This window comes from Lactuca serriola, chromosome 6 (assembly GCF_051521515.1).
Source record: "Lactuca serriola cultivar US96UC23 chromosome 6, Lser_US96UC23_V15, whole genome shotgun sequence".
Classification (NCBI taxonomy): Eukaryota; Viridiplantae; Streptophyta; class Magnoliopsida; order Asterales; family Asteraceae; genus Lactuca; species Lactuca serriola.
In genome coordinates, this window is record NC_136413.1 from 7069363 (window position 1) to 7141451 (window position 72089).

Genomic DNA, 72089 nt, shown 5'->3' on the forward strand with positions numbered 1-72089 from the left:
ATTGCTTATTCGGGTCTAATTCGGTTCGGTTCGGCTCGGCTCGGTTTTCGGTTCGATTCGGGTTTTTCGGGCCAAATTCTCATCCCTAATGGAAAGTTGGCTGAGGATGTTTACATGAATTAGCCAGAGGGTTTTGTCAGCACAGAGTACCCTAATAAAGTGTGTAAGCTTGAGAAATCCATCTATGGATTAAAGCAAGCACCTCATAGATGGAATCTTTGCTTTGATGAGAAAGTCAAAGAGTTTGGCTTTTCAAGGAGTGAAGATGAATCTTGTGTATATGTCAAGGCTAGTGGAAGTATAGTTAGCTTTTTGGTACTGTATGTAGATGACATACTACTCATAGGAAATGACATCCCAACCTTGCAGGAAGTGAAGTCTTGGCTTGGGAAGTGTTTTGCTATGATGGACCTTGGAGAAGCTTACTATATCCTAGGGATAAGGATTCTGAGAGACCAGAGTAAAAGACTAATTGGACTTAGTCAGAGTACATACTTGGCGAAGGTGCTGAAAAGGTTCAGCATGCAAGATTCCAAGAAAGGAGAGTTACCCATCCAGAGTAATGCTAGATTAAGTAAGACTCAGAGCACGAGTTCCGAGGTTGAGATAGTATAAATGAGTCGAGTACCTTATGCTTTAGCTGTAGGATCGATCATGTATGCTATGACTTGTACTCGTCCTGATGTAGCCTTCGCTTTGAGCATGGTAAGCAGGTATCAGGGGAACCCTGGTAAGTCTCACTGGACTGCGGTAAAGAACATTCTCAAGTACCTGCGGAGGACTAAGGACTGGGTCCTTACCCTTGGTGGGAGGGATGACTTGAGAGTTTTAGGGTACAGTGATGCTAGCTTCCAGACTAATAGGGATAATTTTCGCTCGCAATCGGGCTGGGTCTTTACCTTAAACATATGAGAAATCTCTTGGAAAAGTTCCAAGCAGGAGACAGTGGCTGATTCAACTTGCGAATCAGAGTATATAGCGGGCAAGCGAGGCAACAAAGGAGGCGATATGGCTAAAGAACTTCATTGGAGACCTCGGAGTTGTACCCGCTATAAAGGAGCCCATAGAGATTTTATGTGATAGTGAAACTGTTGTTGCCTTAGCAAAGGAACCAAGGGATCACGGGAGATCCAGACACATTGACAGAAAATATCATTTCATCAGACATCGAATAGAAGAAGGACTCCTCGTGGCAAATAGGGTATCATCGGATGAGAACCCGGCAGATCCCCTCACGAAGGGACTGGGTAGGGTTATGCATCACCAACACACAAGGAGCATAGGGATGAAGGATGATATTAGTTTTAGTAGTTAGATAATTTTCAAATTTGTAAAGTATAATTGGCATTTGATGATGAATAAAAGTTGTGTTTATTTATGAGTAATGTGTTGCTATCTTTTGTCAATCGTTTACTATTATTTCTTTTGCATGTTTTGACTTCCAGAATATTTATGTTGTGGTTTTACATATTATTCAAATTATCCACAGTCAGTCATATGTTGGAAGTAGATATAAGTTAAGACTGTCATGAGTTGGTTGTAGAGGTCTAAGATGATGGACATGGCTTCAACACTCATGAGTGCTCATAAGTTCTGAGTATTGGCTTCAACCCACGCTCGTTGGTATCACTTCATGGAATTTATCTCGAGTGATCGCGAGACGGTAATATCATATAAGTATTCAAACCTAGAGATATGACTTGTTGTCTATGAGATGGTTATGCATTGCTCGTGCGAAAACGCATTGGTAACTCGATGTTATAAAACGTGCATTTGTGTGTGATTTAACAAGTAGTAGAACAAGCATATGAGTCGAACTTTATTTGTTACTTCTTGGATTAGAAGCGATGTTTGGGCCCCTCGATGATATGTTTTGACCAATGTACCGGGCCCGGTCAGAACTAAGTTGGTCTGTTCAATTAAGTTCTATGTCAAACAAATCGGAAATCGGGAAACAAACTGATGGACAAAAGTAAGACATTGTTCCGTGTATTTATCTAGATGATATCTAGAACAGAGGATTATATGATCACTTATCTGAAATGTCGTATCATCATCATCTCAGTTCCGAGAGACCTTGAAAAGAGCTACGATTGCTGATCGATTCTTGAAGTCATACTTGCAGTTATAGTTATTAGACTTATCCAAGTGGGAGACTGTTGGATAAGGTGTCTAAGTCCATAACTATTTCTGGTATGTACTTGACCCGACCCGCCATGGTCCATTTGGGTTTCATGGCATCATGCAATTTGATAGACTAAATGAGAGAAATAACACTTGTGGTATATTAATATATTATAAGTTCTAATATATTAATAATATTATTTAATTAGTATTGACCAATAATTAATCTAGAATTAATTAAGTGATCAAAAAGGAGACTAATTAAATATATGGGTTGATTATGTAAATCATCCATAACTTGTATAGTGGGCTAAAATGCTACATGGATTTTCAAGTTGGGTTAAACCATTGGATGCTCCATGGAGGCTCCATGGGAGTTACAAACCCATGGGTCATGGAAATAAAGAGTCATGTCACATTAGGGTTTACATGGTGTAACCCTAGATGTGACACACTATATAAGGAACATGATACTCACCAAAATTGGCTACACTAAGAACAAGAGAGGGCAACCTAATTTTTACAAGTGTTACAAATTCTCTTAAGTTATTCCAAAGCATTTGGTGTTGTGTGAAACATTTGAGGCATCACACTTAGGGTGCTAGGCTCTCAAGGTTTTTCAAGGAATCAAATCAACTACAAGGTATGTAATTCTAGCCATCTTTAAGTTTAAAGTTCCCCATGTATGCTAGATAGGATTATGAACCTTGGAAAAAGTATTTTGCATGTATTATAGATAAACATAGATCCAAGGTTTTCTAGGGTTGCATGTACACTTAGGAGTGTTAGAAATGCTCAAAACCCTTCAGTATTTGCTCTGAAGATCTGGAGACATTATTTATATGACACGAAATGCACAATATTCACGGACCATAAAAGTCTCCAGCATATCTTCGATCGGAAAGAGCTGAACATGAGACAACGACGGTGGGTGGAGCTACTGAACGACTATGAATGTGAGATTCTTTATCACCTTGGTAAAGCAAACGTAGTAGATGACGCCCCTAGCATAAAATAATACTTGGGACGTCGAGTAAAGTCATTAACCAAAACAATCCATTCACATCTGTCCACACAGATCAAAGATACTCAACTCGAAGCCTTAAAACCCGAAAACGTGGCAGATGAAACCCTGAGAGGAATGGATAAGAACTTCGAAGTCAGGGATGATGGAGTCTATTGTTTCATGAACCGGATATGGACACCAAAGCTCGGTGGTTACAAAGACGTGGTTATGAATGAAGCACATCAAACCCGAGACTCCATTCATCCAGGTTCAGACAATATGTACCTGGATCTCAAGAAACTATACTAGTGGCCTAACATGAAGTCCGAAATCGCTACCTTTGTGGATAAGTGCCTCACTTGTGCCTTACTTCGTCCATAATGTTTAAAAGGCGAGATGATAATGAGTCTTTAGAAAGGGCTATACGCTGTTAGTTATATAACTAATTTTATCTTAGTTCTAAGTGTATCGTGTTCCGATTTTTATGGTGTTCTGAAAACAATTCATAATGAGAGTTTATATATACTAAACTTATGAATTTTTTGTAGTATTGTTCCCAATGAAATAATACGCATGCCTATTTCATTCATATGATTCTAGTATATTTAGTTTTTAGAGAAATGTTTTGTTGTGCCTGATGCAGGTCTACACTACATCTTTGCAAGGGAAACTTCGGACTGCAAATAAATCCCTCAACTAGTGTAATCACTAAATCGTAGGGTCAAGCCTACACATGGAGGAGAGTACCATCAATGCATACTCATAACCTAATCCACAAGGTCTTGTGAGTAATATGAACTCTACTCATGATGATCCGTCCCTTGTGGTGCTTAAAACGAAGTCGATACGTCTTGTACTTCTGCAAACCTATGCTTGGCTGTGACCACTCTCTCTTTGAGTGTCGAGTTTCTATCCTGAAACTCCTTTGCCTTTGCCCGAGTGGTGATAAGGTCCTTAATGAGTTGGTCTTTGAAATAGCAATCTCCTTCTAAGTCTCGAGTTTGTGAGATGGTAGCGTCTGTAGCAGCGTGCAGCTCCCTAACTCGATGTTCGTGATCTCTTGGGTCATCACCGGGAGGGCTCTGTAAGCCGGTCCCCCCATGGTTGAGGTCATTGCAACCTCGTTGGTCTCCAAATGGTGATCGTTGCCGCTGATGGCGATTCCACCCCTCGATCAATATTTCCCAACGGGGCACAGGTCCGATGTAGTCGAAACGGTTTACGAGAACCCTGGGTGAATATGAAATTGTGTCGGTTGTGGACAACTTAGGAAATAATGTGTTCTATATCGATTCTTCCACTGGTTTGGATAAGGCATCCTTGTGGAATTGTCGTCTTGGACATGTCAACTAGAAGCGCATAGGCTAACTCCAAAAGGCTAGAGTCTTGGAATTGTTTGACTTAACGTCGAATGATAGTTGCGAGTCTTGTTTGCTTGGAAAAATGACAAAGTCACCCTTCACTGGTACTTGTGCTAGGGGTGAAGGTTTGTTGGACCTCATACACAAAGATGTGTGTGGACCCTTCAGAACCGCCACAAGGGATGCTAACCGCTTCTATGTGACTTTTACTGATGACTACAGTAGATATGGTTGTGTCTACTTAATCAAGCATAAGTCAGAAACCATTGAAAAGTTCAAAGAGTTTAAACAGGAGTTGGAGAATCAGGTGGGCAAGAACATTAAGATGGTCTGATCCGATCGTGGAGGAGAGTATCTTAGTACAAAGTTCCTTGACTATCTTAAGGAATGTGGAATTGTTTCACAATTGACACCTTCCAGAACACCATAGCTTAGTGGTGTGGCTGAGAGGCGCAATCGAACCTTGTTAGACACGGTTTGTTCCATGATGAGTCGAGCTTCGTTACCAATCTCATTCTGGGGGTATGCCTTAGAGACTGTCGCCCATATCCTTAATCTAGTCCCTACCAAGAAGGTTGCCAAAACACCTTACAAGATGTGGACTAGGAAAGTTCCCAATTTAGACCACATCAAGATTTGGGGTTGTGAGGCTTTCATGAGACGTGAGACTCAGGACAAGCTCGAACCTCGTAGTGAGCGGTGTATTTTCATCGGCTACCCACATAAATCCTTTGGTTACCTCTTCTATAGGCCCAGTGAGAATGTGGTCTTTGTGGCAAGGAGATGGGTCTTTAGAGAGAGAGAGATAGAGATAGAGAGAGAGAGAGAGAGAGAAAGAGAGTTTATAAGACAAGGAAATAGTAGGAGGAAAATTGACCTTGAAGAGCTTCAAGAGTCAAGTGGTTAAGGAACCTCAAACCCTAGCAATCATCATGAGGAGGAAAATCATGTTGAACCAACTGACAAGTCTGTACCTCTGAGGCGTTCCACTAGAGTTAGGAATGCACATGAGCATTACTATGGTTTCCATATTACTGCAGAAGGTGATACTTTTATCAGTGATAGTACAGTGGTAAATTTGGATGAACCTAACAACTATAGGGAAGCCATGGCAGGCCCCGAGTCTGCTAAATGGAAAGAGACTATGGACAGCAAGATTCAATCCATGTATGACAATCAATTTTAGAACTTGGTTGAAAATGTACCAGGTCATAAGACAGTCGGGTGTAAATGAATCTTCAAGAATAAGACTGATATGGATGGGAAGGTGCACACTTATAAGGCGCGACTGGTTGTGAAGGGATTCACTCAAACTCACGGAATTGATTATGATGAAACCTTCTCACCAGTAGCAAAGATTAAATCTATCAGGGTTATGCTATGTGACAACCCAAACCTTTTTCTGTTTCCGTTATCCGATTTCCGTTAGTAAAATTTGGATTTTACTAAGTTTCCGTCAAACTTCTTGGTTTAGAAAATTATCTAGTTTATATAATATAATTTTTATATGAGACGAGACCAAAAACTTCATGAAATTTTCGAGTTATCATTCGATCAAAACAACCGTTTTCGGCCTAAGTGAGTTTACAGTCTTAAACCCGTGTACGGCCGTACACTCGTTTACGGCCAACGTCGGGTGGACCCCACCACCGACCACAAAAACCTCTATAAATATGAGACCCTACCCCTCATTTACACTTTTCTGGCTGAACACTTACTCCTTCTCTCTCTCTCTCTAAACTCTTGACCGTACAACCCCAAAACACCTCTATTCTTCCGAAAATCATTGAGAATCATCATTGGGAGTACTTTTGGAGCATCTAGAACACGTTTTACATCGAATCCAACATCCTTGTTCTTGATTTTACGGCCGTACACCCTTCAAAACTGCAAATCTTCATTGAGCATACACTCGTTCACGGCCGTACACCTTCAAAGGCCGTACACCCTTCGATAGGCAGTCTACGGCCGTACACGGTTCACGGTCGTACACTCCCTTCACGGCCGAACACACTCCCTAAGTGGTTCAATTGACTGAAAACCCACTTTCCTCAATTCAATCAAGTCCCGATAACATTCCTTAACCAAAAGCAAATGTTTTCCTAACACTTTATCTAACGAAATCGCTAATTTAGAATTCCGTTGAGTGCAAAACTACAACTCGAGGGTCTTCATTTCGGTTCGTTGATTCAGCGCTTGTACACGACTAACAATGAGTTCATACCCCTATGCTTTTATGATTTTTAATGTTTTCAGGGGGAATACAAGCCAAACACAAATGATTTTAACGAGTTTAAAACTTATGCAATTCATACAATTAAACAATTTCCCACATTTTATAAAATATTTAGACATTTTATCCCTTTTTGTACTATGCTGAGCATAAGGGACGCTTTCAACTTGAAAACATAATTGCATAGTTTTCAGAATAATTTACAAATCAAGCACAAAACATTTCAAGCAAACTATAATGGGTATAGTTTGGGGAATTCAATACATAGCTTTTACTGATTCATATTTCATATATGGGTAAACATATAAACTATGACAGATTTAGTTTATGATATATATTATTACAAGAGTACAACATTTAATAATTATTTAAGTATAATTATTACCTAAACAGTGTACACAGAGATTCCAATACAAGAGAACAATACTACATGTAAACTAGTTAATACAAGATTGTGAGACAACATCTTCAAAATTGTACCCTTTGGTGTACTGAACTATATCCTATCATAGTATAACTAGAGTCTCCTGGAGGGAGAGCATGAGATTTGTGAATAGATCTATTCGGGACTGACAATCCCACACTTGAACTGCTAGCTACAGTTAGGCGGGCATGCCTGGGGTAACAAATGTCATTTAACTGACACTTGAAGAACATCGTAAAGGTCACTAGGTCATATCAAGCATGGTTATACGACTCAAAATAAGTATAAACTAACATATGTTTATGATATTTCATTCTTCATTAGTTTTATTTTAATTAATAAAACTACTATACATACTGGTGGTAGCCAGGGTTTTCAAATAGAACATACTATACATACTGGTGGTAGCCAGGGTTTTCAAATAGAATATACTATACATACTGGTGGTACCCAGGGTTTTCAAATAGAACATACGATACATACTGGTGGTAGTCAGGGTTTTCAAACAGTACATTCTATATGATGGTTTTTCATACAGAGTTCATTATACAACATATCTATTAGTAATTAAGCATACAAACCGATATGTTTCATACGCTACAACAAGATACAGTAACAAACAAATTAGTTAGTTCTATGAATTCCTAGTTTATGCATTAGGGTTATGAATGAAGAATATTCAATAGATTGTGGAATGTGTGGTTTCTGCCTCATTTCCTATTCCTTGTTTGGTTGTGGACTTAGGGCAGATTCACATAATCAACTGTCTGTTCGATATTGGTTTATACTTGGCCAGTATGAATTAAGTGATCAAAGAAAGAACTGGAACTATCATATTTTTACTAAAGAAAATATTGGATTTTCTCGGAAACGTACGAACAATTTACAGATTCATCAACAGGTTTTCATTACAAAAACAACACTTATGAACTCACCAACTTTATGCTGATACTCATTCAAAATTGCTTGTATTATCAGGGAATCAGTAGATAGGTACCTCCTGGAGTTTTGAGAAGACGATGCGTTTAGAGTCTCGTTTTTTCTTTTGTATACTTTTGATGTATGAAAACAACAACCAAAAAAATGTAAATACTTTAATGTATGTATTCAATGTAATGTTGTGTTTACTTGCTTACTATGATGCAATTGTTGTGATACTACATATGACGTCATCCACCCCCAAACATTTCCGCCGTTACGGTTTGGGGGTGTGACATGCTAACCATTGTTGCATTTCATGATTATGAAATATGGCAAATAGATGTAAAAACCGCTTTCCTTAATGGAAAGTTGGCTGAGGATGTTTACATGAGTCGGCCAGAGGGTTTTGTCAGTGTAGAGTACCCTGATAGAGTGTGCAAGCTTGAGAAATCCATTTATGGATTGAAACAAGCATCTCGCAGCTGGAATCTTTGTTTTGATGAGAGTCAAAGATTTTGGTTTTTCGATAAGAGAAGATGAGTCATGTGTATATGTCAGAGCTAGTGGGAGTATAGGTAGCTTTTTGGTACTATATGTAGATGACATACTACTCATGTGAAATAGCATCCCAACTTTGCAGGAGGTTAAGTCCTGGCTTGGAAAGTGTTTCGCTATGAAGGACCTTGGAGAAGCTGCCTATATCCTAGGGATAAGGATATTGAGAGAAAGGAGTAAAACACTAATTGGACTAAGTCAAAGCACCTATGTGGACAAAGCGTTGAAAATGTTCAACATGCAAAATTCCAAGAAAGGTGACTTACCGATCTAGCAAAATGCCAAACTGAGCAAGCCTCAGAGCCCGAGTACAAAGGCTGAGATAGTTGAGATGAGTCGATTATCATATGCTTCCGATGTAGGCTCGATCATGTATGCTATGACTTGTACTCACCCTGATGTGGCCTTTACTTTGAGCATGGTCAGCAGATATCACGGGAACCATGACAAGGCTCACTGGACTGCGATGAAAAACATTCTCAAGTACCTGCGGAGGACTAAGGATTGGGTCCTTACCCTTGGTGGGAGTGATGACTTGAGAGTAGTGAGGTATAGTGACACTAGCTTTCAGACTGATAAGGATAATTTCTGCTCTCATTCGGGCTGGGTCTTTACCATGAATGGACGAGCAATTACTTTGAAAAGTTTGAAACAAGACAACGTATCATATTCGACATGTGAGTCAGAGTACATAGCAGTGAGTGAAGCGACGAAGGAGGCGATATGACTGAGGAACTTCATCGGAGACCTTAGAGTTGTACCAGCTATAAAGGAGCCTATGGAATTTTTCTGTGACAGCAATAGTGCAGTTGCCTTAGCTAAGGAAATGAGAGATCATGGTAGATCCAGACACATTGATAGAAAATATCACTTCAGAAGATACAAGATAGAAGAAGGACTCCCCGTGGCAAAGAGGGTATCATCAGAAGAGAACCCAGCAGATCCCCTCACGAAGGGACTGACTAGGGTTAAGCATTTGTAGCATGCAAGGCACATCGGGTGGAAGGACAATATTAGTTTTTTAGATTATATAGCTATTTATGAAACTTGTAAAATGTAATTGACATTTGATGATTAAATAAAAGTTGTTGTTTATTTATAAGTAAGGTGTTGCTACCTTGTGTCAATTGTTTACTATTGTTTCAATTTTGCATGTTTTGACTTCCAGAATAATTACTTTATTCAAACTCTCCACGGTCTGTCATATGTTGGAAGTAGGTATGAATCAAGACTGTCATGAATTGGGCTTGTAGATGTCTAAGGTGTTAGACATAGCAAAAGTTGCTACAACATTCATGAGTGTTCATAAGTTCTGAGTATTGGATTAAACCCACACTCACTTGTATCACTTCATGGAATTTATCTCGAGTGATCGGGAGACGGTAATATCATATAAGTCTTCAAACCTAGAGATATGAGTTGTTGCCTATGAGTTAGTTATGCATTGATTGTACGAAAATGCATCAGTAATTTGATGTTATAAAACATGCCTTTGTGTATGATTCGACAAGTAGTAGAACAAGCATATAAGTCGAAGTTTATCTGTTCCTTTTGGTCCTTGGAGGATTAAAAGTGATATCTGGGCCCCTCGATGATTTTGTTTTGACCTATGTGCCAGGCCCGGTCAGAACCAAATTGATGTGTTCAGTTTAGTTCTATGTCAAACAAATCGGAAATCGGGAAACAAACTGTTGGAAAATAAGTACGACTTTGTTCCATGTATTTGTCTGCCTGATATCTAGAACAGAGGATTATATGATCACTTATCTAAATTGGCACTTCATAGTTCAATAGAGTCTTAAGAGATGCGATTGTTGGTCTGTTCCTAAAGTCATACTATAGTTATCAGACTTATCCAAGTGGGAGACTGTTGGATAAGGTGTCTAAGTTCGTAACTATATTTGGTATGTACTTGACCCGACCCGGCATGGTCCATTTGGGTTGCACTTCACCAAAACAATTTATATGGATAATCTTTTGAGAATAGTATATTTATGATTTATTAATATATTTTTATTTATAATATATTAATATGAAATTATATCATTTAACTAGTATTGATCAAGAATTAATTTAGTGATCAAAAGGAACTAATTGAATATGGACTCTTTTATATATATATATATATATATATATATATATATATATATATATATATAGAATGGGCTAAGCTTTCATGGATAGTCCATGGAGTTTTTAACCCATGGATCCTATGGAAATGAAAGTTCATGGGTATTAGGGTTTACATGGATGTAACCCTAATCCTCCATACTATATAAAGAGGTCTTTGGCATATGAAATGACACTAGTGTGTGAGTATTATTCTCTCAAGTCTTCCAAGGTGTTTTGGTGATTTGTTATTCCACTTGAGGCATCCACATTATCGGTGCTAGCCTCTCAAGACTCCAAGCAATCAACCACAAGAAAAGGTATGTTATTCTACTAAATTTTTATATTACAAGTACCCCATAAAATGCTAGTTAGGTTGAGAACCTTGGAATATCAAATTTGCATGTATAATAGAGAAAACATAAATCCAAGGTTTCTAGGGTTGCATGTACACCATAGGAGTGTTAGAATGCTCAAAACCCTTCAAACTCTGCCAAGGGAAGGTAGGTATCCCAACTACTACCGAAGTCTAGGACACACGCCCGCAGCATATCCTCTAGAGCCTGGATGGTCCGCTCGCTTTGACCATCCATCTGCGGGTGAAAACTCGTGCTAAAGTGCAGACGAGTACCCAACTCGTCGTGAAACTTCTTCTAGAATCTGGAAGTTAATCGTACATCTCTATCTGAAATCATAGAAACTGGCACTCTGTTCCGGGCTACTACCTCTCTGATGTAGATGTCGGCCAGCATCTCGGCCGAGATGCTCTCCTGGATTGGAATGAATTACGCATTCTTGGTCAATCGATCCATGATGACCCAAATCGAATCCACTCCCCATGCGGTCCTGGGAAGCTTCGTGATGAAGTCCATAGTAATGTCCTCCCATTTCCACATAGGGATATCCAACAGATGCGTCTTGCCGTGAGGTCTCTGGGGCTCTGACTTGACCTTCCTGCAGGTCATGTATCTCTCGACGTACCAGGCTACACCCCGCTTCATGCAGGCCCACCAGTAGTCAAGACGAAGATCTCTGTACATCTTCTTCGCCCTGGGATGAATAGAAAACATGGATTTGTGTGCCTCCTCCATCAAAACCTAGCGCACACCTCCATGATATGGAACCCACACTCTACAGTATAGTGTTAACAACCCATGGCTATCATAGTCGAAAGAGGATACCTGACCCACAATACGCTCAGTCTTCCGATGTTCCTCCTTCATAGCCTCCTGTTGGGCCTCTCGAATCTACTCTTGAAACGGAGTCACTACATTCACCCGTAAGCAGATATCTCTTATCTGGGCTGCCTTGTGGCTAAGAGCATCGGCCATAATATTGGCCTTCCCTGGGTGGTAGAGGATCTCACAGTCGTAATCCTTCACCACATCTAGCCACCACCACTGCCTCATGTTCAAATTTGGCTGATCCATATGGTACCTCAAACTCTTGTGGTCCATGTAAATGGTAAAACGGACCCCATAGAGGTAATGTCGCCAAAACTTGAAGGCAAAGACAACCTCCCCCAACTCCAGATCGTGTGTCGGGTAGTTCACATCGTGAGGCGTTAGCTGCCTCGAGGCCTAGGCGATGAAGTGCCTCTCTGCATCAATACTGCAACCAATCCCAAAATGGATGCATCGCAATATACTAAATAATCCTCCACGCCCTCAGGTAGGGCTAAGATCAGCACCTCGCACAACCTCTGCCTCAAAGTCTCAAACGCTACCTCCTGCTCAGGCCCACATGGAAATACGACGGCCTTCTTCGTCAGTCGGGTCAAGGGTACTGCTATCTTGGAAAAATCCTAAATGAATCTCCGGTAATAGCCTGCTAACCCTAGGAAACTCTAAATCTCAGATGGAGACTTTGGAACCTCCCACCTCATCACGACCTCTACTTTGGCCGGGTCAACCAAAATCCCATTCTGGTTGACAAGGTGCCATAGGAACTGCGCCTCGTGCAACTAGAACTCACACTTGGAGAACTTGGCATACAAGTTATCCCTCCTTAGGGTATCCAAAACCTCTCGCAATTGCTCCTCATGCTGCTCCTGCGTCTTAGAGTAAACCAAAATGTCATCAATGAAGACGATCACATACCTATCCAGCATCGGTCTGCTCACGCGGTTCATGAGGTCCATGAACGCGGCAAGAGCATTGGTGAGCCCAAAGGGCATCACCACGAGCTCGTAGTGTCCATAGCGAGTCTGGAAAGTAGTCTTCTACACATCCTCATCTCTGAACCTCATCTGATGGTAGCATGAATGCAGATCTATCTTGGAAAACTAAGATGCCCCCTGTAGCTGGTCGAAGAGATCATCAATTCCTCGATAGTGGGTAATGGTTCTTTATCGTTACCTTGTTCAGCTCCCGGTAGTCGATACACATCCGATGTAACCCTTCCTTTTTCTTCACAAACACGATCGGGGCTCCCTAAGGAGAACTGCTCGGCCTAATGAATCTGTTGTCTAACAGCTCCTGCAACACCAGGGACTAGGTCGATCCTAAACTCCACCTGTCTCTCCGGAGGTATCCTAGACAACTCTTCTGGAAATACGTCCGAGTACTCTCGCACTATTGGCACATCACTCATGGTCGCCTTACCCGCTTCCCGGGTATCCATAACATAATCGGCGTACCTTGCACAACCTTGTTGAAGGTAGCACCTAGCCCTCGCTGCTGAGCACAAAGTTGGTCCTTGTTGTGGCCTCTCACCCTGAACCACCAACTCTTCTCCACTTGAGGTCCTAATACATACCAGATGTTGTGCGCAGCCGATTACTACCCCATTAGGGATGAGCCAATCCATGCCGATGATAACCTTGTTCCCACACAACGGAATGGGAACCAAATCTAAAAGGTAATGCTCGTCATATAACCTCAACATGCAACCTTTAAAAACCTCTGATGCCTGAATAGATCGATCGTCGGAAATCTTGACCTCTAAAGGATTATCCAACATCCCCAAAGACTCAGAAAACCTCTTGCTAAGTGCAAGAGAGAAAAATGATTGGGTAGCCCCCGAATTGAATAACACCTGAACCGGGATTCCATTCACATAGACGATCCTAAGTAACAGATAAAATATAGCACATAAATATCATAAATGACATATAATAAGAGTTAGGGAGAAGAAAACATACATGTCACCACATCTGGTGCAGCACGCACCTCTTCGGCGGTCAGCTAGAAGGCTCGGCTCTTTACCACTGGAGCATCCGTCTTGCCCTGTTGGCCATTCGTAATCCGCAGGGTCGCTAGAGTTGGTGCCGCCACTAGCGTTGCTATTGCTGTCAATCTCGGGTAGTTGGCCTTTTTATGGCCCTTCTAATTGCAATGAAAGCAAATTAGGTGTGATGTCTGAAAGGTGGGGGTAGGGGCAGTACAATCCCTACCAAAGTGCCCAGTCTAGCTGCACTTATAGTAGCCCGATCCCCCATTTCGGCAAACCCCCTCATGTGACTTACCGTATCTACCACGGTGGCTCCGACCCTGTTGGCCCTTCGACCTAGAGTCGAATCCCTTGGGTTTCTTCCTTGAAACCCTAGTACCCTGCTCAGTCTCCGCCTTCCTCTTCCTGATGTGCTCTATGTCAATCTCCCTCTCCCTCACCCTCGCAATCATGTCATCCAGTTTCGGACATGCCAAGTAGCTGACATGTTTCCGAATGTCAACTCTCAAAATGTCGTGGTAGCGGGTTTTTCGCATCTCCTCATCCCCTGCATATTGGGGCACCAATAGGCCCTCTCCCTGAACTTGGCATTCATCTCTGCCACCAACTCAGTCGTCTGCCTTATATCCATAAACTCCTTGGCCACCAGCTGAAGCTTCATAGCTGGCACAAACTCAGCCCTGAACTTGGTCACAAAATCTTACCAAGTCATAGCCATAATGGTTGGGGCTCCTAGTGAATCAGTAACTGCCTCCCACCAATCTCTAGCTCTGTCTCTCAAACACCCTGCAACATACCAGACCCTCGACCCCTCAGGGCAGAAGCTCGTCAACTGAGCATACTCCATGTTTGCAATCCACCTCCATACAACATTGGGTTCCTTCACTTCGTGGAATTCTGGTGCACCATGCCCCCGGAAATCCTTGAAGGAGAGTGTACATGCCCCTTACTAGTGAGACGCCATGTCACTCCTGAACGCCCTGAGATGCTCCTCCATCAGCTCGATAATCCCTTCCTTGATCGACCTAAAAATCACCGGGGTTGCCTCAAGGATGCCTCTCGTGATCTCAGACGCAATGAACTCGCGTATTCCATCATCAATTGGCTCGAAACCTTTACCCGAACCTGAACCTGATCTTGACCCAGACCTTGAACCTCCTACGCTGTGACGTGTCACCACCATTCTGAAACAAAACATATAATTGTCAGGGTCATATATAATCTCGAGAGGTCTGACACTATTTAAAATTTCCATGGTTCTATCTCCGCTCTCCTTGAATCGAGTATGGATCCTCTGCTTTCAGTAGTACGGGCCCATACTACCTTCCACATCTATCCGTACTTTCCTCAAGGATTTCCTTGAGTTCACCAAGTCCCTTCTACTACTTCTTCTCACTGCTCTAATCTCATCCTAGGCTTACCCTAGGTTAACTCTCCAACGTACTCTCCGCCATCAGCTGCATAAGAAATTCATGTTACCATTACCTAACTAGCTCGCGAATACCATTACATATCACTCAGACCAGATAATTCTTCGAATGAGAGGTGTGAAATAGGGCTAGACCTAACCTTCTGAAATTATTTAGTCCTCGCAATATGTAACTTAACGTATTCATTTACTAGTTAGTGAAAGGTAACTGGAACTCCTAAAAGCATAAAGCAAGCAACATTCGAGCATTGAGTAACAAAACCAAGCATATCCTATTTAGGTCATCTCATCGCTGACTAATTAGTTCTAGCATAAGCACATATAACAGGCACATAAGGCATCTTCCTAGATCCTTAACCCTAATCTAGCATGCAGTTCTCATACACATATAGTAGGCATATAAGGCATCCTTCCTAGATCCTCAACCCTAATCTAGCATGCAGTTCTCATAATCATATCATAACATAACATGTATGGGTCTCTTGGGGAAAACTTACTTGAGCTCAGTCGATTGCACGCATCACACACCTTGTTCTTTCTCAAAACTCTTTAATTAAATTTTAGAAAACTATTTTCTTGTAAACATGTTTCACACCCTCGATTTGAGTCCAGACACCCCCAAAGGTGTGTCCGAATCCCTCAAACCAAGGCTATGATACCAACTTGTAACATCCCAAAATTCAAGACCAAAAAAATCATTTTAATATAGCGTATCATAAAACAATTTATAAGAAAACATCATCAAGTAATTTATTTTATAAAAGCATTGATCGAGTGTCTCAAAACCATATCATAATAATGTCAAAGTACAATCCCAAGAACATCAAGTGCAGAAAATAGTGGTGTGATGCGTTGCTACCATACCGACTCCTTTCCCTTCGAAGAAGAAGGACCCGAAACAAAAATTGTAAACCGTAAGCACAAATCTTAGTGAGTTCCCCCATCATACCACATACCACAAACAAATAATGCCTATACATCGGTATCTTTCAACTGGTATCAGATTCGCATAACCGGAAGCTGGACTTCCCTTCGGTATCTTTCAACCGGTAACCAGGAGCTGACCTCCCCTTTGGTATCTTTCAACCGGTAACCGGGAGCTGACCTCCCCTTCGGTATCTTTTAGCCAGTAACCGTGAGCTGACCTCCCCTATGGTATCTCTCAACCAGTAACCGGGGATTCTTTCACCCCCGACCACTACCACATAACAACATAACATGAACATACTACTAGGCATGCATGGGCACTATCCTCCCCTTCAGTATCTTTCAACCGGTAATCGGGGACTATTTCACCCCTACCACTACTAACACATATATCATAGCATCCTAGCACATAAAAGCGCAACAAATAATGGCATACCAGATAATTATCACGAAGACAATCATCTAACAACAACTCCTACTTAGTGGGCCGACATTGTGGCCTTAGACCCACTTCTACTGGATGGTAGCTCACCCTAATGTCATGCAATAACTGAATTGTCATCGGTGTTGGGATCAACTCTCCTCAAACTCCTACACATAACATCTCTTTTAATTACTCTTTCAAACTTATAACCCCATTTAAAGGTCAACTCGGGTCAATGGTCAAGTCAAAGGTTAACATCCTGGTCAAAGTCAACCTTCTGGTACAAGTCAACATTCTGGTTGACTCGACTCGCCGAGTTGGTCCATCAACTCATCAAGTTCCACTATTCAGAGAATCTCGCGTTCGTGATTTGACTCGTAGAGTTACCCTCTAACTCGCTGAGTTTCTCCTTATGACAAAATCGAGACTTTCCATTTGAACTCGTCGAGTCCCTCCTTGGCCTCATCGAGTCCCCCCTTTACAAAATCGGGACATTTGCTCATAACTCGCCGTGTCCCTTCTAGGACTCGTTGAGTTCTTCAATATTTTAGTCCAAGAACTATGTCCAACTTGCTGAGTCATCTCCCAGACTCAACAAGTTCACTCAGAACCAAAAAAGGTTGGGGAACCACGACCCGACTCGCCGAGTTGCATGAACAACTCGTCAAGTCCCCCATATGCCAATTCCATATAGTTGATTTTTGTTGAGTTCAATGCATCCATTCCACATATCTGGTATCCTTAGGCTAGCATAACACGTACAGTTGCTAACACTACTAGAAAAACAGTCTTTTACGACGCGCAATGCGTGTCGTAAAACGCTCAGACGACGCGCAAATGCGCATCAAGGAAGGTCCTGTCATAATGAGAGACGACACGCTTTTTGCGCGTCATCTATAGACGACGCGCATTTATGACACGCAATGCGTATCATTAAAACCCCTGTCAAGTAAGGTCATGTCATAAATGAAGATGACACACATTTTTGGGTATCGTAAATTTAAATGTTTAAAAATATATATTTATATATTTATTAATTATTAAATTGAATTTGAATTTAATGTCTCATAATAGAAATAAAATACCATATACCAAAAATACAATCTATTGTATAAAATTTAATGTCATACAATTCTATTTCTTACAATATATAAATTTGCATTCATCTAATCTACTCTGTGTTTCATACAAAAAATCTATTTCATGCGGCTTCTTCCATTTCATTTATTAGCAACTTCCATCATTAGTAGTACAACTAACAATTGAAATGAAGAATGCAACACTTGCATTTGCAACATCTTATCTCTTTCAGCTTGAGCTTTCTTTTCCTCTTCTAACTCCAAAAGACAAGAAATATTCTCTCATCTCATCTGTGAATCAAAGTTACAACACAATATTCCCCTGCATCCATTTATCTCACTTATATTATTCCATTTCAAAATAAGTGATTAATAATAAATTTACAATAATATTAAAAAGAAAAATGTGAATATTGGTTATTATATTTAAGCTTTCCAGACTTTGAAATATTTTAAATGTGTTGATGGCAATGCACTTGTTGTTTGTTGTGTGAGACAAACATTGGTTGTATTGTATTTTACACCACCGGTTTGCGTGAGGCAATTAAAAAAATGACACACCTGCAAAAAGAATGAAATTTGTCAATTAATTTGTAACTAGATGGAATTAGATGCGCCTTTGGCGCTGTGTACCTTTTTTTCGTTATTTGAAACTATAGCAGATCATAAATAACCATATTATAATTTTTAATGTCCTCTTGGTTTCCCATCATGTTGCTTCTAAAGACTTCCCTTTCTCGGTTAGATGTTGGTCCAGCTTACTACGAGGGATGTTCATATCAGTTACATAGCAACAGCTACGTTAGCAAAAGATGGTTTATAGGAAAATGCAGTCAACATAGAAAAGCGTTAGATGCAGGGATGTATGTCGTTGGGGAGTTCTTTTTTTTGTTTTTTGAGATTTCATATATGTGTTTGTATAAGAAAGCAAAGTCGTGATACCCTTACTGAAGTACCAACAGAATTCACAAATATTTTCAATTTTTTACTTGACTTACCCATCGTACCTTGAAATAACTTCAAATGTATAAGCTCTTTCATCTAATTTCTTCAGGTCTAAATACTGAGCAAGTTCTTCTGTTGATACAGCATCAGCAAGATCCTGCAATTTAGTACCATGTCAACCATAAGAAAAAAATACAAAATTATAAATTATAAATATTCATATTTTAATATATTTTTATTTATTGTGTATTTACTTTTTGTTGGATAGTATTAGAAGAGGGGCACCTTGCAGATCCTCATGCCTAAGCAACTTTTCTGATATCAACAAATTTCAAATTACAATCAGCATATGTTAAATAGCTTCATTTCATAAATTTACCACAAAAGGGCAACATCTAACATAAAACAAAGCTTAGTTACCAAGGACAGATTTGGAATCTTCAAAACGTGATGGACAAGAAGCATCAACTACAAAGATAACAACATTTGCCTCCTCATAATATTTCTCCCAAATTGAACGAAGACCAGACTTTATAGATACTCGTGAACTAGTGACAAATTAGAAAAAAAAAATAACAGTAACACTACAGTTTTTATTAAAATCTCTAGTGCTTGCTATTATTATTATGCTACTTTTTAAGATAAGACCATAAGAAAAGTTGGGAAATTTAGAAGGTATGAGATAAAAGGAATGATTGTAAATGCCTGACCTCCAAGATCCTAAAACACAAGTTTTGTATTTAAAGTTTCTATTCGACCAATATTGAATCCAACAGTAGGAACAATTCGATTAGGGGAAGGCCTTCTAAGCTTGAATATTGTGTCTTCAATTTCTCCAATAAGATCTACACATAAACAAAGTATTGCTCATGTCTAAATAGGCGTGTTTTACTACAAACCAAATGCACAAATTACATACAAGTATGCAATAATGAAAGAGTAGAGAAATGATTACTGTTTTTCCATCCTTGTCAATTCCAAGAATCAGTACATGAAAATTTGTCTTACTGACCAGATATTTCCAAAGTCCATAAAACAATGAAAACATCTCTATCTTTCTTTCTTGTTTTTATTCTTCTTAGTTATTCTCCACCTTATAAAAGGAGAAATTGGAATTCCTTTTCCTAATTAAAATTCTGCATATCAGCATCTGGAAAACAAAAAGGAATCTCCATATCAAGATTTGTGGCAAATGGATATGCTCAGCTCAACAAAGAATATTAAAATCAAATACAAACTATAGAACACACTAATTTCATCTCCAACAAGCTATGTAGTCTTCTGGTTATGATTTTAGCATATCATGGTGAATCAACAATGTATATAGGACTATCAATTACCATTCTTTTACGATTTATGACCACCATGTAAATAGAGTTAAATTGCTTCATGACACGAGCTTGTTGATCTGGATTCACAAATTCATATATCAGTTATGTTAACTTGCCTACAGTTCGTCCTTGTGATCTTGTAGCATATAAATTTCAGGTTGCACATGCTTCAACTGCACCATGGGTTTAGAAGGAAATATAGAAAAGTAAGCACCTTAAAGTTTTGAACTTTATAGTCAAATAAAAAAAATCGGTAATCATCAATTAATAATTAAAAAGAATATTAAACCTGGTCATCATAAACATATTTGATTTCTGAAGATGGGGTTTTTGTTTCTCCTCCTTGCTCACCCCCATCTGATGACTTGATTAGTGAAATCCCTTGTTAATCATTTAGACGAGATTAAGAAAAAACAACTTCTAATTTTTTTACCATGTCTACACCAATAGCATTTTCATGCAACCACCATGGAGTACGAACTCACCACCTACAAAGCACATATAAAATATGAAATTAGTGACATTGAAATCCCATTTTTCAAACAGCATGGAACAAAAAAGAGAAATATAAAGAGAAAAAGTAGTTCTAATGCATGAGATAGGTCCATAACTCAATAAAGATGGCAACTTTAAGCTTCCTAAGCTCCAATGTTCCCAGATCTGAATTCATCACTCTAATATGCACTCAAATCCCGAAAGTGACTTTGAAATGGCCCAACAATGACAATATGCAAGCCCTAAAGAAGATCTAAGTGATGGAAAGCCAAGGTATAAGCTTTATACCTTAAACAAGTTGGAAAAGCAACCCAAGCTCTGGATCTACTGCCTTCTTCTTGAATCTCCAAGCCTTTCCTTCCTTCTCCAAGCTTCAAATCACAAAAATGGCACAAAATAGCTCAAGAACACTCAAAATTTTATTAGGGTTTCGTGAATAGGGTTTGGAGGTAATGGGAGCTAGAGTGGAGGCCATATAAGGTGTTTAAATATGGTGCAAACCTTGAAAATTAGGGTTTCACCCTGGCAGCTCTACTCGTCGAGTCGAGGCTTTCGACTCGTCGAGTAGATGACTTAAGTCCCGCGTCCCATTCCCATTTTACTCGACAAGTTTGGGCCTCCAACTCGTTGAGTCCCTATGCAAAAATGAACAACTCAATAGAAAATACATACCACGATCGGGGTGTTACACTTATAGTTTCAATTTTATGTTTCAAGTACTTCAGATGATCGGGGAAAGGTGAAGGCTTGATCGTGCACATCCTTCAGTTTTTTATGACAATTGATTTTGGGATACTCTGATTTGTGTCTATTGACACTTTGGAAACTATGTTTGTAATCGCTTATGGTTTTGGAATGGTTTCAAAAATGAAAATTTTTAACGTGATTTTCTGGATGTTACAAGATCATACTCGCAAGAATCAAAGTTATGGGACAAAAAGCATAAAAATTCATGACTAACTAGATCTAACATGAAAAAATGCCAAGATGGGAACTTTATACCTTCTGGAGATAGACAACAAGATGAAGGATATGGATCTAATAGGCTTGGAGCTCCTAGATGCTTTTCCAATGGTCTTCTCCTTCAAGTATGCACACAAGAACAATCTAAGACCTCAAATCTCTCACAAATCAGTTAGAGTTTCGAGAGGACTAGATAGGAGGGTGGAGATTGGGTATGAAGAGGCCCTCAAGGAATCAGAGCCTTTAAATAGGCTCACAACCCTGAGAATTAGGGTTTTGGACACTACGCTCCTACGCACTGCGTAGGCTAACATACGCTCTGTGTAGGTCATTAATTTCCCACATGCACTCTTCCTCCTACGCGCAACATAGGTGGCTATCCTACGCCCCGCGTAGGACATATAAATTTCATAAAAGACCAAATTAACATGAAAATTCATACATGCAGACACGGTGTTACAATATTTATCATATTACATATAATTATCCGTCGTATAATATTATCATTGTATCCCTCTTATTTATATTTTATAAATATTTTATTTATTTTTTTACTAATAATATGATATATATTAAATACCCAAAATAAAATTCAATATTTGTATAGATTAATATATTTAAACATCATCTAGTTGATTAAAATGACACATCAAATATTTTTGAAAGATAATAATCAAATGATGGTGCTTTATAAAACATATCAAATATGTAGGGCTGTAAACAAACTGAACGTTCGGTGAACTGTTCGTGAACCGTTTTATGGGATGTTTGTTTATGTTCATTTATGAATGAACATGAACATAAATTCTCGTTCGTTTAGTTAAATGAACGAACATGAACGATGATCTTTTTCATTTAGTTATGTTCGTTAACGCTCATTTATGTTTATTTATGTCCGTTCACTTAAGTTTCTTTTAAGTTCATATATGTCCAATTATGTTTGATTACATTACCATATTATATTTTTCTTTTATGTTTATGTATGAAAAATTATGTTTGTCTATCTCCGTTCGTTTATGTTCATTTAGCATGTTCACAAACATAAACGAACATGAACAATGTAATTTGTTAAACGAACAAACATAAACAAGAAATCTTGTTCGTTTATCCGTTCGTGTTTGTTCGTTTGTTCAACTAACTTAAACGAACAAACATGAACGACCCTCGTCCGTGTTCGTTTACAGCCCTAAAAGTATGTAAGATAAATGCAAGTCTAATGCTCTTATATTTAATATTCAAAAGTTTTTCATGACTTTCCATTGAGAGCATGTCGTATATATTACTTGTTGCAGATATTTTTTCATATTCTTAAATAGTTTAGTAATTAATAGTTAATTATTGATTATATATTATTTATGACATCCATTAATGTGTAACAAACATTTTGATTATTTGGATTTTCATTTAGTTAATAGATATAAAATGAGAAAAAAAAAAGATATTATTCGTGACATCCATAAGGTCTAACAAATAAACATTTCTATATCAACTAATTAAGTGAAATAAGTTAAAAGATTTTTAAGTTATAACGATTAATTAGTTAAAAGGTAAAATGTTTTAGTATTAAAATAATATTTAATATAAATATAAAAAGCCATTAGATATAGATATTTAGATTGCAACCTTTTCATTTTTAATAAGCTTCCAAATATTTGGGTTACGATCCTTTTTTTTTCATTATTGATATACATTGTGTATTAACATGTACTTAAATATTTTCCGAACCTTATGTGTTTCCTCGTACATAGCAATTTTCATGGGATGGAGAGTAAATATATCTCTATTCTAATAAATTAATAGTTTTAATCTCTTTTTGCCAAGTGTCACTCTAATACAAATGTTCATTAATATTATATAATATAATGTGTCATGTAGATATATATTAGGCAACTCATTTCAAAATTCAAATTTATATTTTCTAATTATATGTTAAATTTGAAGTTATAATAACTTTAAATTTTGATATATCTCTTAATTAATAATTTATTTAAAATGAATTATTTAAAATAATTGATTAATAATTATAAATTTTTATTATAAAAATTTAATTAATTTTATAACAATGGTCTCACATGTTATAAACTAGTACATAAATAAATGATGAATATAATTTTACTACTAATATTCAACTTCATTGCATATGACATGCAAATTATTACGGTGGTGTTTTCTTTGTATAAAAGTGATGGAATGGAATTTCACATACCATCTTCTACTCTAATAAAATGAAAGTTTTTTTTTGCCACTTGTCATACTCTCATTCAATTTGATAAATGTCATTTTGTTGTTATTTTGAATTAATTTTTTTTCCACATGTCATTTTATTAGTTTTTCTATTTTATTAAATTCCACATAATATTTTTAATGTAATAACTACAATAAATGTAATAAATGAATATCAATTTTATTAATGACTTACCTTTTAATTTCAAAATTACCAAAGTTAAAACTCCTTATTTTCTTTTGTTTATTTATTTAAATTATTTTTTTAATTTAAAATATAAAAAACATTTTCATTATAATAATTCATTATTTTTTTTATTTTGTTATAAATTCAAAGTTCTCAAATATTTTGACATGTATATTTAACTTTTTTTTTATAAATTAACTCATGTAATACATGGGTCTCACAACTAGTTTAATCATATTTTAAAGCGTTTGGTAGCTTTTCCAGATGGAATGTAACATAATGAGTAGTTCTTTTATGTAAAGGAATTTGTCGGTCCTTACCAAAATGATTTCAAATTGTCATTCCTAACAAGAATCAAATGTTCTTAGAAGGATTAAATTTAGGATTAATTTGTTCCTAGGTCAATATATCATTCAAAAAGGATCTTGTGACGAAGAGGCGTAGTCATTGACAAATTTTTGTGTTAAAAAAGTTTACCTTGAACCATTGAGAATGAAATTCTTTAGTGGAGATAAGGCATCCATGGAGGTTGATTGGACATTGAAAGTGGATGAAGTGGTGGTTGTAAGGGATGGATAATCACTTAGAAAACTACTAAGAGCAATGGCCAAAGGTGACATACCATGCCTTAGTAAAGCCTATGGATGAGATCTTAAGCCTATTATCACCCTAAAAGATTATATATGTAGAGCCCAAGATTATCTCTATAAAAGAGCCCTTGTGGAGAGAAGGGAAAATCCAACATATATAGTTACTTACAAGACCGTGTAGCACCGATGTGAGATAACACTAACACTCTCCCTCAGAGTTAGAGACTCGATGAGGATATATAAGGATGTGCTGAGTCACGGGGGCACGGGACGCCGACTTTGATACCATATAAATATATGTGGAACCCAAAATTGTCTCTCCAAGAGAGCCCTTGTAGAGAGAAGGGAAACTCCAACATATACAATCACTTATAAGACTAGGTCGCACCGATGTGGGATACACTAACATATACTACTTGTATGCTCATCCCTTAATCATTTAAAGGTGATTAAGTTTGTTTGTGTTGGGATACTTTAGAGGGGAGTTAACTTGGTCTTTGTGCGTCGAGGATTTCTACTTTACAGTAAACAGAGTACGCCCCAAGGAAGGAGTGTTAAAACCCCATATGATTGTGACCTAAACTAGATCTATGCTACATGTTGATCCAATCTAGAGAATAAACCATGTTTGTTTTTACGCTTGTTCCCAATTTGTATTTGTAGCAATCAAATTCATGGATAATCAACATATGCTTATATCATTTGTGTTTGATATTTTTTCTATTCCTTATGCAGTTGATTTGAATGTAGTTGTTAACAACCTAATTCAGAATGTAATGAATTTGAACATCAACGAAGACAATACAGAGGCTACAAAGTCCAACATACTTTAAGTTGTCATTTGGTGAGTTATTTTTAGTACAAATAATAAAAGGCATAAAGTTATTTATCTAGCTTTTAAAATATCATACATTTAATTTTGCATATCCTTTCCATTTGAAGGTCATCATAAAGAAGTCGGGGTTGGAGGAAGAAATGAGAATTCTAACACTATTGAATTATCGAATTGGTTTTTAGATACTTTGAACAATTTCACTTTGTATAAATGTTTTCATTTTTTAATTTGATTTGGATGTTAATGACTTTATGACTTTAAGGTTAAAACCTCTTTTTTGATGTTAATGATTTTAATCACTTTATGACTTTATATTGGAAAACCTCATTTTTTTGAAAATTTGCTACTTATTTATTAAACGGGTTATGCGGGTTGGATTCGACCCACTGACATATGAACCTGTGATCCCATATACTTAAACGAGTTATATATGTTGTGTAGGGTTGAGGTTTCCAACCCACCAACCTGCGACTCGCTAATCTGCAAACCCATATATTATATGGGTTGGGTTGAGTTTATGTTTTTCTGACTCGTCATCTCGTGACCCATCAACCCGAACCCAACCCGATTGGCAGGCCAACTTAAACCAATATTGTCGATTTAAAAATACGGAATACAAATCTATAATTAATGTTTGGGAAATTTGCGGAAAAGTACCAAACGTTTGCCCCAGTTTATGATTTAGTTCTAAATTAATTTTCATTTATGAAAAAAGACAGGTTACCAACTATTACACTCAGTTTAGCCCTTCGAACCGGTAACCCTTCTATTAGTCGGTTCCCCAATTGACTCGTCCTTATTACCTTCCATATCCTCCCCGTCACCCACTACTATGTAAAAACCCTTTCTTACCCTCCATCAAATCAAAACGCTACCAAAAATGGCATCTTCAAGCTCAGCGGGAAGCGGGAGCAATATCCAATCACGAAGGCAAGCATGAGGCTCTTACCATAAAAGGGACATTTAAATTTCTCAGGGTCAATTGCCCATACAGTCATAAGCCTTACACTATCACATTTCTTGAACCTAATTAGATAACCCCTACTTATAGAGTAATTTGTCAAACAAGTCTTTAGTTGGTGTGGTGATTCATACCTCTCCCCACAAACTGGCTTCATATTGTTCCATTTCACCTTTGGAGCATGGGTTGATTAATGAAACTGCAATTTGTCTTCATCGTCACCCTTACTCTCATTCAACTTTTCCTGTGGTGCTGCATCTTCCGAGATTCCTTGAAAATCATTTTGGTTTATCTCAGGTATGGTGCATTCGTCAAGCGCTTCATCTGTGAGAGTGTTTAAGAACTTATATTTGCATCGACTTCTTTGTTTCTATTTGAAAATTTCATCCAATTCCACATCAATGGTATCCAAGTCATCTACTGTCTCCATTATCACTACAAAACAAAAGTTAATCAGAATATTACAAGGGAAACAAGATACTAGAGGACCACATGGATTTTCTTACCATCGATTCTTCTGAGGTAGGTTTTTGCATCGATGGAGGGTGAGAAATGGTTTTTACACAGGCAGGGCCGGCCAAAGCCCAGGGCAGAAAAAAAAATAGGGGCATCAATTTTTTAGAACCTGTTATGAGTATTCTTTAATTTGGGCTTGATCCAAGATACATAATGAAGTCCATTCATGAAAAGGGGGGAGGTAAAAGCGGGAATTCAAGCAAACTTAAAAATAAAATCGCACGCCTAATTATTGCACCAGAAGAATACGAGGAGACTTGTAGAAGAATACAAGGAGACAAGAAGAAAAGTAGATGGAAAAAACACACGCCATCCATGCCTAATATACTTCTCAAGATCTTGGTTCACAGCCTCACAGTTCCATCTCAATACAAAATAACTACATCATGAGTTTTTCTTATCAGAGTTATTGTTTGCTTCTAGGGTTTAAATTTCTTGTAGCACCTAGGCATCTCTGAAAAAACGAACCGGATGAAGAAGAAATCTCTAATGTCGGTGCTAAATCAGATATATAGCCGTAAAGTGTTGTAGTTCATGTTTTTCTACCTTTCTCGATGGCCATTTCTGAGTCAAATCGATGAATATATTTGATCAAATCTAGGTCTTACTTTACTTATTTCATATGCACTGTCTTGCCACACCTCAAGTTTTTTCCCCTAATTTTTATCGGAATTTGAAAAGAGGTCTAGTAATGGATGCATATAGTTAATACTAGGCGGTGTTAACATGGATGTCTAATCTTTTACCATTGGTTTTCCACTAAAAACACCTGCTATATTTACTCTAATTATTTTCATCTTTTATTGATTTATTTGTGTCTCAGCATTGACTCGATCGATTTTGTCGTGCTTCTGAGAATGATCAATGAAGTAAAAGACACAAAATGGTTGCATTTCTTAATATGAGCCGATTTTATGTCGGAATAAACATTATACGTTTGGATCTGTATGTTTGATTTAGTTTAGTTTGACGATTTTGTTAAACTGTTTCAGTGATAATTGAGTGTAGAGCTTTAAGCTGGATCTCCTTTAGAATATCCACGACTATTATAGTTGTTTTAATGAGATTTGACTTAGAAATGTATGAGCTATGGTTGAACCAAGGGTTTGTTACACAGAGGGAACCACATTCTGGTGTTGCATTTTTAATTGACTTGTTATTTAACAGACTCAACTGTGAATCTGAGGAAATCAATTAATCTCTGTTGTTAAATGATTTTTTACTTGATGTTGTTAATTTACTATAATTTATTGAGCTTAAACAAAACTCTTGCTCTGAAATATATAATGGATCTAGAGTCTGAAAAATCAGGCAACAATGTTTTGTTATCAACTTCATCTTTTGTAAGATAACATTATCGAGATTGGAGTTAAATGACAGCACAAGTTGTTGTTGTTATTTTTTTTCATTTTGATAATTGTTTTCAACATCTAATTGTGCTTATAAAAAAATTTTGCTACTAATTTTTCTTTAATCTAGACTACTACCTAAACCTAAAGCCATTTAATGATGCATTGGAATGTTGTTTTGATGTTTTGTTGGATATATTCTTTGAGGGTATGGAAGATTGGTAATTAAGATTGCAAAAGAGATAATAAAAAAAGGAATAATTTTAAAATTGTATTACTTTGTAAATTTTAGTCATTTCTATCATTTATGGTCATTATTTCTATCGGAGAAAACTACAAATTTAGCCTACTATTATTATTAGTTCATAGTAATTGTTATTTTATCTCACATTTAACAAAGGTCATTTAAAGAATTAAATATAGGGGCATTATTTTGTATGTTTGCCCAGGGCATGAAAACTCTATGGACCGGCCTTGTACAGAGGAGTGGATGACGGGGAGGTTAATGGAAGGTGATAAGGACGAGTTAGCTGGGGTAACCGGCTAATAGAAGGGTTATCGATTCGAAGGGCTAAACTGAGTGTAATAGCCAGTAACGTATCATTTTTCATAAATAAAAATTAATTTAGGACTAAATCATAAACAAGGCAAAAGTTTCGGACTTTTCCAAGTATTTCCCTAATCCCCTAATCTAATAAATAAGAAGATTTTCGACACGTGACATTCTCCAAGCCATCCCAAATCGATTTTTCCCGCTTCTTTTTCTCAAGTGATTTGCCCAACTTGCCCTTCATTTCCATTTTACATTTTAAATGCAAAACCGGTTAAATCCTGTAATACCCTTTTAGCCTTTTAATCTCGCATAACATTACACGACCTTTCAATACTTATTCCTTCAAAGTCGTAGTTCCTTCTTATCAATCCCGTTGAATTAGGACCTAAATTGGATTTAAATCATACGCTATCTTTCTCTTCACCAACCAAATCGCAAGAAATCATGGAGCAAATCATCTCAAAATTGAATCCAAAGGGAATATATATTTTCTTAGTGGCCATTTTCCCTTCTACTTTCTTCTTGCTACACTTTTCTAGGGTTTTAGTGTGCCGACATGATGTTACCAAGATGTCTTCTCTCTATAATTGCATTGCTTTTAACATTTGAGTTTGATTATATGGAATAATATTGGGTATGTTCATCGAAGCTACAAGATTTGGTGTGCCGCCAGGCTTTCTTTCTGTCTTATACACATAGATACCAAATGACACAAGTGGAATGCCTTGAATTAATATCACATAATTTACCGAATGTCTTGATGTTTTCAGATACGCTTTCTACGTCCATGATTTTTATTGGATCGCTCCCTCTTTGAGTTATCTTTTTGTTCGTTTCTAAAATTCTATGAACTTGGTTAGAAAGAGCAACAATTGAGGAAGAGTGAGTTTTGTAATATTTTATGAGTGGAACTTAATTTGAGTGGACTTTAAAAAAAATAGAGCATTCTATTACTGATGCATGAAGATACATTCTAATGGCAGAACCTGATCACATATTTGTAAACCCTTTGCCAAATTTGGCACGAGGAGAGCATCTAGCTGGATTCCCCCTTTTTACATAAAACCAGCTGAATATGAGAAAGTCATGAGGAAATTCTATCCAATGGAGAAGGGTCCTGTTACAAATATTGATCTAATTGGAAATTCTCCAATAATTATTAGCAAGGTAAATCCTTATTTACTTGAAATAGTTCATTTCCATTGCAATGTGAAAACCTTTTTTTTGTTTTTGTCTCATGGAATGGAATGGGCCATTCCATTCCTGAAGGAGTACAACTTTTTTCATTATGTTAATTTTCATTTATCAGCCATAGGTTGTTTTTTCTTTCCATCATGGATAGGAATGGAATAAGAAATTGCAATATAACTCATGCGTTTTTATGTAATCTTTAATAGCATGTCTGGTCATGCTGTTAGTTCGTGGGGTATCTAAGTTAACAGGCCAACTATTGACTTTTTTTTTAAATGACCATTATGTTCTTGTCTTCCTAAAAACCCCTAATTTTCTTGAAGGAAGGATAAGGAATCTAAGAAGACAAGGGCATAATGGTCATTTAAAAAAAAGAATTATCAGCTGGGCTGTTAAGGACTACAAGCGTGACTAAACTAAACATCATTTTAGGGACGGTAAAAGCAAAATACAAAATTGTTAGACCCTGTCCATAAATCTTTACCCAATTTTGTAATTTAGTCTTTAGTTTATTTATTTAAATAAGATATAAAGAATGCACTGCACCTAAGTTTTGATTTTCTTTTAAGGGGATAAATGCAATTTATTTGTGTACGTTGATAGCATTGCTATAACCGAAAGAAAAATGTTGTAACAGAAATAAAGAAGTTGAAGTGGGATGTTAAAATTATAGTAATAAACAAATGAATGAAACTAAGTAGAATGCTATTTGTTGCATTAACCATCCATTTCGATTTGTGTACTTAAATGTTGAAATTGTTTTTCATAATCTTTTGGAGAAAATTGGTCCAACATGGATGAATATTTCATTGAGAATGAAAGATGAACTGGAGACTGATAAAGCCTTTGGGTGGGTACTGGAAATGTAAGTCTTTTTTGTTATGTATGTAGTATGTTTGATAAAAATTAAAAAAAAAATGAAATTTTTGTTGGTTTGAATTTTATTATGGATGAAATAAATAGGTATGCCTATGCAGTGGCTTCTGCATTGCACAATGTCCAACATATTCTTCATAAAGACTTGATGTTGCTGGTTTGTTGCATTAATAAATCTTCAATCAATTAATAGTGGGAAAGGAACCACATATTTTAAGTCGATTCATATTCCTTTTTGAAATAGGATGTTAAGTACATTGTTTTTCTTGCATTTAATCCTTTTTTTTTTTAATTTCACTTTTTTTCCTCCATGGGACGGAGAAGTTGGAACGAGTCATTAAGGTGTAATTTTAACACTGTTTTATACATTACTCGATGAAAAGTAAAAATACTATAATTTGGGCACTTTTTCAGTTTAATCATTAATGCTTTATTTTTTTAATGAAATCACAAAAGATTTAGACATTTTGAAATGTTATATTAGGTAAAAATGGTTAAATTGGAAAACTTTTTGAAGCTTTTATGGTTTGATAAAAGAATAAAGTATAACCAATCAAACTTCAAAATTGCCCAATTTTTAATGGTTTTTATGTAATTTTCTATATTTTCTATTAAAAAATCTTTTTCTAGAAATTGAAATCATAAACCAACATAATGGAAGGATTCATGAGCGATTCATTCCATTCCATCAAGCAAAACAACCATCATAATGAATCATTCCATTCCTTCTCCGGCTACCCAAATCCTTTTATTAAAAAGTAGGAAAGACTTTTTTAATTGTCAACTAATAAACATACATTTTGACCTTCACAAGTCAAACTCCAACTTATGATTTTGTTCCAAATTCATTAAAAGACACGTTTCTTTTTGCAAATTCAATACCCACTTCCATTTTTAGCTATAACCTTTATAATTTCAAAGATTTACATCAATCTTGAATTCTAATTCCATCATCTAATAGAATCATCTTTCTATTTAATATTTATATTTGTAGGTCATACTCGAAAGCTTTCTTACCCATTACCAACAAGAACAACAAAAATCCAGAAAATCAAGATTTGAACCTTTTGCTACTACACCTTTCTTCAAAGAAACATATGGTGATCTTGAACCAAACATAAGTTTTACACTTACAAATCCCGGAAGTTTAGACACCGAAAGAAACATATCTTTACATCTTTCTGAATCCAACACATCACAGTTTGAGGTTACTTGATAATTAATCTCGAGTATGCTATATTTGATGTATAGTGTTCATTGTTAGCGGATTCCGAGTTTGTTTTACTTAGGAAAATTGTTAGAACTATATTTATTTCTAAAATTGGGGGTTAAGTTTATGTTAATGTTGGTTTTCTTTTAAGTTTTAACCATAGGTGTTAAAATGGTAGGATTTATATCAACTCCAGTGTATGATAATGGATGTCACACCCCCAAACCAAGGATGGCGGAAACGTCCGGGGGTGGAGGACTTCATGTACAGTATCACAACAACGTGTATAATAGTGCTCAAAGTAAATACAACCATCATAAATATAATTGAAAAAGTTACACCAAAGTATATGTTTACATGTTTCAAAATCAATTACATTATGATGACAAAAATAAATTTGTTGACGGTTTAACGTCCCATCCTCAAAGCGTTGAAGTTTTCCTGTTTCACTGATTTCCTAAGAATACAAGTAGTTTTTAAAGAGTGTCAACAATTAAGTTGGTGAGTTCATAAGAGTTTTGTTTGGAGTAGAAACCGTTTTCCTTATAAAATCGATAGAGTTATTTTCCAGAAAATCCAATATTTTCTTAGTTAAGTGTAAACAGAATATTCCTATATGATGTGTTAATGAACCCTAGATTGACCCGTAGATTTCCCCTATAATCGTTCAGCGTATATAAGTTATATAAGATTTAAGTTAGATAAAACGTTGAATATAGTGGGTCTGCCCTAGGTCCACAACCCAACGAGGAACAGGAGATGAGGCGGGCACCACCAATTCTAAGCCAATCCAGACTAAATTCTTATATGACTCAAGCATATACGCTCAACGATTATAGTTGAAGTCTAACAATGCGAAAATTTAATGTGGACTTAAATCCAAAAAACCCGGAACCAAACCCTAGTGTAGTGTATGAAATAGTAATACTGACTCTGAACATAAACTATACATATCATAGTTCATCGGATAGAGATAGTGACTAGTGAACATGAACTATGCATATTATAGTTTACCAAAAGTGGTGGTGATGGGGAATATAACCTATACATATCATAGTTCATCAAATAGTGATAGTGGTAGTGAACATGAACTATGCATATTATAGCTTATCAAAAGTGGTGGTGATGGTGAATTCCTTTCTTGTAATTAAGTTCATAGTGTAGATGAAACATAAACTATACCTATTATAGTTTATCACTTTGTTTGTAATATATATGTGCCATAACTATACCGAATATAACTAGCGTGTTCGTTTGTGGGGGGTATAATGGCTTAACTATACTTATTATAGTTTATCATAATTATCCATAGTGGTAATAACCCTTTTGTATGTGTAAACCTTTAATAATGTGTTTGTTATGTAAAATAACCCTAAACTATACCTATTATAGTTTATTAAATATTTGTGTGGGTAGTGAGCATAAGCCTTGCTTGTCATAATTTACCAATGTTTATATTTTAATGGATATAGCCTTGTAATATCATCTATATATTTGCCATACTTGTAGAGGTAAAAATCCATTTGTTTTCTGATGTATGTCTATATAAGAATACAAAATTGTTATATATTGCAACAACACATAATCACATAATGATGTATACCTTGCTCAACATGTTACAAGGTGAAATGAAATTTATAGTGTTTTTCTGTTAATAACGTTTTCTGTAACTGTTATTGGAAAATTTGTAGAAAAATCATAAGATGTCCAAATCAAGTTCTGTAACTTCTGAGAGTTTGGAAAATGAGTCTAGTTTGTTCATAATTTTTATTATAATTTTTAATGACCTCTTACTTGTGTGAAAAAGTCCATAATCACAGACTGGTCCGGATTGATGCTTGAAATGATAGGCAGTTTTGTAAAAATCACCATAAATTGTAGAAAAATCGTATGGAGATGTGCAAGTAGTCATTTTAAAGCTAAGAAGTGGAACTACATGCACCTAAAACAGTTTTGAAAACTAAAATGTTTAAGATGTCCAAAACAGTCCGTGAATGGATTTGAACTTTTCTGATGAAGGCTGTTAGAAAAGTTTAGTTATGTTCTTGGTGTTTTAACTTGTATTCCCCCCCCCCCCCCCCCCCCCCCCCCTAAAAACTTGAGAAAACATGAAAATGTAGGGGTATGAACTCACCTTGAGTGATTTCAGTAGATAAGTGTTGAAGAAGAGAAGTGTTCAACCCAAGAACACTTGAAGAATCCCTTGAAGATTCGAAGCTCTAACACAATTATAATGGAGTTTGTGTAAGATATCCATGATTTGAGTGGAAATAATTGAGATAATCATAAAGATAATGGATTATGCTTACCAAATGTGGAGGAAAAACTCAAGATCAGCCCTGGAAATCTCGAATTTCTAGAGAGAGAAAGTGAGAGAGGAAAGAGTTTGATCTTCTTGTGAAATGAGAGCAAATGAGAGAAGTGAGGAGAGAGGATGAATATTCAGCTCTCAAAAACGTGTGAAAGAGTGATGATTGAGTGGAAAGGACATTGATGTGACCTAGGTAAGGTGGGGAGGTGTGGCTGGTCATAGAGTGGGTGTGGGAGTGGTTGCTTGTGTTATAAGGTAAAGCAAAGTCAACACTCCACCTCTTTGTACTTTACCCACTTGCTTTTATTATTTAAATAAAGATTTTTATGAAAATATGATTAAATTGTGAATATTTAGGGTTTATTATGTTAAAATATGATTTTGGGTGAAAATCCTGCGTTAAAATAATTAAAAACGGGCCTTAAACGCAAAACTACGCGAAAACCGGGAGAAAATAAGTTCCCAGCGAGACCTCTCGGTCCTAGGCCGAGGCTCGGTCCATGCTGAGGATTGTAGCCGGAAACGAACAGAGGGAGACGAAGGGGCGAGGAGCTCGGTCCGAAGTCAGAAGCGAGGGCTCGGTCCTCGGTCCTCAGAAGGGAAGGTTCGGCAAGCCATTAGAAGGGAGGGTTCGGTTAGTCATCAGAAGAGGAAATGGTCAGAACCGAAAGGTGCCGAACGTTCGGGTTTGGTTGAGGCATGCGAGGTTCGGGTCCGAGAGGACCTTTCGGGTTCGGTTCAGCAGCCTTCGGCTCAGAAGGGTTTCGGTTCCTAATAGGGGTTTCGGTTCCTAAGAGGGGTTTCGGCTCCTTAAGTCCGTTTTTCGCGTAGACTTCCGTTTTTGGGCTGTTTTCGCCAAATTCGAGGGTCGGAATGCCCCGAGTGATTATAGAAAGTTGGGAGAGATTTCGAGAGAGATTTGAGAGAGATTCCACATACTCAGAGAGATTTGGGAGAGATTTGACATACTTGGAGAGATTTCACATACAGAGAGATATTTGGGAGAGATTTCATATTCTTAGAGAGATTTGGGAGAGATTTGACATACTTGGAGAGATTTCACATACAGAGAGATATTTGGGAGAGATTTCACATACTTGGAGAGATTTCACATACAAAGAGATATTTGGGAGAGATTTCATATTCTTAGAGAGATTTGGGAGAGATTTGACATTCTTGGAGAGATTTCTCATACAAAGAGATATGTGGGAGAGATTTCACATTCTTAGAGAGATTTGGGAGAGATTTGACATACTTGGAGAGATTTCTCATACAAAGAGATATGTGGGAGAGATTTCACATTCTTAGAGAGATTTGGGAGAGATTTCACATTCTTAGAGAGATTTGGGAGAGATTTGACATACTTGGAGAGATTTCACATACAGAGAGATATTTGGGAGAGATTTCATATTCTTAGAGAGATTTGGGAGAGATTTGACATTCTTGGAGAGATTTCTCATACAAAGAGATATGTAGGAGAGATTTCACATTCTTAGAGAGATTTGGGAGAGATTTGACATACTTGGAGAGATTTCACATACAGAGAGATATTTGGGAGAGATTTCATATTCTTAGAGAGATTTGGGAGAGATTTGACATTCTTGGAGAGATTTCACATACAAAGAGATATGTGGGAGAGATTTCACATTCTTAGAGAGATTTGGGAGAGATTTGACATACTTGGAGAGATTTCTCATACAAAGAGATATGTGGGAGAGATTTCACATTCTTAGAGAGATTTGGGAGAGATTTGACATACTTGGAGAGATTTCACATACAGAGAGATATTTGGGAGAGATTTCATATTCTTAGAGAGATTTGGGAGAGATTTGACATTCTTGGAGAGATTTCTCATACAAAGAGATATGTGGGAGAGATTTCCGATAAGAAGAGATGGAGTGAAAACGATTGAGAGAGGTTTCATTGGTGACCTTTTTGAGTGTCCGGCTTCGCACTGCAAGGTCCGTAAACCCCGTTAAGCCTTGTTTAAGGATCTTGCATACTCCCGATGAGTATGTAACATTGTTTTATCGGTTTGGCTCGCCACGTACCACAGTTTTAGGTTAAGGAGATCTAGATGTACGCACTTTTCGATTTATGATCTCTCATTAGAATAGAGAGTTGTTTAGAAATTACATAACGTAAACTCTAGTACCTACGGGCAAATTGAGTTGACCGGTTTGACTTGTTGACTTTATTTGACTTTGAATTGACCAGAATTTGACGGTTGTCACAATGAAGGATGATAATTGATGGTTTTTTTATTGTTGTTTTAAGTGTTATGTATCCTATGGATTTGATTTTCTTTAAAGGAGAATTGTTAGTGGTGACTCTTATATTAAGAGTTTCTTAAATTTAGCCTTTTATGTAAATGCAAAAAATAATACTTCTATTGATTTGCTTATTATAACATCCTATTTTTGTTTCTTTCTAACTAGCTCAGTTGTCAAATGAAATCCAATTTATAAATTTAAGCTCCTTGCTTGATTTTACTTTTCTATTTAATTTTATCTACTATAATAAATGAATGTTTTTTTTTTGCCACATGTCATCTTCTCCTTCATTTGGACACATGGCATTTTCTAACATTTTTAAATTTTCTATTTTCCACTTGTCATTTTATTGTATTTTTCATTTTATTAAATTAAAATTCCATATTTAATATGTAAGGTAATATATATGTAAGGTATTTATTAGAAAATGTTTATATATGTAATGTATCCAATATATTAAAGTCTCATTAATTTTAATAATTCAAAAGATTTCTCATTTTTCTTATAAATTCAAACTTTTCAAATAATTAAAATTGTATATTTAATTTTTTTTAAATAAACCCATGTAATACATGGGTCTCACACGTAGTTTGAAATAAGGGTTTTTGTCATAAAATCCCCCAATTTTACACAAAAAAACCGGTTATGCCCAAAGTCGTTTTTTTTTTTTGCCACAGATGCCTCAAATACCGGAAAATTGGTTCGATTTTGCCCTTTACCCTGATTTTACCTTCTATGGCCGGTAGCCCACCTGGTCTTCTTCTCAACTCCCTCTTTGCCTTCACCACCATCTTTGATTTTTCCCTTCACCACCGTCTGCTTCTTCGATCAACATGATCCAAATAAACAAGAAAAAATTTGCAGCTCTCTCACTCTCCAAAATCGATTGAAGGTTCTTCTTCCTCTTCTGATTTTGTTCACCAATAATAGGTGGGGATTGATGCTTGATTGAATGTATATGTATGTTTGCGTTCAGAATTCATTGAGTTCTAAATTCAATTGAAGACGGTTTGGTGTGTCTCTAACCCAGATTCATGTTGCTTTGAATGTGTGTGTATGTGTTTTCCAAGAACAAACCCAAATTTTGTTTGAATTCTTCTTGTTTGAGTTCTAAATTGTGTTTCCAAAATTTCGTTTCAAGAACAAAAACATCTTGTTTCCAAAATCTCGTTAGTTGCATAAATAGCGCATAATGAGGTATGATCGAGCTTATGATTGAAGTACCGGATTTGCAGGTTTGTTGATATGGAAGCAAGCATTTGGAAGAAGGAACAGAGGACAGAGATTACGAGCATCTACATACCGGAATGCTTGATTCGTTAAACACACAAATTCCAACCAGACTGGGCTTGACATTCTGTCGAACAGTTGGAAGGCACCATTAGAAACAAGAACAACTCAAAGATTTCATTGATTTGGGGTTGCTATACTTCTCCAATAAACAATATTGTTTTCCCACTTGAGTTCCAAATCACCGATGGCTCCAATTCTCAGACTGTAAAAACTCCAAACAAAATTGTTTTTGAATTCTTCTTGTTTGAGTTCTGAATTGTGTTTGAGTTCTGAATTGTATTTAGTTATGAATCTGAAGTCATTTCCTTGTTTGAGTTGTTCTGAAAATCTTCTTTGAGTTCTGAATTCTTGTTTGAATGTGTGTGTGTATGTTTGTGTTTCAGTTAAGAAACTATGTGTGTTTAAGTGGAGAAGATAATGGTGGTGTGATGATGGGTTTCTGTGATGGAGGGATAATGATGGCGTTGGGTGGGATAATGATGGCGTTGGGTGGTGGTGGCTGATGGATGGTAGTGGTGGTGATGGTGGATGATGGACGCTAGTGGTGGTGGTGGTTTGTGTGTGGTTGATGGTGGTGCTCGTGGCAAAGGGCGGTGGCGGTGGAAAAGTGTGGTGGTGGAGGTGATAAGTAAATATAAGGGCTTCTATGACAAAGGTGATTGGCCCCAGAAGGTAAAATCAGGGTAAAGAGCAAAATCGAACCAATTTTCCGGTATTTGAGGCATCTATGACAAAAAAAAAATGACTTTAGGCATAACCGGTTTTTTTGTGTAAAATTGGGGGCTTTTATGACAAAAACCTTAAAATAATCACCCAAGGCGGTGTTTAATAGAAAAGAAGTGCAGATACGATTTTGATTTTTGAATATATAAAGCAAATTGGCGCGCTATTTGGGCCACAAGCAGTAGGGCTGCATCATGGGAGACGAGCGCAGATCCACCATCTTCTTCACCGAGCAACACCTCTCCTACGCCGATATCCTTCCACCTCTTGAGGTACTTCTTCTTCTTCTTCTTTCCAATTCAATGAATTCTACTTCATAATTTTCAAAGACGTTTCAATAATGTTCGGAACCAAATCATCAGGTCCGAGCTAGAATCGAAATAGCCGTCCTGAATTTCCTCAAGGATTTGAACTCTCCAACTCCAGCCATCTCAAACCTCCCTATGGTCCGAATTCCTCACCATTTGATGTTTTTTTTTTCAATAAGCAATATGATCCTGTATCGTGCGTCGGAGATTTAAGCTATGAATGTTACAACTCAGCTACAAGTTTACCACAGAATCGTAATTACATTTTGAATATAAGTTTGAAACAAATAAGGCGTATTCATGTTTATGAGCACCAATGGAAACTATATGCTAATTGTGGTTTCGATTTCCTCAACATGTATCGACAAAACTGATAGGAATTGGATCGAATTAGGAAATTCGAATTGCTCGTGAAAGCCTATGTATTGTTGTACAGTACAAATGAGCAATGATTATTGGGAACCATTTTAATTCTTCTTTTTCTTTTTGCTCAATTGGGGAATGATCAATTGATGCTGCGAATGAAACAGATCAACCGTAAATCAAGTAATAGCAGAGTGAATCAGAGTCTATTAACAGAAGCTTCATGGATCTTTCTGTCACGTTCATTCTGCACAAAATCATTGACGAGAGAGAATTCTGCTAAAGCATTCATAAGAGGTACTTCCAAAATCCTCATCAACAATTATATGATCCGACACTATAAAGCCAACACAATTTCCTTCTTCTAATGCATTACTTTATCCACCTTATGCAAATCAGTGTGGAAAGTGATGGAGATGTGTTACAGCATTTTACTTCTGGAAAAGAGAGTAACTCAAAGAGAACTATTTTACAAGTTGCTTTGTTCATCACCAGATTATTTCACTACTCAACTACAAGTCAATCAAACTATCCAAGGTTAAAATTCACCATTTGATATTACATTTCTGTTTATTTTCTTTTCTGATTATACAATTTCATATATTTATGCAACACAGATGTGGTAGCATTGCTGAGATGTAGTCGTTATAGTCTTGGAATCATGGCATCTAGTAGAGGATCAATAGCAGGTCGATTATTGTTACAGGGGCCTGATCAAGAAACTGTTGACTGCACTAAATGTGGGTCTTCTGGTTATGCCATTTCTGGTGACTTGAACATTTTAGAAAAACTGGTGATGAAGACAGATGCAAATTATATAATTGTGATTGAGAAGGTACTATGTTTGATTAAATCTTGTTTCTCCTTTATTATCAAAATATTAAATATGTTTGTGTTTAGCATGCGATATTTCAGAGGTTGGCTGAGGATAAAGTGTTCAATCAAATTCCATGCATTCTTATCACTGCAAAAGGATACCCTGATCTTGCTACAAGGTAGATTTTCATTTGAGTAAATCAGATTTTTGGTATGTAAGTAATAAGTATAGATCATTTTTTCCAATTTGTGTCCCAAAAGTTTTCTGTTAAAGACTTTATATTTTGGACAAAAATTGTAAAAATCAGCTATACTCAAAGGACCAAAAGTGTAATTACTCTTTCTAATTTGTGATAGTTGATTGAAATCATAGTTTCTTGAATTGCTCAAATAGGTTTCTTCTTCATCGCATGAATCGGGCTTTCCCTGAAATGCCAATTTTTGGATTGGTTGATTGGTAACAACAAAAGATTTATATTTGGATTTTTTTTTTCTTTTCGATATTTTGATGTCTAGAAATTAGAATCATAATCACTTATATGATTGAAACCTAAAATTTTTTGATGTTTTTTTTATTTATTTATTTTTATTTTAGGAACCCTGCTGGATTGGCTATTCTTTGCACCTTTAAATATGGAAGTATTGGAATGGGCCTAGAAGCATACAGATATGGTATTATTATTATTATTATTATTATTATTATTATTATTATTATTCAATGAGGGTTATTTGGATAAAATGTTCCCTCAATGATATTTCAAGTAAATTACATTTTTTGTTCATGAGTTCAGTCTTTTTTCAGTTTTGGTCCTTAAGAGGATTGATTGGTGGATTTGGTCATTATTTATTCAATGAGTAGTTAACTTTAACAATTTAGGGACCAAATTTGTTATTAAACATTAAAATATGGACTAGCTTTGCAAACTGATAACCTTAAGAAGCAAACGAAAAAAGTGCTAAACTCAAAGGATCAAAAATGTAAAATTTACTCAGCTTGCAACATCAAATGGTTGGGATTAAGGAAAGATGATTTGGAGTTAATACCAGAAGAATCCTTCGTTCCATTAAGGCCGAAAGATACGCAAATTGCCAAAAGCTTGACTTCTTCACAAATATTACAGGTTCGCTGCTAGAACTTGTAGTAATATGCTGGCAATTATACTATTAACTTTTTTTATAAAAGAATAAAAAAAAAAAGGCAAATCTGAATAGAAAATCATTTTGATAGGATAACTATAAAGAAGAACTGGCAGTAATGGTTGAGAGTGGACAAAGAGCAGAAATTGAAGCTTTATACTTCCATGGATATGATTTCTTGGGGAAATATTTAGCAAATAAAATTGTACAAGTCCATTACATTTAGTTACTATTAGAATATGACGTGTGACTTGGAATTGTATGACAACGTGAATAAGTTTATGACCCGATCCGACCCGATCAAATAAGTGTTAGGGCTTACAGTTATAATTGTCTTTTATTGATTCGAATAATTTTTTGTTTATTACGTGCAACTCACTAACATAGGAAATGTAGAGTGGTTTTTTTAAAACAAAAAAAAAAAATACACACATACAGTGGTTTTATAGAATTTGGTCTTATGTTTACGCTACTTATTTAGAAACTCTTAATTATTATAACAAAATTTTGGAAATATTTTTAATTAAATTGGGATTATAATTTAGGTTTTGCATTTAAAACGACAATTTATAACTTTCAGCTATTTACAAAATAATTTTTGGAATCTTTTTTTATGTTTAATTGAAAATTTGATTCAAGTTAACCTTTTAACGTCATATTTAGATTAAAATTTTAAAATTTTGATATATATTATTTAAGAGTTGCGACTTTAAAATGACAATGGTTTACATAAACAAAAATATCCAAACTAATAAATTATGTATAAATCTTAAAAGTTAAAGACATAATTCTATAATAGAAATAAAAGAGTGTATTTTAATATTGAAGTTTAGTTAATATAGGATTATAATTTAGGTTTTGTACTTATTTAAAAGTATTAATTAATTTATAATCATTATCAGAAATAAACTGAAAAGTCATGAGAATTTTAAATAGATGTGGTGAAAGCAAAAATGTCTCTTTTATAGAATATATAGTAATAACAACAACAATAACTAGGTAAATCCTCAAGCATTGCATTGAAATTTAATTACATAGCTTAAATATTAGAATTATATGTTATTTAAAATAAGTTAATGACATTAAGTTCTTAGGTTGTTGTATTAGGCATATACTTTGATATATGTTTAATGTCCCTTACAAAAGCGGTGTTCGTGATTTGGATATGACAGAATATCTTATGATGTTTACTTACGGATATTATTTTGGATTGTTTGGTTGCCTATTGGGATCAACCTTATTATAGATCAAGTCTATGGCTCGAATTTGTCTTTTTCATTGGATCTAGAATTTGACTATTTATATTTAGTTAAAATATGTTATCACTTTTAGCTATATTGAGAATATGACTCCTAATGTTTGTATTCATATGTATGAATTAGTTGTAAAAAGTATACTATGGAAATAAATTTAAAGAATCATGTTATAAGTAGACTTTAATGATCTTATGTATGATTTGTGTAGGTTAAATTAAATTTAAATAATGTTGAAGATTGATAGCTAGTTAAGCAATCTAGTTGGTAAGTAATAAATGGTAGTATACGGATAAATAAAAAATCCGTATTTACTTAAATAATTTATTTTTAGAAATTTCATTGTTTAAAAATTCGATAAAATAAATAATATATGAAGATATCGAGTGATTTACGAAATGGATTTGTTCGTTTATTCACATTAATATTTATAAGATATTAATGAAAAAATATGCAATTTTGCATTGAATCTAGTTTTTCTAAGAAAAAAATATTTTTAAATATTAACTAATGCATGATTGAGTATTTACTTTAGAAGGTTCGAAAATTTAGAATTTTACATTTCATATATTTAAATTTAAGATTGAATATTGGGAAAATGATCTAAAATGGCAACCAGTAACACAAAATTTACCTATTAGGTCACAAAAGTTTTAATTGCACCTAATTGGTCATCAAACTTTTTTTGGTTCTATTATATCATTGATACTGGTGATAGACGGTTACCAACCCACGCGAAGTCCATGTCACCGGTTGTGTCCACGTAATCGATGGTATATTAGAACCAAAAAAAAGTTTGTTGGTCAATTGGATACAATTATATAAGAGACAATCGGTTTCAAATCTTTCAATCCTAGCTTGCTGACCAAACATCTGCTTGAGATGTTCAACCATGTCAAAGGCAGCGAAGAGTTCCAGATCTCACTGAAGATCAGGAATCATGGTGGCAAGCATAATGCATGAAACATCAAGTGAATCATCCACATGCTTAAGCCAAGAATCGTGTTCAACCTTTGGGACAGAAGGTGGTTATTCCGGGACTTGTGATTTGAGGACATAGTCTTTTTTTCTCTTGTTTTAAAATGATTTGTTTGTAGAAACCTACATGGATCTGCCTCCTATCCGTAAAGGTTTTCATTTCTCTTCTAGGACTGTAAGCTATAGAGTAAAACCTTAGGATTTAATGCATATTTATCGCTTTTCCAACAACTATGGAAAATGATAAATGCAAAGTAAATACTCCAAAAAGAAGAAAGATGTGATTACTTGATAGAGATGAGAGAGCTTTGAATTCCATTTGTTGTAAATAGAACCCGAGAGGCCTTATTTATAGTGAAACGCAACCCTAAAGCCCCCCCCCCCCCCCCAAAAAAAAAAAAAAAAAAAAAAATCAGACATGGTGTACATATGGCCTCTTACATGCTGACACATGGCAGTTTGAATTTCGGATCAAATATCATTATCTGCTTTTATCTGCATTCAAACCTAAAGTCTATTTAATCTTTCTAGAGGATTCTAAAATGTGTAACATACCAAAAACCATAGTAAAAGCTTTCATTTTTAAAAAGGGAATAAACCATTTTTCCATAAAACATAAGTCGTCAAAATATTGTTTCACAACCATATCATAAAATAAGAGTATCAAAATATAGTATCTGTCAAAAACATATCAACCACTGGATAAGGTGTACAATCAATTTTTCGCCTTTCCCCGATCCTCCGAACTACTTGAAACATTTAAATCCATAATTGTAAGTCAAAGCTTTGTGCGTTCCTCCAAAATACCCCACACAACAATATACATACAATGCATGCACACCAGGCCTACAACACATGGTTGGACTACGACTTAAGCCTACATCCAATGGTTGGACCGCTCTTCTAAGCCTACAATATCAACTTGACCGCTCTCCTGAGCCTACAACATATAGTTGGACCGCTCTCCTTGGGCCTACAGTAACAATTAGTCCGCTTGGGTATTCTGGCCTATAATATAAAGTAAGGTCGCCTCAACCCAACCAAAATATGTCGACATATACAAACAACAATAACCAGCAAACACATGTAATCAGAACAGATGTATCAATCTAATAGATCACCATAGCAAACCAACATCCTTACACACAAAGGATAAATAATATAGTACAAAGTATAATGATAAAACTCACCTCGCAAACTAGCAGACAATCAACACAACTCACACGAAACAAAGAGGGGTGTTACGAGCCACCTATATAGCAATTAGAGGCATATCCTCAATCAATAGCCTAAAAACCCTCAAGTTTGGTCAAAAAGTCAACGATCAAAGTCAACCTCACCTGACCGCTGCATTGTGGCTAAGCATATGCCACGTTGTGGTAGCCTCATGACAGAACTGTCGCAAGAATCACCACGTCATGGCATCTATTCTGGCCAACTAAATGGATTAAGTACTTAATCCCTTAAGCCACTCATCCATACTTTCCAAGAGGCTTTCTTACACCTAAATACATCATAAAAATCTTTTCTTTATGGATATACATGTCCAATACATGTCTTTTTCAAGGTAGGTAAAAAATGAAAGAGATCAGCTCAAAACTCATGCATGAGACCAATGACTCCATAGGTCATTAGATTCGGAACATATAACCACAAAGAGACCTCAAGGATCCATAAAGTTGCCAACTTTATCGAATCCATCCACTCAAATCATCTTAAACAAGGAGGAAAGTGCTTAAAATCCTAGATCTAGAAAGGTTACACACAAAAGTTATGATCTTGAGGACTTACAAAGGTCCAAAATGTGAGTAAGAAGGTAGTGAGGAGCTTACTTGCCAAATCTTGGACTAAGAACACCTTCTTCTTGCTTCAAAACCACAAAACACCACTAAAAATCTTTAAGATACAACCAAGGGAGGCTAGGGTTTGTTCCAAGTCAAGAGGGAGTGATGGAGGTTGAGGGTGAGCAAACCCTAGCCATCATATCCCTTATATAGGAGCACTAACCCCATAATTTAGGGTTTTACACTTCAGACCGTTGTCACGTCGTGGCCAAGACCTTGCCATGTCATGGTGTCCAAAAAAGGGCATTTTTATCGGATGAGTCAACGTCGTGGTGTAATCACCACCATGTCGTGGCCACCTAAAATCCCATTTTTGAAATCTTAAATGCTAAGAATACAAAATAAATATATACCTGGAACTGGTGTTACAAAAGATTTCCTCTCCCCATCCACGAAGTCAACATTGGTCAACTCTCTGACGTGGTCGGTCAAACCTGATCCAACCCGACCCAGGCCGAACCTTTCTAAAAATAAATGCTCCTCTATGGCATGTGAAATGCAAAGTGCACCCAAATCGTGCCACGGCCCGGCTAGACGCACGTGTGGGTTTGACCCATCTCTAGTCCACTAAAACCTTTAAAAGACTAACTAGAGAAAAACCTTATAAACCCCTTTTTTGTTTCTTCCATCCACCAATGTGGGACAAGGTAAACTTACCTACTTACAAGTAAAACCCAAATAATTTCCTAACATATATCAATAAATGAAAGAGGTGAAAAGAAAATTGGAGCAACAAAACATTCGAAAATAATGTTCTTATACATGCAAAACATATCATTTAACCATACATTTAATTAGTATAGGTTAAAAAGATGAAAGTTTCAAATAAATATGATATAAGATTGATCATTTATTTTGAGCCATATTGATTTAGATGACATCTTTTATAAGAGTTATAAAGCTAAAAATAAAGATATATAAATACATAGATGAATTAAAATTGCTTAAGGAAATAAACCAGCTAATTTTTTTTATATGTTAATTATTTTTTTAAAAATAAATAGCATGTAATTTTGGCTTTTTAATTGTGGTTTAGTTGAAACATAATATATCATAACATTAAAGATACTTTTCTATTAAAGTAATAAGTAAAATAATATTATTAAGTCTTAGTTAACATAATTTTATTTCGTTCCAAAACAAATTTTAAAACTTTACAGTTAACTTAAACTTAATCAAGCAAGTCGTTTATTTCTCTGAATCTCCCCACTAGTCACGAACATTATTAATTTGATTAAGAAATTTTTTATTTTTTTATTTTTAATGTTGATCTGACGTTTTATTATGTAATAAGATATCATATAGGGCGATTATTTTATTTTATTTTTTTATTATTTTTTTTGCCGGACATTTTTCTGAAAACAGCTCCCGCCGACCAGTTATCTTTGTGAGATTTATTTCTACCGGTGTTTTTTTTTTTTTATTTATCTATCTAAAAATAAGATGTTTTGATTTTTACATCTTTGATTCTTTTTCTTCAATTAATATGAGGTGTATAAAAGTTAAAACACTTTGTTTTAAGTAGATAAGAAAAAAAAGCATAAATAAAATATCCCCTTACGAAAGAGGCGAGACATTGTTATTGTTTTATTTTTGTTGGTTCAATTATCTAAATAATCAATGTTTTATTTATAATTCTGCTTTTTGCTTAATTCAAAACATGAAATATAATATAACTTTGTCGAATATATACTAGCAAATAAAAATATAAAATCATATAAAAAAATAAAAGTTGGGCCCAGCCCAGATTCATTTGTAGCACTAGGGTCCAGTCTCCTAATCCAATTAGTAGCTGAATGTACAACTGTACTTGTACCATTCGTGCACCCAGGTGGCCAGCTCCCATCATGCATCATTTCTCAAAATCGGGTCATTTTTATATCGATTTGACTCGTCATTTTCACAATAATTCATATATATCAATTTCATATCATTTTGTAGGGTTATGAACTATGATTCTTTTATATATTTAATTATTTTTAAATGATATTTAGTTAAACTCATATTAGTTGCTTATAACCTATAGTAATAACCGTTTTCGATGATTTTTCATTAACGTTCATCTTCTCAAACGACATTTTACATCCGGTCACTCTACACTTAAAAATTCCAAATTGATCATTGTATTTCATATAACAACTTAACGTTTCCCGCTAGATGAATTGTTTCCTAACAAATAATTTAATCAATTTTCAAGAACATACAAACTTGATTTCTAGATACAAACTTCATTTCTAGGAACACACAATGAATCAACTCCTCGTAAGAAATTAAGATCATTTTTTCAAATCCATTTTAAGAACATAACTTGGATAGAGATTCATTGTGTTTTTAGTATCATCAATGATTAATATGGTTTAATATTATTTATAGACTTTTGATTTACATCCTTCTCTCTCTCTCTCTCTCTCTCTCTCTCTCTATATATATATATATATATATATATATATATATATATATATATATATATATATATATATATATATATATATATAGTGTAGGATTGTATTCACCGACACATTCAACCCATCTACTTTGAACGCTCATGCACTTTCAATCTTTTTATTTTGTTAATAGTTATTGTCACTATAATCCAACAATGTTTAGTATATTTGTTTAAATGGTCTATTGCGATTTTTTTTTTGCTTTTAAAGGGCCAAATTTGTGTTTTACCAGTTAATTTCGTACCTTTACCCTTTTTTGAAGGTTACAATGCATTGTCAACTGCCAACTAAGCAGGTGAGTCAACAATGACTCAGTGGTGAGTCGACTCATTGTTGCCATGTAAGCCAAGATCCTTTTCTATTTGCAGATGTTAAGAACAATGAGTTCGACCAATCCTTTAGTATTTATCTGCAACCCTAGCGTAAGCGACTCCCTCACTGTAATCATCACATCACCGCCACCACAAAAGTCCGTAAAATCCTCACCTCGAATGCCACCATGATTAAAATAGAATCCAACTAACACCACAACACCACACCACCGTAACTCTCCTCTCTTCTCACTATATATATATATATATATATATATATATATATATATCTACGTATCTATGGAATCAAAGATTAGAAGTTAGTAGTAACCCACATCTCTCAGAAAAATCAGAGAAGACTGTAGTCGAACATCGGTATCTTGAGTTCAAACTCTCGACAAAATATGGTCCCTTTCCTGTCGCCGATGCCCTGGAGGTGTTTTTGAAAAAGATTTAGGTGTCGTTGGGCGATTTGGAGAATGAGGACGAGGCAATTTGTACAGATGAGTGGCTAGTTAAGGAAGAGAAAAATTCTGATTTGGGTGACTTATCTCCACCATTGTAGCTCTTGGTCCCAATCCTACTCCCTTTATTGGAGGAGGAGGATGAGTGGTAGTAAAAGAAACATCGATGGACTACGATTCATGATTCATAAAGATAAGTCATCGATCAAAATCGTAAACCAAGAACATTAGGTAAATCGTTTTAGTAGCTGGAGGGCTAAGAAGGACCGTCACATGGATGTGGAGGATCGTGGTTGCAGAATCCCTTGTGTTTTCTTATCATCCGCCATCGTCCACCCTTGAATCTTAGGTTTCCCGATTCCGCTACCCTTGCCATCAACTTCAGTCAATTCAGACCCAATGATGCCCTCCATTGACATAAAAAAGAAGTCCCATGGCACGATTCCATCGTTTCCCTGTGGAAGAGGTATATTTTCGTTTCTCATCTCCCGTTTTGATTTACGAAATCTGCTACCACCATCGGGTTGTGGTGGAGGACGATGGGAATCATAACGGGGATATAGGGGTGGCATGTGGTGATGATCGGGAAATTGGAGCTGCCCTAAGACGTAATCACTGAGGGCGACACTGGTATTTTTTAGGGCAGCGATGAAGAAGGTTTGAATCCTAATTTTGGCTGCTTCCTCCTTGATTTCCCAGCATACCGACTACTGGTGGTTGTCACCTTTGTTGTGTCGGTGGTTATTGGTGGCTCAGTCTCTACCTTAATTAGAATCACAAGCCTATCGAGAGTCAGGGTTGCAAATCTGGTTTTATTTCAGAGGAATTTAGTGTTTGATTTTTTGAATTTAGGGAAGAAAGAGAATAATAGGAAGATGCTATCAAGGAAGCAACGAGAGAGAACAAAGGCTTTCACCACCGACATAGTTTTAACAAATAAAATCCACGTGGATGACATATGGGTGACGTGGACCATTTTCATTTGACCAAATGTCATGTGGCATATCAAAACTGATGATTAGGAAGAGGTTCATCGGGTGACCCCTTCATATTTTTTATAATGACCTTTTAAAACGGTAAAATACAAGTACGTACGCCGAAAAGGCAAAAAAAAAAGTCACGAAGTGACAATAAACTTTGTTTAATGATATTTTTACTCATGTACTTTTTAAAATATCATTTTCACCTCTCTATTTTTTTAAACTTTCATAATTATCCTCCATATATAGTATATATAATCTCATTTTCTTTACCAAATTTCGTTGGTTAACTTAAAAGCAACTATTTTTTTTGTGTGCTTTTCTTTATGTATGTTTTGCTATACATTAAAGGTGGTAAGCGTTTTGATGTATTCGATGTAAATTTAGAGTTTTCGTTCGTTTATTTTGAAAAAAATTACTTGTTTTTTTATGTAGGTGTCGATATAAATTCGAGTTTGTCTATGTTTTGATTTTTTTTAATGTCTTTTATACATCAGGTCACATATGATATATATATTTTTTATTATTTGAGCTTTCGTTCGCTTAATTTAAAAAATGTAACTTACTTGTTTTTAGAGTAAATTACATGAATGGTCCTTATGGTTTTGGGTAATTTGCATGTTTGGTTTTCTAACTTATTTTTTAACTCGGAAGGTCCCTAATGTTGGTTTCTGTTACGTGTTTAGCCTCATACTTTTTGTTTTTGTTACGTGCTTGCTCAATGTCTTACCTAAAAAGACTATTATTTAAATAGAGAAAAATGGTGGGGTAGGTAAGGTAATATAAGAAGGGTGAGGTTGGGGGTGTGTTTATTTAAATAAGTTAAAAAATCAAGAACAAAATTGTCTTTTTAGGTGAGACATGGACCAAGCGTGCAACAAAAACAAACAGTAGGTACCTTCCGAGTTAAAACAATTAATTAGGAGCAAACGCTCAAATTATCCTAAACCATAGGGACTATTCGTGTAATTTACTCTTGTTAACTCGATTTTTTTTCAACTTAAATTTTTTATCTTTCGACCTAAAGTTTATGTATGTTTTCATGGTTTTTATCTAAATTAAAATGTAGAGGCACTTCTTTTTGTACGGTATATAGTCTTTATGATTTGGTTGTTGTCACTTTTAGGTCATTTCTTTTTATAACATTATTATTTTTGTAAATTTTTTCTATGTAAGTTTCCATATAATTGTTACATGTTTGCTAAATATTTTGTATTCGTCACATATACATTCCACAACAAACGACGGGCAAACAACTTCTTACTAAAATGAAGATTAATTAGTCTTTAATTTTAGATATATGTTCAAGAATTTTAGGAACGTGTAAAGTGAAAAAGGTTAATGATTGAAATAGATGAAACATGTTTTGAATGTCGGTGGGTCGGTGCACTATCACTATATATGTTCAATAATTTCATGATCATTGATCCATACATAGCTCTTGTACTATCCGCAAAAGAGTGGTGTTTTTCTGTCTGAGAGATGACATGTCAAAAGCAGTAGAAAAGTAAGTGGAAAACTTAAAAATGTGTCATTTTATAAGTCGGTGAAAAATAATAATTCGAAATTGATCTCTAAATGTATTGTGGATTGCTCACAAGTCACATGTTTCCAGTTTTCATGTCCTAATTTTTCAAAGGGTCATTATTGAATTTGAAAATAATTTTTCAAAATATATTCAAAATTATAAACATATGTATTTTACTTTTCAAAAAAGTAATTAATTCATCTTTTATGTATATTAGATATCATATCAAGTGGAATAAGTTGTATCTCTTTCTAATTTTATATTTTTGACACAAATTTTAATTTTATTATAAATTTAGTGAACACTAAATTCATTTTAAATTTAGTTTAATTACAAATTTATTTCTATAACTTTTTTAAGACCTTTTTAGAAATTTTACAACCTTTTAAAAAATCTTACTACCTTGCAAGTTCATTTTTAAATTATTTTTTAAAATACTTTATATTATTTTTATAGAAAGATTTGCTATTTGTTAAACTAATTTACAAAATAGTTATAAATTTGTTTTATATTTTTTAATATAACACTTTAAACTTTGGTTATAACAATTTAGTTTATTTTTTTTATATTCTTTTACAACTTTAAACGATTGCTTTTAACTCTCATAAAATTTGTATTCTTATACATTTTAACAAAAAGTTTAAAAGCAGTTGTATGGAGTTATCAATTTTTAGTTAAAACATATAAAAAATTATAATTTTTTTTAAATATTTACAAAATACATTTATTTATAAGACATTATACTAAAATTGTATGAGAGAGTAATTTTAAAAATTATATCCCAAGTTTAAAACTTTTGTATTAAATTGTAAAATAAGTTTATAACGTTATTGTAAATAAGTATAATAAAAAACAATTGTCTATAGGATATTGTAAAACTTTTGTAAAATAACTGAACAACGTCCAAAAATTAAGAAAACAAATATTAAAAAAGGTTGTATAAAATTCTACAATAATCTTTAAAAAATTGTAGATTTTTTATTTTGTAAATCAAATCAAATTTGGGATGAATTCGTAATAAAATTTAGTATTTGGATCAAATTCGCAACAAAATTTAAAGTTTAGGTAGAAAGTGTAAAATTAAAAAGATAGGTGATTTGTTGAATGTGATAATAAATAAATATATAGAATACATGATTTGATTACCCTTTTAAAATATAAAATATGTTTGTTAGCAACTTGAGGACATTTTAAAAAGTTATTTTTGTCAGCAAAACTGTATAAACCATAGACCCAAACCATATTATTGAATACCAACATATAAGTGAAGTTTCAATGTTGTAAGTCTGTGATGTGATCGTAGTATTCGCCAGATTGAGATAGACCATCGTCGGGGTGGTTGTTGGTATAAAGGAAGACCAGTTCGTGCCTAGGGTAAAGGTGGAGAGTGTTGTCAGAGAACATTTTTATGTTATGGGAGGAGGATCATTGGGGTCCGAGGCGAGGTTAGGCATGTGTAGCTCTCGATGAGGTGAGACTCGTGGGCATGGCTCCTTCGTTGGTATAGATTGGGTGAGACCCGTAGGCGAGGCTTGTATGGTTATGGCAGTGCAGGTAAGGCCTGATAAGGATTGGTTGGGTCAAGGTATTGGATCATGGTTTGAGTGGGATGTCTATGTGTTCAGTGAGTGGCATGAGAGTGGTGCATATGCTAGGGTAGCCTTATCATTTGGACTCTCAGGAACCTGGTGGCTAGACCAGGTGTGAGGCTGGCAGTCTCAATGGTGGATTGGGGATTTTTATATACCAGTATAGTGAAAGGTCACCAAGGATCAGAAGGTTTTGGGTGAAATGCAAGTACAAATCCCTGGTTTCAGGTTATGAGTTATGTACTGAGTTGTCTTTTGGTCGAGACTCGAATTGGGAATCGTTAGTGCATATATACAAGATCTTTACTTCAACAAGCTATGTATTAAGGAATCTGTATGCCAAGGGCATCGATTGAAGGGTTCAAGGTCAAAAGGATGTTTTTAGTTCCAATGGTAGAAAAAGGCTCTTGTGATTGTTTTGGATTGGTTCCACCTGTGTGGAGGTCAAGCAAGTATAGAATTTCAGAATTTTAGCAATAGCGTGTTGGTTCGACAGTTAAAGGAGCAGTGATTTGTTTATCACTAGAAGGTTTTGTTTAGAACATTGGTTCCCAGGAGGGAAGTAAGGATTGATTTCGAGGATGAAATCTAATTTAAGTGAGGGAGAATTGTAACACCCTGTTCCAAATCGTTTCCTAATTCGGGGCTGTGACTCGAGGATCGGTTATCATAAGGCTTAGGGCCTTTGGGAAAGAGACATTTAGACCCATTGGGTGTAGATAAGGTAAGTTATCGATTTGGGAGTTCAATTTGAGTTTGGAGCCAAGGGGTATATTGGTAAAGTGTCAGTTCAGACTTTTTATGAATTTTGGATTTTAGTTTGGGAAGTTTAAGGAAAGGATGAGTTGATAGAAGTATAGAGCTTCTTGTTACCTTTCTGTGGATATAAGGATCATTGAAAACGTACTTAGAACGAAGAAGTTATGGTCTCCAGAAGTTGGTGGTTTAAAAGGCTAAACCTTGTACGTAGGGAGTACAAGGGAGTATGTTGGGCATTATTGTTACTTCATGGAGTATGTTGGTCGTATTGGGAGTATGCGGGGCATACTCCAGCCAGATGAAAACCCTAATTTTTAGGGTTTGTGCCTTATTTAAGCATCATTATATCCTCTCTTGGACATTTTAGACCAACCTCCATATTCCTTTTACCTTGAAATCGAAACCTTAGAGTGATTTGGTGAATTTTGAGCTTGCAAGGTGATGGGTTTTGACCATATGAACATTCCTATGTGCACATGCAAACCCTAATGCTTGGATCTAGATTTCTCTAATTAAACATGCATTGAATCCAAGACTTCTAATGACTAATAGAGCATAATAACATAAGAAATCAGAATTAGAAGTTTACCTTGAATCACTTGCTTGATCTTCTTGTCCTTGGAGCTTTAGAGTCACAATTGTCACTCCGCTAATGGCTTACAAACACCAACTAGCAAGAGGATGATTTGAGAGAAAGGATAGGGGATCAAAATCGGCCAGGGTTTCTTTCTAAAGCACAAGTGCCGATTTCCCTCCAGCCTTGGGGTCTATTTATACTTGTAAGGCTCCTAGGGTTTCACCCTTAAACCCTAATTGGATAACTTAGGCCCTAAGCAATCCAATACCCTAATTGATAAGCCTTGGACGAAATCTAAGCCTATCCAAAGCCCTAGAAATCGTCCCCCCTTATCCATAAGGGATTTATAGCCCAAAGTATAACTATCACACAATTGACAGTTTATGCCCCTTTATTTAATTAATCTCTTTAAGTCACCAAATTAATTCCTAATTAATTTATGACTTATATTAATCAAATAATAATATTATTATTCCTTATATTATTCTCATAATATATTAATAATATTTCTTCTCTCATAATAAATCATCCTGTCAAGTTGCTATGGTGAAGGCAACCCAAAAGGACCATGCACAACCGGGTCAAATACTTGCCTAATATAGTTGCAACCTTAGACACTATTCCAACATGAAGTTAGTACTTGGCCACATATTGTCACCATTCATTCCATTCAATGAATACTTGTAAGTTTCCTTGTAAAAGGCTCCATAGTACATTGGATCCACATATATACCAACGTCTCTATCCATATAAGAGATAGGTGCAACCAAATGTATACATCCATATCCATTAACTTGCTCTAATCTACAAGTACACACCTTCTTATCTAGATCCACATCATAGGACTCTGCCAAGTTTCTTGTTTTAAACTGGTTTATACCACTTCGTAAAACTTGCCAATACCCAATCACATTGTATTTCAGTTAGTTTCTTTTTACAGTAAAGATAGCCAAAGTATATAAAATACCTTTCGACATTTGCAACTCATTTAGTAGTAGTGTAATTGATGGACAAGGTTTATAATCAGTCCATGAACTACCCTTGATGCTCAAATTATATAGTCTCTCCAATGCATAAAATCTAATTTCCTTTAACATTGTGATGATTCACTTTTTCGTTGTACCCTAGATCACATTATTAAAGCTCTCAGGAAATCCATATTCAACAACATCACACATTATGCTATCTTGAAAGAATGTTGTACTCCATGATTTGGGGTTCTTATTCATAAGGTATGTAAATGTCGTAGGATTAAGTAGTTGGATTTCTTTCATGGCTACATTGAATAAAGGCTAATTGGAAGCCTTGCTTCCATTCCAAAACATCTTCTCATAGTGTACACCAATAAATCTTTTCCTAAAGTTTGCAAGAATATGCCATCCACACTACGTATGTTTAATAGTAGACAAAATTTCTTTGACAGCTTCCAGTAGGCCCTACACAAAAATTGTAATATGTTAAGAAAAAATGTAGCTAATATAGATGAAAATGGAAAGTAACTCGCATACCTTATGTTGATCTGACATCAAAGTAATACCAAAACCATTTGCCACTCTTAGGTCTTGTTTAAGATATTCCAAAAAGCATTTCTATTTATCTTTTTTTTTCTACACAGACAACCGCCCAAAAAATTAGGAAAATATTATTTTTACCATCCCTTCCTACAACACATATCAACTCTCCACTACATAAACCCTTTAAAAAACAACCATCAAGGTTTATTACTCTTCTACAGCTCCCTCTCTAACCTTAATTTAGGCCTTCAAAAAAATGTAAAACTTGATAGTATAAGTATCACCATTTGGCACACAAATTGAAATCCATTTTGATAGTTTACCATGTATTTGATCTTCTTATCTCCTCACCATATGACCAAAGCCTTGCAGAATGCTCCATAAGTGTTCCTTCAATTAGATGAATTACATGTTTCTTTGCTCTCATACACTGTCGCATACTCACATTAATACCAAATTTCTGTTTAACTTCTTCCCTAAGTAGCATAACACTTAAATTTTGTTTTTATAAGAATTATGTACTATAATGGCTGCCAATCTAAGCATATCTAACAATTGATCCAAATTTGAAATTTCTTGCACATTTATGCTCATCTAAAAGAGACTTAATTTGGAAAGTTTGTTCTTCACTCACCCATGAAATCCACAGTCTAAACTTGTATTGGCCAGAACAACATTTATATAAAAGTCTCATACTATCATTTTTGTAGCATAACTCATAACTATTAGCAACAACATATGTTTTAAATGTTTAGGACTTTCCAATATCATTCCTAAAACAGACTTCTACCTTTTCCAGTGGACATGTTCATTATAAGTTGTTACATACTCAAGTATTGTGTAACATCCAGAGAATAGATATATCTCAATAGCCCTTACTTTATTGTAGTTTTCAGGTTTGGCCCTTAATTGAGGAAAGGTGGTAGCCAAGTACGAAGGGCATATGCATGTGTACGCTCAACATACTCATGTGTGTGATTTTGACGCGGAAACCACCTAGTAGGTGAAGAGAATTGTAATCGAGATTTAGAAAGCAATCATGACTGTATGAATGAAAAGTAAGAACACAGAAAGTAAATATTAATCAGATCTTATATTGATGAAGAACTAATTACAGACTAAGCAGAGAGAACTTGCGAATGATTAATGAATCACTCGTGCATTCGATGTCTCTACTTCTATCCTCAGTCCCTATTTATAGGAAACCTGAGTGTACAAAAAATATACTAAGTCCTGAACTATACGCTTCGCATAAATGAAGACTTAGTAAAATAACTAACATGCGAAACTAAAGAAACAAACACTTCGACTTTTACAACATCTAGTCTCTACAGTAGGCTGGGCATACTAGGCTTAAAGTGAAAACCCTAATTTGTGGTGTGTCCCTATTTAATGAACATGATGGCTCCATTTTTAGCCACCATTTGTAGTCTTCAACTCCCTTCGAAACCCTAATTTATGTTCTCTTATCTTGAGTGGCCATTTGAAGCTTTTTGAGTGATCTTTATGGGATTCTTTGGGTGAAGAAGGAGCTTTGAAGAGAGTAGAGTTGGTGTCCAACTTTTGGATCTGAGTTTCCCTGAGGTTGGTGCATCATTTGGAGGTATCAAGCTTAAAGCTTTCTCATTGTTTTGATTTGTTCATATTGTGGTTCATTTTAGGGTTTATGTCCCAAAGCTTGAAGTTTTTATGAGTTTGTTGAACTCCAGAGCATAATCCCTGTCCCTTTAAGTGTCTCTAGTTGAGTGGAGTCATAAAAATGGGATCTTGGACGTCAAGATATCACCATGCATGATATATGAGAACTTTTGTGAGTAAGGAGTGAGAGTTTATGAGTTTTAGACTTGCTCAGCCATGCTAAGGCTTAAAGTCACAAACTTTATGGAGTATTAGCCTTTAGTGAGTCCAGATCTGAGATTATAGCTATGGTCTTAACGGATTAAGACAAGGAGAGTGGGAAAAAGAAAGTCTGGGACGTACGCTAAGCGTACTCCCAGATGCGTGCAACATAGCGTCAAAGTTTCCTGATACATGCATGGTGAAGTAGTACGCCCAATGTAAAGGGTTGTACGCCCAGCGTACGCGCTTGTTGTTGACTTTTAGGGTTTGGTCAAACTGTGGAGTTTGGAGGCCATGGAAGGGTAAAATGGTCTTTTATCCTTTTGAGAGTTAGTAGAGGTTTTAGCCTAACACCTTTGGGGTTCATTTATTGATTAGATTTAATTATGATATATGTTATACTGAGTTATGTGGTATCATGCATTTTGTCTTTGTGATTTATATTGCATGTTACTCATGTGCCTTATTGAGTTGTTCTGTTCTTGTGAGACCGGAGGGGCTTCATTGAGATACCGGACTCGAGGGTCCGACCCGAGCTGTGAGATCGGAGAGTCTTCACTGAGACACATGTCTGGAGGGACCTTATCGAGATATAGCCATGAGAGGCTAATTATTTATGTGTGGTATTTTGGGGAACTCACTAAGCTTCGTGCTTACCGTGTTGTGTGATATGTGTTTCAGGTACTTTACAAGATTGTGAGAAGGCACTGACTTGATTGTACACACGAATTAGAGATCATGATTTTGAGGATTCTGGGATTTTATCAAACATTGTTGACTTGTGTTTTGACAACTTATGCATTTTGTGGTTTTTGGGAAATGTGATATTGAGTTTATGTGATTTTAAAAATGAAAAATTTATTTGAAAATTTACAGTGTTACAAGTTGGTATCAGAGCCTTGGATTGAGGGATTCAGAGGTACTCTCGGGTATGTTTGGACTCAAACTGAGGATTTGAGAAACTTTTCTAAAAAGAAATGATTTTTCTAAAACGAGTAAGAGTTTAAAGAGAAAACGAGACAGAACAGTGTGTATAATCAGCCAGAGCCCGAACGGTGATTTTCCAAAATACCATTACTTGTTTACATTATGAAATATTTATGAGATATTAGAGCTGCATGCTAGAGGATACGCTAGGTATTTCAGAAATTAGAGCTAGAGTTGCCTGATTCATGATGCCTTAGCTTAGGGGATGCTATTGATTGATATTATTTGCTATATGCTCTATGTATGTGCTGAGTAAGAGTACCTAGCATGAATCTTTTAGAGAGATACCTAGATGTGCATTTGAGGAATCTACTAAGAGAGAGTATTTAGATACCCACGAGAGGTAGGGTTGCCTGAGTTTGGTGATGCCTTTTGAGTTGCGGATAGAGCGAGCGGAGTTTTAAACTAGAGTGGCTTTATGTGCTGGTAGAGGATATTTGATGCCCGAATGCTGCTTGCTTTATGCTTTGTAGAACTCTTGATGATGGGAGTCATCTACTATGTGAATATGACGATATTCATGAGGTAGATGGCTGGCATCATGAGGAGTTCTTCATCAGTTGATGGCAGGGAAGTGTGAAAACCTAGGAGAGCCTAAGGAGTAAATTTAGCCGATGATTGTGTTGTTTAGAGGCGAGCATTTGCTAGGGAGCGAGCATGTGTAATGGGATTGGTTGATCGAGAAGGTTGAGCAGCTACTTAGGAAATCTGGGATGATCCATGTGGAAAGTATGGGTAGATGTGGAAGGTACTATGGACCCATACTACTGAAAGCAGAGGACCCATACTCGAAACAGGGAGAATTCGATAGGTTCTAAGTAGCAGATAGAAGGGGGGGGTATTATGGTTCGGGTACAATGATGTGTAGCAGAGAGTGATTCCATCCTCACCAGTTATCCCACTGAGGTTGTTTAGACTGAGAGTGGATATGGTAGTTGTGGGGCCAGAAGGCCATGTCATTCGAGCTTCAACAAAGTGTACTTTGTAAGGAAAATTGAGTTTAGATCCCGAGGGGCCTGACTGGCAAGCTGCCAGTCGGAGTCGCAAGATTCGAGGAGAAGTGGAGATAATGCCTTGTGGAGGATTGCGGTGTGGGTCGAGTGATCGGCCGATGGTTGAGATTTCACTTTCTGTGACGAGAATTACACTATTTCTGCTTTTCGTATGGAGCGAAAGAGATAATGAGCTTCCAGTTTTAGAGTTAGAGGTAAACCCCGTGGAGTAGCATATAGTTGTGATATTTTCACTAGAGTATTTGTGGTATGTCTGCTACGAGGTATTTCTTATACTATGAGAGAGTCATCAGAGAGGAATGAAATGGATAAGGACAAGGATATGCCTTAGTTGAGTATAGTAAGGTATATATTAGCATTAGTTCCAGGTAATCAAGAGAAGTATATCGGGGCGGCAGTCCTCATTGTCTACGTTGTATAATGATTGTGAGAGTGAGGTCTCTTGCTTCAATGATAATTCACGCGATGTAAGGTTGGTAGAGGAATCAGAGATGAGGTGTGTATGATAGTTCATTATTTTCAGGATGAGAGTCGCAACTAATTCGGGACAGTCGATATGTCCGGTGGTATGTCGGTATAAGATTTTGGGTGACTTAGAGGCAGTCACATTGGGAAGATTCCGAGGTTTTCATCTGAGATACGAGATACTTTGGAGTTATTTGGTCATTATCTGGAAGGTCATCGAGTGCTAAATGGTATGTTCCATGATTCGGGAATGGTACATCTGGTGAGCCAGTCTGTAGTGTGGTCTGTTTGGTATGTCAATGGACGATGGTTCGAACCCTAAGTGGGGGGAGAACTGGGTATTATGTAGGGAGGATCCTTAATATGCCGTGGTACAGAAGTTTGGGTTATGGGGATCTGCGGCCCGAGTATATGAGACTGGGGTCATTTGGTAGTCAAGGCAACGTACAGAGCGAGATGATGCATAATGCACACGCTCAGGAGAGAATGAGTGTTTTCACAGCTGGTGGCCATTGGATAGGAATCCGATTAGGGTCTGTGTTTCTTCGGGTGTGTCAATGTTTAAGTTTCGAGACAATTGGGTTGCTGAGGTCAAGATTCGATTTTTGAGAGATTGATAGTTCGATGTATAAATGGTTATCTGTACTAAGGGAAGGGCAGCAGTTGATTTGTCAATCAATGGACGATGGTTCGAACCCTAAGTGGGGGCAGAACTGGGTATTATGTAGGGAGGATCCTTAATCTGTTGTGGTACAAAAGTTTGGGTTATGGGGATCTGTGGCCCGAGTATATGAGACTGGGGTCATTTGGTAGTTAAGGCAACGTACAGAGCGAGATGATGCATGATGCACATGCTCAGGAGAGAATGAGTGTTTTCACAGCTGGTGGCCGTTGGATAGGAATCCGATTAGGGTCTGTGTTTCTTCGGGTGTGTTAATGTTTGAGTTTCGAGACAGTTGGGTTGCTGAGGTCAAGATTCGATTGTTGAGATAGTTATCTGTACTAAAGGAAGGGCAACAGTTGATTTGTCAATCAACTTCAGAGTCGGTATGAGTAGCTTCGCATGGGCATGATCAGTAAAGGATAGGGCTTTGGATTTTCGTCAACATGTTCTCAGTCATTGACGATTCCTCCGTGCTTCAAATTGTGAGTTGGATTATTTCAAAGTTTCGAGTTGTGTGAGTGGAGGATCAGTGGTCGTGGCATGTCAATCGTGAGATTCTATGATGGTGTGTCAAGGTATCCGAGTATGATGCCCTAAATTGTTGGATTACGACGAGACTTGGGTTGTCAGATGGAAAAGGGTACATCAAGCGACTATATTGCCAGATGTGAGATCATCATTTTATTGTCGCCAGACAAGGATTGTCCAAGGGTGTAAACTGTATTGAGGGAAAGTGCCTAGTCTACCAGAATTTTCGTCAAGAGTAGTGGTGTATAATTCGGGTAGGTTTGTGCACCTATCTATGTTGGACCGCAGAGCATGAGTTAGTGAACTCAGTGTGGTGATGACTTGATGAGGAAATTATGGGGTGATAAGAGGGTGAGTGGATTCGGGTGGGAGTAATCACTTAGGATAGTCAGTGAAAAACCGTGGGATGGGCCCATGGCGAGTGAGAGAGTGTTGTAAGACTACGAAGAACCGTAGCATACACAAGATAGTGAGAGTGAGTATTGTATTACTGCGGGGAGCTTTAGCATACATGAGTCAAAGAGAGAGTATCGTATGACTGCAGGGAGCCGTAGCATACATGAGTGAGAGAGAGAGAGAGAGTATGACTGATGGGAGCCATAGCATACATGAGTCAGAGAGAGAGAGAGAGTGAGAGCGAGAGAGTATCGTAAGACTGCAGGAAGTAGTAACATTCACGAAGCAGTGAGAGAGTGTCATAAGACTGCGAGGAGCCATGACACTTGTTAGTCAGTGAGAGAGTGTTGTAAACTACGGGGAGCCATAGCCTTTACTAGTCAGGGTGTGACACACAGGGGTTCTTAGGCCTGGGTAGCCTTGCCAAATGAGCCTGTGGGAACCTGGTGGCCGGAACAGGGGCGAGAATGGGGTCTCGGTGATGGTAGGAAATCGTATTATCTCGATTGAGGGAGAAGTTGTCGTAAATCGGAGGATCGAGCAGTAATGCATGCATAGATTCATGGAGCATGGGTCATGAGTTGAGTGTCAGATTGGATACGAGTGGTTCCAATTATGTGTCAGACCAGACTCTTGTGTTGAGTTTAGGCTCTATCTGTGTGGAGGATGAGCAGATTGGGATTTCGGATTTTTCATATGGATTCATTCTAAGTGGGAATGTTTCTCATATGATATTTTAGACTTAGGAGAATTGGTTCATTGGTTTGAGGAGGACCACAACACGCATGAATTAGCAAGTAGTGGACGACAGAGGTCGGAGATGAGGTGCGAATTTAAATCGGTTGTAGTAATCGCTTGGGGTAAAGCGAACTTCATGGTATTGTAGTTCAAGTGTGATTGGTCGAGACAACTCGCTTTGATATAACGACTGTGAAGTCATATGGCCGGATGTGCTAGAGTAGCCTTGAAGGTTCAACTTTTAGACCAGGAGCTGACCTGGTACTCAGAGAGGGAAGGAACATTTGAAGGGAAGCTGAGGATTACGGTTATGGATATCAGAGGATATTTTTGACATGGAATGGTCATTCTTCTATTGTCTGAGGGCAGAGTATTGAGGTTCATTCTTCAGAGTGGTTCTGATTGCAGTGCCGACAGTTGGTCCTTGGCGAGATGTTACCCCTCCGTTCCTTTTGAGCTACGGTCTTGATCGACTAGTCTGTCGGACATGAGTGATCAACAGGCAATTATGGTCAGGGACTTGTCCCCATCAGTTGCAATGAGATAATCAGAGTTGGAAGTGTTATCGGTGTGTGATTCGATGAGCGATTGACATAGTAATATTCCGCATGGCGGTTTGCCGGGGAGACAGACCACTACAGTTTCTGAGTTCGGGAGATACAGAGTTGATACCTACACGTCAAATGGGGTCCGTCCCTCTTCGGGTGGAGGGTTTCTGTTTGGGTACAAATTGTATTAGGAGGGGGATCGTTGTATATTACGAGATTTTCCAGTTGAGTTGCTCGGATCGTTGTTTCAATCTATGCGTTGATAAAGAGCAATTTTGAGGGTGAAATCTAATTAAGTGGGGGAGAATTGTAACATCCCGAGACCCAATATATCTCAATAGCGCTTACTTTATTGTATTTGTCAAGTTTGGCTCTTAATTGAGAAAAGGTGGTAACTGAGTACGCAGGGCGTACGCATGTGTACGCTCAGCGTACTCATATGCGTGATTTGGACGCGGAAGCCACCTAGTACGTTGGGCATACTAGGCTCAGAGTGAAAAACCTAATTTGTGGTGTTTCCATATTTAAGGAACATGATGGCTCCATTTTTAGCCACCATCTCCGGTCTTCAACTCCCCTCAAAACCTTAATTTCCGTTCTCTTAGCTTGAGTGGGCATTTTAAGCTTTTCGAGTGATCTTTGTGGGATTCTTTGGGTGAAGAAGGAGCTTTGAAGAGAGTAGAGTTGGTGTCCAAGCTTTGGATCTGAGTTTCCCCGAGGTTGGTGCATCATTTGGAGGTATCAAGCTCAAAGCTTTCTCATTTTTTTGATTTATGCATATCGTGGTTCATTTTAGGTTTTATGTCCCAAAGCTTGAAGCATTATGAGTTTGTTGAAATCCAGAGCATAATACCTGTCCCTTTAAGTGTCTCTAGTTGTATGGACTCATAAAAATGGGATCTTGGACATCAAGATCTCCCCATGCATGATATATGAAAACTTTTGTGAGTAAGGAGTGAGAGTTTATGAGTTTTAGACTTGCTCAGCCATGCTAAGGCTTAAAGTCACAAACTTTATGGAGTATTAGCCTTTAGTGAGTCCAGATTTGAGATTATAGTTATTGTCTTAACAGATTAAGACCAGGAGAGTGGGAAAAAGTAAGTCTGGGACGTACGTTGAGCGTACTCCCAGATACGTGCAACGTAGTGTCGAAGTTTCCCGATGCATGCATGGTGAAGTAGTACGCTCAGCGTAAAAGGCTGTACGCCCAACGTATGCGCTTATTGTTGACTTTTAGGGTTTGGTTAAACTGTGGACTTTAGAGGCCATAGAAGGGTAAAATGGTCTTTTATCCTTCTGAGAGTTAGTAGAGGGTTTAGCCTAAAACCTTTGGGGTCGTTTATTGATTATATTTAATTACGATATATGTTAGGCGGAGACTAGACCGGTGGTTCAAGTACGAGAGATACTTGCTTTACTTATGAGGTGAGTCTTCTCACTATACTTACCTCAGTGGTAATCATTGTGTGATCGGAGGGTCTTATGTGCTTATATTGAGTTACGTGATATCAAGCATTTTGTCTTTGTGATTTATGCTGTATATTACTCCCGTGCCTTATTGATTTGTTATGTTCTTGTGAGACCAGAGGGTCTCCACTGAGATACCGGACTGGAGGGTCCGACCCGAGCTGTGAGACCGGAGGGTCTTCACTGAGACACTTGAGCGGAGGGTCCTTATCAAGATATAGCCATGAGAGGCTTATTATTTGCATGTGGTATTTTGGGGAACTCACTAAGTTCCGTGCTTACCGTATTGTGTGATATGTGTTTCAGGTACTTTACAAGATCGCGGGAAGGCACCGACTTGATTGTACACACCAGTTAAAGATCATGATTTTGAGGATTGTGGGGTTTTATCAAACATTGTTGACTTGTGTTTTGACAACTTATACATTTTGTGGTTTTTGGGAAATGTGATATTGAGTTTTTGTGATTTTAAAAATGAATTGTTTATTTGAAAATTTAGAGTGTTACATATTGTCTCATTGTCATCCATCTAAACATATGGATCCTCGTGAGGTGGACTGTCTGGGGTTGGTTACACATTAGGGAAGAGTTTAATGAAAAGTACATCATTTTTTTATCTTGTTCATAGGAATACAATCATCAAGTTCAATGTTAACGTCCGTATCTCCTTACAAATCATCTAGGTTAATATCAATGTCAATATCACCTTGCAATTCTTCATTAAATCCATCTACACATGAATGCTTATCTTCAAGACTGAAAACTTTAGCTTTCTCATAATTAAGCCATTCTTGCACATTAACACCAAGATGATCCATGTAAACGGGAAGTATACAACCATAAATACCCTATTTCGATCAAATCCACATATTCAATGTCAGTAGCTATGATCCTCAATGCTTCAGGAAACCTAATGTCGGGCATGCAATAATATATATTCACGCATTTTTCATTGGCGAATCTTTCAAGGAACACCACAAATTCTTTCTTGTGTATTCTAGCATAATCAATATCCTCAAACCTCTGCTCCACTCCATCTGAGTAACTGATAACAGGGTACCTCGTAAGAATACATTCAAAATGAAGATCGATCTTCTTATAGACGACCATAGGAAGAACGAAGTTGATTGATTTTATAGGGAAAAGGTAGGAGAAAGGTTAGGAAGAGATTGATAGAGGTATTTATCCAACTTATAAGTGAAGCGTTAAGTTAGGTCAATGATTGTAACCTTAGGTGGCAACGACATGACATTTTTTAAATGATATGGTAAAAAAATCTGCTGATTAGGAATAAATTTATCGGGTGACCCATTCACTTTTTAAATAATGGCCTTTTAAACCTTCAAAATAAGAGTTCATACCCTTCAAAAGTAAAAAACAAAAAACAAAAGGAGCCCTTTAAACCAAAGCTATAAGTTGTTTGCACTAGAATGTCCTCCAAACTTTTCTAGTCAAAATCGATTTTGGATTCAAAAACACATGATATTGACAAAATATAATCAAAGGGTATTATTCTTGTAAAGAATTCCATGAACACATATTAGCCACCTTATTTGATTTTTAAGAGGCATTACCTTCGTATGAAAAATTAATAAAAAAGACTCGAATTAACTAGTCATGGCTTTGAAACTCCTTTTTGATGTGAATATTGTTTGTTTTAATTTATCCTTACTGTAATTAAATTCAAAAAAGTATTTGTTTACGTTCTTCGTTTTTTTAATTAGTATTTGAATATGATTTTTCATGTTTTATAAGTGGTATAAAACTTTTATGCTTTTGCAATATGATACCTATTTTCTATATGGATTAAAGAGTAGTTGAAAAAGATAGGGAAAATGACTTATCAAGGTAATTATTTTTATCGTTTTGTTCATATTTAGACGATTTTTTTTTGTATATATTTGACAATTTAACTTGTTATATGTGTTTACGTATTACCATTGTCACTCGCTATAACAACTGACAATGGTAATATGTGAACATATTTAATAAGTTAAATGGTCAAATATATACAAAAAAGTTGCCTAAATGTGAAAAAAAATAAAAAGTTAATTACCATGATCAGTCATTTTCCCTACTTTTAATACCGATTTTATTTTTCATATTTGTTTGTATTATTTTTTTCAAACGTTATTTTTAAAGTATCCATAATTTCATAAATATTAATTAAATATTGATCAATTCTAAACTTTACTTTTTAATTAATAAATATGTTTTTGTTTTGTAAAATATTTTATAGAGTTTGTTATATATATATATATATATATATATATATATATATATATATATATATATATATATATATATATTTCTTTTGTTTTTAAGCATATACAATATTTTTAAAATAAATAGTATCTAACAATAAAATTAAATATGTAACAATAAGTATGAAGAGTCTTTTAAAAAAATAAAAAGAAAATAGTATATAGCAAATAAAGAGACAAAAAAAAATCTATTTAGTGTAAATATTTGAAAATTATCACAACTTTTTAATACTTTTTAATTAGAAATTTATAAACTTTTATTTTTTTAATACAACGTTTTAAACTAGTATTTAAAAATTTATAAAAAATATTAAATTGTCCTAAAAAATCTCTGAAAATTTAAAAATGTTGTAAAAGAAAGTTTAAAAATAATTGTATGACACTTATAAAAAAATTGTATGAAAATGCAAAAAATGGTAAAAACTTGTGAGAAAAAATTAAAAGATTTATAAAATATTTGGTTTAAAATCACTTGTATTAAAATTATATGAATGTATATAAAAACTTTTAAAAAATTATAAGCAAAGTTTAAAACATTGTATTAGAAAAACCTATAGGAAAAAAATATCATAAGAATGTTGTAAGAAATTATAATAAGTCTTAATAAATTTATAAAAAAAATGCTCAAATTTACATAACTTTTTTTTGTGCATATTTGACAATTTAACTTGTTAAATGTGTTTACATATTACCATTATGACTTATTATATTAGGTGACAATGGTAATATATTAACAAAGTTAACAAGTTAAATTGTAAAATCTGTACAAAAAAAAGTTGCATAAACATGAACAAGACAAAAAGGTAATTATCCGGACAAGACATTTTCCCAAAAAGATTCGTCAAACATGTGGAAAGATCTAAACTGTCCAATTTCCGAAGAAGGTATAAAGATTGATGCTGGAGCTTGGAAGTACATGTAGTGCACCTGAAAAGCTTGGATATTTGACAAAAAGTTAAAGTTAAGTTGAGTTTCGACGACTTCTAAAAATGGAATATCAAAGTTAATGAAAAATCTAAACATTTTCATGATGTTTTGAATAGCAAGTATCGGAGGATGGAGTATGACGTAATATGATTGGTGGTGATTTGGCTACGGATTAAAATGAGTGTTATATTTATTATTCAAGGAAGTTACTAAAATGAATGTGGATTAGGCAAAATAAGCAAGCTTTCATTTCGAAAGGCTATTGGAACATATTTTAAATTTTATTGATATTATGATGAAAAGAATAAAAGATGTTTGCAATTGCAGGTCCGATAAAACACAATGATCGGGTGGTTTCAGCTTTCTCGTGCGAGATTATAAAGATACATTGAGATTTATTCAAGAATAGAATTATCACTATGATAAGAAACAGTTCATTGATTTTGAATGTCATGTGAAAAGAATAATAATGAGCCCCTAAATATAATTTTTATATATAAACAAAATAAATTTAAGAGGGTGGATTGTCATGATGGAAAACTAAAAAGTAAATTAAATTTATTAAAATGGGACAAATGAAAATTTATAAAAGTTAAGGGGCAAAAATTATAACTTTTAAATATTTGTAAATAGAATTGAGAGGAAAAGTAGAATTTGATGCTTGGAGTATAAATCAGGGGTTCAAAAAGTTTTTTCTTGGAAATTGAAAATAATTTATTAAAAAATATAACTACATTCGACAAAAATATTTAAAACAAACATGAAGGTAAAAATGTTGTATACGGGAATCGAACCGCCGTTGGGGCAAAAAAAAGGTTCGTGGTTAGTAGGGCTGACAATTCTCGACACGACACGAAATAAATGGGTTTGGGTTGAGTTTTTCAACCCGCCAACCCGTTAACCCGTTAACCCGCCAACCCGTTTATTAAACGGGTCATATATGGGTTTCTCAAAAAATAAACGGGTTGACCCGCCAACCCGTTTATATTCTTAATAAAAAAATTATTATATTTTTAAACGTATTTATGTATCAAGTATTAATATTTAATAAGTATTATATAATATATACCATTTATTCATAGACTATTTGATTGTTTTGACATTATTACTCGTGATGGATGGTCTAAGGTCATAAATCGTAACCTATAAGGCTAAGTCTGTAACATGTTTCTATGAATGTTTTTAATTTTCATTTGGATGTTTAAGACTTAAATATCTAAAATTTGGACCCACGAACCCGCCAACTTGTGAACCCGTATAAATAAATGGGTTGGTGGGTCATATATGGGTTTATGTTCCAAACCCGCCAACCTGTGACCTGTATATTTAAATGGGTCGTGTTTGGGTTGGCATATTTTGACCCGTCAACCCGCGACACGCCAACCCGAACATGATACGATTGCTAGACCTAGTGGTTAGTTTAGCTAGACGGTTTCATATATCCTTAATTGTCAATTCAATATGTTCAAGATATGTAATTGCTCGTATGTTGATACTCGTTCCAAAATCTGTAAATTGTTACGGTTGATAATAATCTTATACGATTAAATGCACAATGAATCAGACGATTGTTACGGTTAGTTTTTGATAACAATTTACAGATTGAAGATACTTATTAAATATTATTAATTTATAGTAATCATTTACATCCTTTTAGGTGATTACTTTGTACATGTGATTTTAATGTAAAAAAACTGTTATAGTATAAAATTAAATTTTATGCATCGAACAGATGCATAGTTTTGTTTCTTCTATATTTAAAATTTGAACTGGATAATTTGAAACACCAAATGATATTTTAGATTCAATTTGCATTTCATAACTAGCATAATATTTAAATACAAAGTTTAGATCACGTATTGATGAGAATCATTCCTTGTATTCTAATGAACACACAATTTTTAAGTAAAAAAAACTTTTTACAGTACAAAGACAATTTGTATGCATATAACATATGCATAGTTTTCACTTTACATATGCACTATATTGATGCATATGTTTTTTTTCACATGGTTTCTTAACATCAAATGCACAATACACAATATACTTTATTAAAATGATAGAAACCTTATGTTGCATTATTTTCAATCACGAAAAACTCACATATTTCATCAAAGTGACAAATCAATCGAACAAGAACGTGGTTCTTCGATGTTCTTGCCACAAAAACTCAAAATCTTAATTCATTGATCCAGAAAGAACCATTTTGCAAACTTTGATTGAGAATTATTTCATGGGTTGCACAGATTAAATTAAGGCATTCAATTTAGAGGTATGGTTCCGTTAAAAGTTCAAGTTTGTATGCAAACAGTGTATATGGAGAAATTATGATATGTTCAGGCTAATTAATGAAATTAACAACTAATATAGTTTAAAACTACAAGGAAACAACTAATACATATGCTTTGATGCCCAAGTGTTGTATAATGAGATTAATGACCAATATGAGTAAACAACTCATATAAAGATGAAATAAAACTAGAAACTGTGTTGATTATGGATCATGACTTTGAAAAAAGGAGCAGTCATTTCCCAAGATAATACCAGGGGGTAGAGACCATACCTAATTAATAGAATTTTCAAATAACCGATATATAATCAAACTAATTGATATTCATACACCTGCAATTCACATCATAATTACATTAACTATCAATATGGGACAAAATGTTATCATAAGGGCAAAATCGTCCATGTGACATGTCCCAACAAAAGTGAAATTACAACTAGCTAACTTTATCCTAGATCATCCAAATGATTATCTTTCATGGTTTCTGCCATGTTTTTATTAAAAAAAACATTGAATTAAGGGATTATACAATTACAAACTACACAAAAAAATCAAGAATCATTTATGTTAAATTATACATTATTCAAATGCACAATGCGCTTGACTAAACTTGAATTTTCTACATTTTTTAGGTAACAAGTGCACCGGATTGATGCATTAATTTATCTTTAACATGGTTTCCTAATGTCATATTGTACAGTGCAATGGGTGCACATGCAGGTGAAGTTTCTTACATTCAAAATGTCATATTTCTATGTTCATATGCACACTAATATGACACAAATCTACGACATAAACATATATAAATATATGCATGTGCATATGAACATGCATATATAAGTGCACATGGATATGCACTTGTATAAGTTTACATCTATATGTTCATGTATATGCATATGCATATGGATATATCCATATGCATATGGGCTTGCATAAGCGTACATGTATATACACTTGTATAAAGCATGCCTATATGTTACTGCATATGCATAGGATAAAAGGTAAAAAAGATGGAAAATTGTAAATCTTGAAGAACGTATGGGTAAAAGGTAAAAAGCCACCAAAATTCAACATTAATTGAAACGACGAAAAACTATCTTACATTGTTTTGAATAAGTTTTGCACATTGTGCAAATGTTAAAGTGTCGTAAGTCTCAATAGTAGAACTATCAAAAATGTAAAACAAAAAATTAAATAGTTAAATAATTTCCTGTGATAACGATACACGAAAATATATATAAGCATACCATATTGAAGGGCTCATTTAACAATTATTATTGTTTTTGAGTTTCCACCTAATGAGTCTTGCATTATATTTGTCGTAAGGTGATGTTTGTAAGGTGATGTTTTTAATGTAACGAGTTAAATAATTTCCTGTGATAACGATACACGAAAATATATATAAGCATACCATATTGAAGGGCTCATTTAACAATTATTATTGTTTTTGAGTTTCCACCTAATGAGTCTTGCATTATATTTGTCGTAAGGTGATGTTTTTAATGTAACGAGGACATGACATATAGACCGTCGTTTCTTAATAGAAGGGTAAAATTACCATTTGAAATAAACAAATATTATGTATATATCGCTCTACCCAAACAAATATTATTATCCATTCAACCACTATATCCATACAAGAATTAATAGGGATGAAAAAAAAGAAAAACATAGAAAATCCTGAAAAAGTAAGATTATTGCACTATTAACTCCGAATTGTTTACAAAATTTCCCTCATTTAATTCTTTCTTTCATTAAAAAAAATATTTTTTAAACATTATTTTTTCAAACAAATACATGAAGAAGGAATAGTTTTTGAATATTAATTTCGAAATTTAAGGAATATTTTGACTAGTTTGAAAAACAAAATATAATTTTTATTATTTTATTTTTAAAAAAATTAATATGCATATTCATAATATAATTATTCTTATGGATATGCATATAACTATTCTAATGCATATGCATATGCATATACTTCATATACTTATGAATAGATGCATATACTTATTCGTATCAATATGCATCTACATATGCATATGTGTTAGATGTCATTTTATATATCCTTTAGGGTAGTTTTCATCATCATTTAACATCATATTTTGTACATTTGAATGTCATTTGTTTAAATAATGTTAAACTCATGTATTCTATTAGAATTCCCGTACTACTCATCTTTTTATATCAATTTCAGATAGTTCGAGTGGAGCAATACTTTGGGAGCAGTTGGATGCGCTTTTGAAGCTTAAAATGGAGCTTGGAACTTATGAAGGATTCTGAGGAATGCTTGGAAGATGTTTCGGTCAAGAAACATTTGATCGAATTGATCACACGAAGACAAAATCTGCAATATAAAGCTAAAGGATGTTATTGACAGCTTTGACCCCTATCAGTATTGTGACCATATCTCATGAACGTAACTCTAATTGACGATATTCAAAATGTTATGAAAAGTAGACGAAATTTCGAACAACTTAGGCAAAACATGCGGTCGCAACTCTTGTGCATGC

The 72089-nt window shown here is 35.5% G+C and overlaps 1 protein-coding gene, 2 non-coding genes and 1 pseudogene across 3 annotated transcripts; 3 read left to right on the forward strand and 1 right to left on the reverse strand.

The window, feature by feature from the left end:
- Positions 1-18757: 18757 nt before the first annotated feature.
- LOC145059184 (uncharacterized) lies at positions 18758-19756 on the reverse strand (annotated as a pseudogene).
- Positions 19757-27629: 7873 nt separating this feature from the next.
- Positions 27630-27718, forward strand: LOC145060668 (small nucleolar RNA U36a). Its single transcript, XR_013686882.1, has one exon. It is a non-coding gene; the product is annotated as a small nucleolar RNA U36a (small nucleolar RNA).
- A 369-nt stretch (positions 27719-28087) lies between these two features.
- LOC145060660 (small nucleolar RNA snoR97) lies at positions 28088-28199 on the forward strand. Its single transcript, XR_013686875.1, has one exon. It is a non-coding gene; the product is annotated as a small nucleolar RNA snoR97 (small nucleolar RNA).
- Positions 28200-38778: 10579 nt separating this feature from the next.
- SPO11-2 (sporulation 11-2) lies at positions 38779-41450 on the forward strand. The gene is made up of 10 exons (XM_079006356.1): positions 38779-38860; positions 38951-39034; positions 39427-39556; positions 39659-39796; positions 39877-40094; positions 40160-40254; positions 40470-40532; positions 40671-40747; positions 41069-41196; positions 41304-41450. The coding sequence occupies exons 1-10, from the start codon at positions 38783-38785 to the stop codon at positions 41436-41438; spliced, it is 1146 nt and encodes a 381-aa protein (XP_078862482.1). The 5' UTR covers positions 38779-38782; the 3' UTR covers positions 41439-41450.
- Positions 41451-72089: the final 30639 nt, after the last annotated feature.

Excerpts from the sequence above, each read along its gene's own strand:
- SPO11-2 (XM_079006356.1), top strand. The coding sequence starts at position 38,783 with ATGGGAGACGAGCGCAGATCCACCATCTTCTTCACCGAGCAACACCTC. Across the intron at positions 39,557-39,658 it reads TGCTAAAGCATTCATAAGAG|TGTGGAAAGTGATGGAGATG; the intron begins GTACTTCCAAAA and ends TATGCAAATCAG. Across the intron at positions 40,095-40,159 it reads ATATAATTGTGATTGAGAAG|CATGCGATATTTCAGAGGTT; the intron begins GTACTATGTTTG and ends GTTTGTGTTTAG.